Genomic DNA, 53,810 nt, shown 5'->3' with positions numbered 1-53,810 from the left:
AAGCACCCCGACTTTCATAACAAGCCAAAAATCAAGCTAATCCCATTTCAAAACAATTCCGAAGCAAGCCAATCCCTTGGAATCCCAACACTCTGTGCGACTAAATATCCCATTGCAAGTCATCAGAGACTGTGGTGGGCCCCCTGTACACTCCTGACTCTCTCCCCTCTTTGCCCCTGCGTGCCCCCAATTGCTGGGAGCCAACCAAAAAAAAAAAAAGCAGTCAGAAACTACAGCAAACAACAACCTGCAAGCCAAAAACTAGCCAACAAGCAACTTGCAAGCCAGTTGGGCCAGAAACATGACCAATTTCTGCAATTTTTTCTGCAGGTTTGGCATTTCTGACCGGAGTCTGCTATGCAGAGTGAGTATTTAAGGTGTCATTGCAAGGGGCGTTTTCTACTGTTAGTCCTAAAGATGTAATGGAAAGATGGTTGAGGGCGGAGGCCTACCGTGTCGGGGAGGTGAAAAGAAGAGCCTATAAGACATTGCCTCCTGAGAGGGTAGGGTATTTCTCTTTCCCCTTGTGGTGGGTTTAGTTGCAAAGGAAAAGAAGTCACGTGTCAGAGTCCACTGTCCTCGTGCGATGGAAGGGGAGCAAGAGCGCTGAGACCGCAAGGATTGTAGATGGAAGGCTTTTGCGCGGCATCAGGGAGTGGAACAGTCGTCAGTGTCAGTGAGTTAAGTGTCTGGTTTGGTGGTTCCTCTGCTCACGGCCCACCTCGCTCCTGGTAGGGGCGCCCTGTTAGTTAGGGCTGAGTTTGTAAGAAAAGGTTCCTGACCAGTGGTTATGAGGGAGACAAGGTCCCCATTTTCAGAAGCTGCTCAGTTCTCTGGCCAGGGGAGGTGTGTCCTCCGCAGCAGAAAGTTGGATCCAGGAGGGTGACTCCAAATTGCGAGTTACTTGCCTTCCTCCCACATTTTTCTGTCTCTCTCCTCTAATGTGTTGGCCAACACACACTCTGTCTGTCTGTCTGTCTCTCTCTCTGTCCTTGCCTCACCTTGTGCTGTCTCCCTTCGTAGCACACAGGCAGGTGTGGTAGGTGTGCATCCCCACAGGCTAGGTCTTGGGAGCTATGAACAAATAAGGGAGCGAAATGATGCAGGGCAGTGGGCGCTAGAGTACAGTGGTGACTGTGGGTGTTGACTGAGTCTCTGCTCTAATGGGGCTGATGTGGATGGGATAGGAGAGGGAGGCAGGGATGAGGGAAAGGTTTTACACACCAATTGAATTTTGTGTAGTGATGGCTCTTGTTTGGCTTATTTGCTGCGCTTGCAGCCGAATCATCCAGGAGCAGCAGCTGTGGAACAAATTGGCAGATGTGGACAAGAGCAGCCTGAACATACTTCTAAGCAGACATAAACTGTCCTCAGCTTTCTGCCTCCTGCTTAACTGTCTGTGAGTAAGCCGTCAGTGCTTTGAATTCCTCATCTGTACTTGCCATAGTTCTCTTCACAGGCTGTGTGCTTCCTTGTTGGGTACAGGGCTATGTGAGATCAGGGCTGAAACTCCAGCCATCCCCACAAACTGCTCCACTCCGCCAGCAGCTCTGTTCCACAGTATAGCTTTGGGATCCCCACTAGTTAGCACCATACTCAGTGCTCTCAGTGATTCCAGCTCATAGTAGGGGAGCCCCAGTGATAGCACATCATTAGCCCAAAGTGATTTCAGCTCAGTAACCTGTATTTAAATTTTTGAGGGAATAAAAAAAAAATTCAACTCTGACATTCCACAGTGGAGAGAGCAGGGGGTACCACTGGTGCTTCCAGCTCCACAAGGAGACTGCATCACCAAGCACAAATACTTGTCCCCAGCCTCTCTCAATTCTCTGGGTTTTGGAACCCATGTCCCATGTCTAGCAAGTACCACCCAACTGAGGGTGAGCAATTTGTCACCAAGCAGTCCCACAGCTTGGGAGTCTGGGATAGGGTAGGCGTGCCTATGCAAATACACTCTCTGAAATTCTTTCCACCAGATGTCAGTGTAGAGCTTATCCTGACTCTGCTTACACTGGTGTCAGGCTTCCACTGCTGGAGATCAAGGGGAGTGATTGAGGGTGGCATATCTTATTTCAGTATTAAGAAGTGGCAGTTTGGGGACAATTTGGGGTAAGTTTTGGGGTTGGGACCCATATTTTTAGTGTAGCTTATTAAGAGGCTGCCACTGACTGAGGGTGTGGTCACCCTGAACTGGAAGCCTGTAGTTTGACGTGGTGAAGGCGCGCTGGGCACTTTGAATAAACTAAAGAAGAGACATTACATAAAATTACAGAAAATCGGTGTTGTGCCAAAACAATGTTTCCTGGTGGTTCTGGGGCTAAACCTCTGGTTTGTTACCTGGCTGTGTTGGGGGGTGTTAGTGCCCACGGCTTAGGCACGCTACGTGAGGGTGGCTCTGGGTGACTGACCGCAGAACGGAGGAGCGTGAGGGAGCGCTTGAGGTGCGCGGCAGAACCTGGATTAGAAGGCAGCGTGGGGCCGGTTAGTGCCCGCTGGGGAGTGTGAGACATGCTGCTCTGTTACGGGGGTGGAGGGGTGCTGACAGTCTGGCCACTTGAGAAGACCAGAGCTGCGGTGCTGGCTTGCCCGGCGTTTTCTGAAAGCTGATCTCCCATTGGGTCCTCACTAAGTGATGTTTTCTCACAGCTAATCTCCCATTGGGCTGTGCCTGGGTGACGCTTTCTGAAAGCAAAGCTGGGCGCAGCCGTTAGGCCCTTGTGCAGTCGGCGCTCAGCGCAGGCCTGCGAGAAGCAGATTGAGGCCGAGTGGTGTCGATTCCGGCTGCCCGGGCGGAGGAACGGAGACCCCCAGCAGCGGGCGCTGCCGTCCTCACTTGCGAAGCCGCAGAGCTCAGGGAGTTCACTGGTTGCACCTGCTTGTGTGCTAGTGTTTTCTGGCAGCCAATGGGCTGTCGCTAGGAGATGTTTTATGACTGAGCTGGCAGCCAATGAGCTGTCAGTGTCGCTAGGTGATGGTTTCTGACCGAGCTGGCAGCCAATGGGCTGTCACTGCCTGAGGGTGGAAATTGCTGCTGCAGGCACCTGTGGCTCAGAAACTTCTCCAAGCCCCGGGACCGTTTGCAGTCGCTGAAGGGAGGCGGGAAATCTCCAGGCTGGAGTGAAGGATCCAGTGGGCAGCGAACCCGCCACAGGCCCATGGGCACAGCCACTGCCGCGGGGAGTTGGACCAAACTCCCTGCTTTGCGCTGGGCACTGCCAGTGAACACGTGCAATGATTGTAGCTACAGAATCCGCTCCCGTGCGTGTGAGCGAAGTCCCTGTAGCTGGGAGGCCAGTGGAAGCAGGATTCCTGGGGTTTTCCAGTGTGGGAGTTGGGAACTGGGCTCCGGGTTGGAGCGGTGTCGGGCTTAGGTTCGGAACTCGCAGTTAGGGTTGGGAGGAGGATTGGGCACAGTTTGGGTTAAGGGGTTTAAGGTTGGGGACCAGGTTATAGGGTGAGCAATTTTTCGTTCAATATGGGTTCCGGAAGAGGAGTGTGTTAAAACTTTGTGTTGGGGGTTAGATTTTGGCGGGAGGATTTGGCCAACAGCAGCAGCATAGAAGTGTCCCAAAGACGTGGAGCGGAAGGACCCCCAGCCACCGAATGCTCAGAGGAGAAGCGCTGCCACCTAGGGCAGCAAAAACCATGGCGCCACTCCTGACTATGGTGTAACAGTGCCATGGTGCTAGAGAGAAGACGGTGAGACATTTCCCGCTCCTGAGACACCAGGGTCCCCACCTGTTTGCGTCGCTGGCTGCCTGGCTCAGCTGGGCCCTGGGCTGCAGCTCCAGCTGGATGTGGGTGGGGACAGGTGGGGTTTCTTAGCCTCCATCTCTGTGCTTAGTAAGCTGCTTTGTGTACAGGATTTGAGGAGGTTCGAGGGACCCCGCCCCCCGGCCAGAGCATTGCATCTCAAGAAAAATGAGACCTGTGGCAGGCTGTGGAGCAGGTGGTTAAGCAGCCGGGAGACCGCATGCTTGTACATCCCTGAGCAGCAGGGTGCGCATTGCATGTAGCACGAGTGTAGCACTGCGAGGGCAGTTTCTGCTGGCTGGCTGGTGCAGGAAACAGGGGTCCAGAGGTGACAGGGACAGCTGCCATGATATGAAGCCACCAACTTAGCAGTCTGTGACATTACCATCCATCCCTTCAGCCCTGTGCAACCCTTCAGCCATCCATGCATCCCCCTGTATGCCATATACATTGCTCCATCCATCCACATGCCTTACACACTCATCTCCATGTGCATCCCTCTGTCTCTCTGATTGGCCATGCAGTCCTCAGCACAATAAGACCTGGACCTTGAATAAGGCTTTTGGGTGCTGCAGTAATGGAGCTGGAGGTGATAGTATGGGTGTGGGCAGCTCTAGTACCAGCCCCACTTCTTCTAAACCCAAAATCTCTAGAAAGATGGTGTGTGTGTGGAAAGACCAGCCCCCTCCCGAGCCTGACAGGCAGGTCACAGCCTTCTCAGTACAGCACTGTCACTGTTGCTCCATGAAGGAAATGCTCTGTGCATTACCCCACGTGGCCACTCAGTGTCACTGTTGCTCCATGAAGGAAATGCTCTGTGCATTACCGCGCATGGCCACCCAGTGTCACTGTTGCTCCATGAAAGAAATTCTCTGTGCTTTATGCCGCGTGGTCACCCACTGTCACTGTTGCTGCATGCAGGAAATACTTTGTGCATTGCCTCTCTTGGCCACACAGTGTCACTGTTGCTCTATGAAGGAAAAGCTCTCTGCAGTACCTCTCGTGACCACAGAGTGTCACTGTTGCTCCATGAGGGAAATGCTCTGTTCATTATCTGGCGTGGCCACCCAGTATCATTCTTGCGCCATGAGGGATATGCTCTGTGCATTACCCCGTGTGGCCACACAGTGTCACTGTTGCTCCATGCAGGAAATGCTCTGTGCATTACCTGGCGTGGCCACCCAGTGTCACTGTTGCTCCATGAAGGAAATGCTCTGTGCTTTACCCTAAGTGACCAGACAGTGTCACTATTACTCCGAGAGAAATGCTCTCTGCATTACCGGGCATGGCCACCGAGTGTCACTGTTGCTCCATAAGGGAAATGCTCTATGCATTACCTCACGTGGCCACACAGTGTCACTCTTCATCCATGAAGGAAAAGCTCTGTATATTACCCTAAGTGGCCACACAGTGCCACTATTACTCCATGTGGGAAATGGTCTGTACATTACCCTGCGTTGCCATCCAGTGTCACTCTTGCTTCATGAGAGAACTACTCTGTGGATTATCCCAAGTGGCCACACAGTGTCACTATTACTCCATGAGGGAAATACTCTGTTCATTAGTCCTAATGGCCAAATAGTATCACTGTTGCTCCATGAAGGAAATGCTCTGTGCATTACCCAAAGTGGCCACACAGTGTCACTATTACTCCACGAAGGAAATGCTCTGTGCATTAACCCACATGGCCACATAGTGTCACTGTTGCTCCAGGAAGGAAATACTCTGTTCATTACCCCATGCTTCCACCCAGTTTCACTGTTACGCCGTGAAGGACATGCTCTTTTTATTATCTCACTTGGCCACTTCGTGTCACTGATGCTCCATGAGGGAAATGCTCTCTGCATTACCTTGCATGGCCACACAGTGTCACTATTGTTTAGTGAAGTAAATGCTCTGTGCACTACCCCACGTGGCCACCCAGTGTCACTGTTGCTCCATGAGGGAAATGCTCTCTGCATTACCCCGTGTTGCCACACAGTGTCACTATTACTCCATGCAGGAAATGCTCTGTGTATTACCCTGCGTGGCCACACAGTGTCACTGTTGCTCCATGAAGGAAATGCTTTGTGCATTACACCGTGTGACCACTATGTTTCACTGTTGTGTCACGAGGGAAATGCTCTCTGCATTACCACACATGGCCACTCAGTGTCACTGTTGCTCCATGAAGGAAATTCTTTGTGCATTACCCTACATGGCCACCTAGTGTCACTGTTGCTCCATGAAGGAAATCTGTGCACTACCCCATGTGACCACCCAGTGTCACTATTACTCCCTGAGGGAAATGCTCTGTGCATTACCCCACATGGCCACCCAGTTTCACTGCTGCTCCATGAAGGAAATCCTCTGTGCATTACCCCGGATTGCATCCAGTGTCACTGTTGCTTCATGAGAGAAATTCTCTGTGCAATACCCCAAGTGGTCACACTGTGTCACTGTTGCTACTTAAAGAAATAGTGTCTGCATTATACTGTATAACCTGACAGTATCACTGTTTCTCCATGAAGGAAGTGCTCTGTGCATTATGCTGCGTAGCCACCTAGTACCACTGTTGATCCATGGAGGAAATCCTGTGTGCCTTACCCCACGTGGCCACCCAGTGTCACTGTTGCTTCATTAGGGAAATGCTCTGTGAATTACCCTATGTGGCCACACAGTGTCACTATTATTCCATGAAGGAAATGCTCTCTGCATTACCGCGCATGGCCGCTGAGTGTCACTGTTGCTCCATGAGGGACATTATTTGTGCGTTACACGGCATGGCCACCCAATGTGACTCTTGATCTATGAGGGAAATGCTCTGTACATTACCCCAAGTCGCCACACAGTGCCACTATTACTCCATGTGGGAAATGTTCTGTTCATTACCCTGCGTTGCCATCCAGTGTCACTCTTGCTTCATGAGAGAACTGCTCTATGCATTGCCCAAGTGGCCACACAGTGTCACTGTTGCTCCTTAAAGAAATACTCTCTGCATTATGCAGCATGGCAACACAGTGTCGCTGTTGCTCCATGAAGGAAATGCTCTTTGTATTACCCTGCGTGGCCACACAGTGTCACTGCTGATCCTTGAAGGAAATCCTCTGTGCATTATCCTGCATTACCACCCAGTATCAGTGTTGCTCCATGAGAGAAATGCTCTGTGCATTACCTCAAGTGGCCACACAGTGTCACTGTTGTTTACTGAAGTAAATGCTCTGTGCATTTCCCCATGTGGCCACACAGAGTCACTGTTGCTCCATGAGGAAAACGCTCTCTGCATTACCTTGCATGGCCACACAGTGTCACTGTTGTTTAGTGAAGTAAATGCTCTGTGCATTACCCTACGTGGCCACCCAGTGTCACTGTTGCTCCATGAGGGAAATGCTCTCTGCATTACCCCATGTGGCCACACAGTGTCACTATTACTCCATGCAGGAAATGCTCTGTGTATTACCCTGCGTGGCCACACAGTGTCACTGTTGCTCCATGAAGGAAATCCTCTGTGCATTACCCCGTCTGACCACTATGTTTCACTGTTGTATCATGAGGGAAATGCTCTGTGCATTACCCGATGTGGCCACCCAGCGTCACTGTTGCTCAATGAAGGAAATGCTCTGTGCCTTTCTCCACGTGGCCATCCAGTGTCTCTGTTGATCCATGAGGGAAATGCTGTCTGCATTACCACACATGGCCACCCAGTGTCACTGTTGCTCTGTGCATTAACCCTTGCGGCAACACAGTGTCACTGTTGCTTCATGAAGGAAATCTGTGCATTACCCCATGTGGCCACCCAGTGTCACTATTACTCCCTGAGGGAAATGCTCTGTGCATTACCCCGCATGGCCACCCAGTTTCACTGCTGCTCCATAAAGGAAATCCTCTGTGCATTATCTTGCATTGCACCCAGTGTCACTGTTGCTTCATGAGAGAAATTCTCTGTGCATTACCCCAAGTGGTCGCACCGTGTCACTGTTGCTCCTTAAAGAAATACTGTCTGCATTATACTGCATAGCCACACAGTATCTCTGTTTCTCCATGAAGGAAGTGCTCTGTGCATAATGCTGCGTAGCCACCCAGTGTCACTGTTCATCCATGGAGGAAATCCTGTGTGCATTACCCTATGTGGCCACCCAGTGTCACTGTTCCTCCATGAAAAAATTCCTCTGTGCATCACCCTGCATTGCACCCAGTGTCAGTGTTGCTTCATGGGAGAAATTCTCTGTGCATTACCTCAGGCGGTGGCACCGTGTCACTATTACTCCATGAAAGAAATGCTGTGTGCATTACCCGGCGTGGCCACACAGTGTCATTGTTGCTCCATGAAGGAATGCTCTGTTTATTACCCCATGTTTCTACCCAGTGTCACTGTTGCGCCGTAAAGGGCATGCTCTGTTTATTATGTCGCGTGGCCACTCCGTGTTACTGTTGCGCCGTGAAGGACATGCTCTCTGCATTACCCTATGTGGCCACACAGAGTCACTGTTGCTCCATGAGGAAAACGCTGTCTGCCTTACCTTGCATGGCCACACAGTGTCACTGTTGTTTAGTGAAGGAAATGCTCTGTGCATTACCCTACGTGGCCACCCAGTGTCACTTTTGCTCCATGAGGAAAATACCCTGTGTATTTCCCCAGCTGGCTGCATAGCGTTACTCTTCTTCATGAGGGAAATGCTCACTGCATTACCGCACATGGCCACCAAATGTCACTGTTGCTCCATGAAGGAAATGCTCTCTGCATTACTGCACATGGCCACCGAGTGTCACTATTGCTCCATGAATGAAATCCTCTGTACATTACCCCAAATGGCCACACAGTGTCACTATTACTACATGAGGAAAATGCTCAGTTCATTAGGCCTAATGGCCATACAGTGTCACTGTTGCTCCTTAAAGAAATACTCTCTGCATTATGCAGCATGGCCACACGGTGTCACTGTTGCTCCATGAAGGAAATGCTCTTTTCTTTACCCTGTGTGGCCACACAGTGTCATTGTTGCTTCATGAGAAAATGCTCTGTGCATTACCTCAAGTGGCCACACGGTGTCACTATTACTCCATAAAGGAAATGCTCTGTGTATTGCCCCGCGTGGGCACCCAGTGTCACTGTTGCTCCGAGAAGGAAATGCTCGGTGCATTACCATGTGTGGCCACTCTGTGTCACTGTTGCTCCATGAGGGAAATGCTCTGTGCATTACCCCATGTGGTCACAGAGAGTCACTGTTGCTCCATGAGGAAAATGCTGTGTGCATTACCTGGTGTGGCCACACAATGTCACTTTTGTTCAATGAAGGAAATGATCTGTGCAATTCCCTGCGTGGCCACCCAGTGTCACTGTTGCTCCATGAGGGAAATGCTCTCTGTATTACCGTGCATGGCCACCCAGTGTCACTGTTGGTCAATGAAGGAAATTCTTTGTGCTTTACCCCGCGTGGCCAAACAGTGTCACTGTTGCTTCATGAAGGAAATGCTCTGTGCATTTCTGGCATGGCCACACAATGTCACTGTTTCTCCATGAAGGAAATGCTCTCTGCATTACCGCGCATGCAACCGAGTGTCACTGTTGCTCCATAAGAAAAATGCTCTGTGCATTACCCCTCATGGCCATACAGTGTCACTGTTGCTCCAGGAGGAAAATGCTCTGTGCATTACCTGGCGTAGTCACACGGTGTCACCGTTTTTCCATGAAGGAAATGCTCTGTTCATATCCGCACGTGGCCACCTAGTGTCACAATTACTCCATGAGGGAAATGCTCTGTGCATTACCTGCATGGCCACACAGTGTTACTGTTGCTCGATGAAGGAAATCCTCTGTGCATTATCCGAAGAGGCCACACAGTGCCACTATTACTCCATGTGGGAAATGCTCTGTGCCTTAGCCCTAATGGCCACACAGTGTCACTGTTGCTCCTTAAGGAAATACTCTCTACATTATGCTGCATGACTACCCAGTGTCACTGTTGCTTCATGAAGGAAATCCTCTGTGCATTACCCCAAGTGGCCACACAGTGTCACTATTACTCCATGAAGGAAATGTTCTGTGCATTACCCCGTGTGGCCACCCATTGTCACTGTTGCTACATGAGGGAAATGCTCTGTGCATTAACCCAAGTGGCCACACTGTGTCACTGTCCCTTGATGAGGGAAATGATTTGTTCATTACCTGGTGTGACAAAGTCGGACAGTCCTTAATGTTTCCTCTGACGTCTTTGTTTGTGCCTCAGTTTCCCTTATGCATTTCTTAGGTATCTAGGGGGTGAGAGTGTTGCAGAACAAAGGACCAGTGCCCTTAAATGGCGGGCATTCTATCTCCTTGCAACTAATGGCCGAGGCCATTCCCCCCTGCAAGGAGATAGCTAATGGTGTTGGAGAACAAAGGAATCAGGTGACCTCCTGGCCCAGGAAAGGAACAAAGCCCAGAGAAGGAGGGGCTGGAGGTGAATCAGTTTGGAGCTGGCAGGGGACTTTGAGTGAAGTGCAGACGTGGGTGTCTGGCTCGCCATCCCCAGGATGGACATGGCTGAGGGGTCCTGTTCTCTGTACCTACAAGCTCTGCTTTAGACCACATTCCTGTCATCTAATAAACCTCTGTTTTACTGGCTGGCTAAGAGCCACGTCTGACTGTGAAGTGGGGGGCGCAGGACCCTCTGGCTTCCTCAGAACCCCACCAGGGTGGACTCGCTGTGGGAAACACACGGAGGGGCAGAGGATGCTGAATGGTCCAAGGTCAGATCCAAGAAGGTGGAAGCCATTTGAGCTTCTTGCCCTGCTCACAAGGAGGAAACATCACTAGAGTCCTGACAGGCTTTGTAGGGAGCAGTTCCAGAGCATCACCCAGGAACTCCATGACACCTGGATTGGCCATCTGGTTTCACTCTTGATCCAGGAGGGAAATACTTAATGAAACCAGGTGGCCACTCCAGGTAATGTACACAGCATCTCCTTCAATGCATTCCCGCCTGCCCCTCACTGGGACCCAATCAACCTCCTCCAACTTGCTCCTGCGTCTCCAGGCTTGCCAGCACTCCGCTCACCCCACCCAAGCTGCCCCCTGTACGTGGACTTTCCCTTGGCCCTCCCAATCCACCCCATCTGTTCCCCAACTCAGGGTACCCGAACATCCTCCTGGACACCCCGTCCCTACACCCCAACCCCAATTGGCTCCATCCTATTTCTCCATTGCTGGGCCCCACTTTCCCAGCATTGCACTCCCCCACACCATCCACAGCCTGCCAGGTTTCCCTCTTCAATTCCTGTTCCCCTTCTCAGCCACACCGGGGCCTTTCAACCCACCTCCACCCTGCCTTTACTCTCTTCTGAATTCCACATTCCCTCACTACACCTGGGGAACCCTACACCCCTCTACCTCACTGTGCAGCCCCCACCCCCATATATCCCAGGCAGTCATTAAGACGACTAAGCCACTGATGCCTACTGAACTTATCCATAGATCAGCCCCATAGATTCTCTCTCTCCTCTCCTCATGCCGTCTCCCTTCGTAGGACAAGGGCAGGTGTGGTAGGTGTGCATCCCCACAGGCTAGGTCTCGGGAGCCATGGAGAAGTAGGAGGGGATGAAAATCATGCAGGGCAGTGGGTGTGAGAGTGGAGCACTGACTGTCGGTATTAACTCGGTCTCTGTTCATTGAGGGAGGCCGATGTAGATAGGATGGAAGAGGAAGGCAGGGATGAGGGCAAGAGCTCTGTGTAGTGATGGCTCATGCTTGGCTTTTGCAGCTGCTCTGACAGAGGAATTGTTGTTCTGGAGCCCTAGCCAGAGGAGAAGCTGGTAGAAGTGGATCTGAGCAGCCTGGACATCCTCCCAAGCAGATATGAACAGTCCTCAGCTTTCTGCCTCCCTCATAACTACACTTCACGATTTTTAGCGGTGTGGTTTAAATATAAGATAAATGCATAGTAGAGGCTGAGTACAGACAGCTGCTTCCCTTTAGGTGATGCTTGGTTTCTCATAAAAGTTTTCCTCCTTGTTCTGGGTATGGGAGGAGAATTTCCCTATTTTGGGAGCAGCTGTGGGATTACGACCTGGGAAAGAGACAATAATCTCCTCTGTACAGTGACTGTTTTGGGTGCAGGTGCAGGTGCAACAGGCTCCTTAACATCAGAATGTAAGAATGGCAATACTGGGTCAGACCAAAGGTCCATCTAGCCCAGTATCCTGTCTTCCGACTGGGTAATACCAGGTTGAAGGACATAAATCCACACTGTGTAGAGGTCAAGCATAAGAGTTTATCAAACACAGTGCTAGCGGAATGCTACCTTGCTTATTAGTCTTAGAGACACTGTCAATTAATTGATTACAATAGAATATATAGATTTTCCATGGGCGGGGGAAAGTGACGGGGGAGGCAGCTCCACCCCCCCGGGATAGGTTTTGCAGCAAGTCAAGATAAAGGTCTAGAGAACATGACCTATGGAGGAAGGCTGAAAGAATTGGGTTTGTTTAGTTTGGAAAAGAGAAGACAGAGGGGACATGATAGCAGTTTTCAGGTATCTCAAAGGGTGTCATAAGGAGGAGGGAGAAAACTTGTTCATCTTAGCCCCTAAGGATAGAGCAAGAAGCAATGGGCTTAAACTGCAGCAAGGGAGGTTTAGGTTGGACATTAGGAAAAAGTTCCTAACTGTCAGGGTGGTTAAACATTGGAATAAACTGCCTAGGGAGGTTGTGGAATCTCCATCTCTGGAATTATTTAAGAGTAGGTTAGATAAATGTCTATCAGAGAGGGTCTAGACCAGGGGCAGGCAACCTACGGCACAGGTGCCAAAGGTGGCATGTGAACTGATTTTCAGTGGCACTAACACTGCCTAGGTCCTGGCCAACAATCCAGGGGGCTCTGCATTTTAATTTAATTTTAAATGAAGCTTTTTAAACATTTTAAAAACCTTATTTACTTTATATACAACAATAGTTTAGTTATATATTACAGACTTATAGAATGAGACCTTCTAAAAATGTTATCATGTATTACTGGGATGCAAAACCTAAAATTAGAGCAAATAAATGAAGACTCGGCACACCACTTCTGAAAGGTTGCTGACCACTGGTCTAGACAGTATTTGGTTCTGTCATGAGGATAGGGGACTGGACTCGATGACCTCTCAAGGTTCCTTCTAGTGATGGGACACCTGCACCCCAATCCTCTTCAGGCAAAAATCATCTACTCTCCCCTATCCCTTGCATCCCTCCTGCTCCTGCCCATTCCCATGTCCCCTGAGCGGGTCCTCAGACAAGCTGTCCCCACTTCAACTCAGATGGGCTTAGCCACAACCTGACACCTCAAAACTGCCAGAAGCCTGGAATTCCTCTGCTTATCCCCCACCTTCCCTCCCGCCAATTCCTCTCAGCCTCAATCTTCCTGGAGACCCACCCCTGTATGACCCCCCCGACCCTCGGCTCCCAGCCCCCATAATTGCCATGTGCCCAGCTACGCCCTGCTGGGGGGCCGGGGGGGGGCGGAGAGAAGGAAGGAAGCAGAAGTTTCTGGGAGTTGTTGTGTGCCCCGGCCTACAACTCCCATCAGCCACCGCGGATCCAGCGGCACCCTGGGAGAGGCGGGGTCTGGTGCTGGCTTCTCGCAGCGGCCAGGGCGGGGCCCGGCGCCTTTGGTTTGGGTGGGCGGTGCTTTTGGCAGTACAGCGTCTGTTTGCGGAGCGGGGCCGGAAACGGAAGGTGGGAGAGGAAGTGATATAACCAGTTTGGACGCCAACCGCGGTAACCGGGGAATTAGTTTTGTTCTGTGCCAGTTGCATCCTGGGAGTTGTAGTTTTCAAAGTGTTGCCGCCTCGACCGTGTTTGGTACCGACACGCCCAGCGTGCCATGGGCCGCCCCCGTATCTCCCAGCCCGCACGCACCCACGTTCCCCTGCGCCCTCAGCGCGACGCGACCTTCCCCAACCCCCCCACACCTCGGCCCCCAACCCACCACGCGCCCCCTGTCCCCCCTGCACCTCCCGTCTGCTGTGACCTTCCCCGGGCCGCCCCACAGCCTTCCGCAGCCCACCCCGCGCACCCCTAGGGCGCCGCGACGTTCCCCAACTGCCCCCCCCATACACCGAGCCCACCACAACCTTCCTTATCCCCCCCCACACACCCAACCTTCCCCAACCCGCATCCCCAGTCCCCAACCTACAACCTTCTCCAACCCGCACCCCCATTCTTTTAGCCCAAACCAACCCGCCCCCGTCTATTTCTCCATCCTTTGGGCACCTCAATCCTCCTTTCTTGTCCCTCCAACACCTCCCAGGCCACCCCAACTTGCACCCCATCCCTGCCTTTCCTCCATCTATGCCTCTTCCCATAGCAACCCCTCAGCCCCCATCTCTTACCAACACCCTCCAGCCTGCAACAACCTTCCCCAACCCACAAGCCCTGTATCCCTCAGTTCATTCCTCCACTCATGGGACTCCATAGCCACAGTCTATCTCCAACATCCTCCCAGCTCACAACAACCTGTGCCTCTATCCATGCCTCCCTCCCAACACTCCCAGCCCAACACAACCTGCACCCCACTCTGTCCCTAGATCTGTGGGCCCCCAGTGCCCTTTTGTCCTTTCTCCAACATGCATCCCTATCCCTACCTTACTCCCCCCCTCCCTCCATCCATCCATGGGGCCCCTCAGCCCTTCTCTCTCCTTCCTCCACAACACAAACCCTTCATAGGACATGGGCAGGGATGCTAGGTGTACATCCCCACAGGCCAGGTCTCGGGAGCCATGGAGAAGTAGGAGCGGACGAAAAACATGCGGAGTAGTGGATGGTAAAGTGGAGTGGTGACTGGGATCAGTCTCTGTTCATCGAGTGGGACTGGAGAGGGAGGCAGGAATGAGGGCAAGATTAAAGGCACCAATACAGCTCTGTATAATGATAGTTCTTGTTTGGCTTTATTAGTTTGCAGAGGAATCGTCCAGGAGCTCTAGCCAGATAAGAATATGGCAGAAATGGACTTGAGCAGCCTGGACATCCTTCTAAGGATACATAAACAGTCCTCATGTTTCTGCCTTCTGCATCCCTGGCTGTGAGTCAGTGCTTTCGATTCCTCATCTACGCTCACTGTGGTACTCTTCAAAGGCCATGTGCTTCCTCGGGTGCGGGGCTCTGTTAGATTACGGCTGGGGTGGGGCCAGAGTCTGCTGTACAGAGTGATTATTTTGGGTGCAGTTGCAAGGAGTGCTTTTTAGTTGTAGTGCTCAAGGGCAAATGGGGGGGGGGGAAGGTTCGGGGCGGAACCCTGCTGTGTGGGAGGGGTGAAAAGAATAGCCTAAGCGAAGTTGTCCACTGAGATAACTTTCTTTGTTTTTCCTCCTTGTGCCGGGTTTAGTACCAAGGGAAAAGAAATCAAACATCAGAGTTTACTCTCCTCATCGGATGGAAAGCGAGCGAGAGCAGTGAGCCCGCGAGCATTGTTGATGCAAGTGAAGAGCCATCCGGTTGGCAGTTGCTACTGTCAGTGAGATACATGTCTGGTTTCGAGAGGGCTCTGCTCATGACCCGCCTGGCTCCAGATAGGGCTGCCCCATTGGCTGGGGTTGGGTTTGTGAGAAATGCTTCCTGACCAGCTGTGCTTACGAGAGAGACAAGATCCCCATTTTCAGGGGCTGCTCAGTTCTCTGGCCAGGAGCAGTGTGTCCTCCACAGCAGAAGGTTGCATCTAGGAGATTGACTTCAGGTAGTGAATTGCTTTCCTTCCTCCCACCTCTCTCTCTTTCTCTCCCCGCCCCTCCACAGTGTGTTGGCCAACTTTCTCACTCTCTTCCCTCTCCTCTTCTCATGCTGTTTCCCTTCGTAAGACATGGGCAGGTGTGCTAGGTGTGCATTCCTACAGGCTAGGTCTCGGGATCCATGGAGAAGTAGAAGCTGACAAAATAATCATGCATAGCAGTGGCGGTTGGTGTTAACTCGGTCTCTGTTGATGGAGTGGGGCCGAGGTAGATGGGATTGGAGAGGGAGGCTGGGATGAGGGCACCAAGATTCGAAGCACCAATAGAGCTTTGTGTAGTGATGGCTCATGCTTGGGTTTCCAGCTGTGTTTCCAGAGGAATCTTCCAGGAGCCCTAGACCAAGGAGAAAGTGGCAGAAGTGGACATGAACAGACTAGACATCCTTCTAAGGACACATGAACAGTTCTCAGCTTTCTGACTCCCACATAACTGGCTGTGAGTAAGCGGTCAGTGGTCTGAATTCCTCATCTGCGCTCACTGTAGTGCTCTTCACAGGCCTTGTGCTTCCTCGTTGGGTGCAGGACTCTGTGAGATTACGTCTGGGGAGGGGCCAGAGTCTGCTGTGCAGAGTGATTATTTTGGGTGCTGTTGCAAGGGGTGCTTTTTGATTGTAATGCTAAAGGTGTGATGGGGAGGGCGGAGCTCGGTCGTGTGGGTGAGACAAAAAGAGGAGCCTATGAGACGTTGCCTACTGAGATGGTAACATGCTTGTTTTTTCCCCGCTTGTGCCGGGTTTAGTACCAAGGAGAAAGAAGTCAAGTGTCACAGTCTACTGCCCTCGTGCAATGTAAAGTGAGCGAGAGCAGCGAGCCTGTGAGCACTGTTGATGCCAGGCAAGATCTGAGCAGATGCCACACTCAATGAGATAAGTGTCTGTCATAACTCTCCTACTCAGATCTGAACCTTAGAGTTCAGAACATGAGAAGCTAGCATGAAACCTCCAAACTTAATTACCAGCTTGGACCTGATATCGCTGCCACCAGCCAGAATTCCAGTGTCTGGCTCACTCTGGTCTCCCCAAAACCTTCCCTGGGGAACCCCCAAGACTCAGATGCCCTGAGTCTCACCACAAAGGGAAATAACCCACTTCCCTTCCCCCTCTTTACCTCCTCCCAGATTTCCCCGCCCTGGGTACTCTAGGAATTCCCTGCTTCAAGTCCTTGAAACACAAGTACCGAGAGATCAATCTCTCTCTCCCCTCACCGAGAGGGTATGCAAAGTCAGGCTTAGTAAATCTAACACAAAGAGATTCTCTCTTCCCCCCTGTCTTCTTCCTCCCACCAATTCCCTGGTGAGCTGCAGACACAATCCCCTTGACCCCCACTAAAAAAAAAAATCCACAGGTCTTAAAAAGAAAGCTTTATATAAAAAGGAAGAAAAAGACATAAAATGGTCTCTGTATCAAGGTAACAATATACAGGGTCAATTGCTTAAAAGAAAAAAATGAATGAATAGCCTTATCCAAACAGAATACAATTTAACACATTCCAGCAACTACACACATGTAAATGCAAAAAAACAATATAAACCTATTGTCTTACTATCTTTGTACTTACAACTTGGAAACAGAAGATTAGAAAGCCTGGAGATAGAAAGATCACTCTCAGAGCCCAGAAAGAGAAGAGACCAAGAACAAAGGACTCACACCCAAAACTTCCCTCTACCTAGATTTGAAAAAGTCTTGTTTCCTAATTGGTCCTCTGGTCAGGTGTTTGGTTCCCTTTGTTAACCCTTCGCAGGTAAAAGAACATTAACCCGTAGCTATCTGTTTATGACAGTGTCTTGTTTGGTGATCGCTGTGCTTGTGGCCCACCTCGGTCCTGCTAGGGCCGCCCCATTGGCTGGGGTTGGGTTTGTAAGAAATGCTTCCTGACCAGCTGTGCTTACGAGAGAGACAAGGTCCCCGTTTTCAGGGGCTGCTCATTTCTCTGGCCCAGAGCAGTGTGTCCTCCACAGCAGAAGGTTGCATCTAGGAGGATGACTCCAGGTGGTGAGTTGCTTGCCTTCCTCCCTCCTTTTTCTCTCTCTCTCTTCTCTTCTCTAGTATGTTGGCCAACACACACCCTCTATCTCTCTGTGTCTGTCCTTGCCTTTCCTTGTGTTGTCTCCCTTTGTAAGACACGGGCAGGCATGCTAGGTTTGCATCCCCAGAGGCCAGATCTCGGGAGCCATGGGAGAGGTAGGAGCGGATGAAAAGCATGCGGGGCAGCGGACGCTAAAGTGGAGCTGTGACTGTCTGTGTTTATTCGGTCTCCATTCGTCGAGTGGGGCTGATGTAGATGGGACTGGAGCGGGAGGCTGGGATGAGGGAAAGATTCAACGCACCGGTAGATCTCTGTGTAGTGATCGTTCTTGCTTGGCTTTATTAGTTTGCAGAGGAATCGTCCAGGAGCCCAACCGGACAAGAATATGGCAGAAGTGGACCTGAGCAGCCTGGACATCCTTCTAAGGAGACACGAATAGTCCTCATGTTTCCGCTTTCTGCATCACGGGCTATGAGTAAGAGGTCAGTGCTTTGAATTCCTGATCTGTAGTCGCTGTAGTTTTCTTCACAGGCCATGTCCTTCCTCGTTGGGTACGAGGCTCTGGGATTAAGGCTGGAGAAGGCACAAGAGTCTCTGAGGAAAGTGAGTATTTTGGGTGCCGTTACAATGGGTGCCTTCTTGTTGCAGTTGTAACGTAGTAATGGGAGATGGGTTGAGGGCTGAGCGGTGGGATATGGGAGATGTGAAATGAAGAGGCTGGGTAACATTGCAGACAGAGATGCTAATTTGTTATTGTTTTTCCCCCGTCTGCTGCATTTAGTACCAAGGAAAATGAAGTCGCGCATCAAAGTCTACTGCTCTGATGCGATGGAAAGCGAGCAAGAGCGTCGAGACTCTGACCATTGTTGATGCCACGCAAAAGCTGTCCATCTGGAAGCCGAGGAGATGCTGCTGTCAGCGAGATAAGTGTCTGGTTTGGGGAGGGCTCTGCTCACGCCCAACCCGAGTCCAGGTAGGGAAGCCCAGTACGGTAAGGCTGGGTTTGTATGAAAAGGTTCCTGACTAGCTGTGGTCACGAGGGAGAAAAGGTCCCTGTTTTCAGAGGTTGCTCATTTTTCTGGTCAGGAACAGTGTCTCCTGCACCAGGGGGAGGTTGGATCCAGGAGGATGACTCAGGTGGTGAGTTGCTTGCTTTCCTCCCATTTGTCTCTCCCTTCTCTAGTGTGTTGGCCAACTTTCTCACTCTCTTCCCTCTCCTCTCCTTGTGTCGTCTCACTTCCTAAGACACGGGCAGACATGTTAGGTGTGCATCCCTACAGGCTAGGTCTCGGGATCCATGGAGTAGCGGGAGCTGACGAAAATCATGCGTAGCAGTGGCTGTTGGTGTTAACTCTGTCTCTGTTGATGGAGTGGGGCTGAGGTAGATTGGGTTGGAGAGGGATGCCAGGTTGAGGACAAGATTCGAAGCACCAGTAGAGCTTTGTGTAGTGATGGCTCATGCTTGGCTTTTGCAGCTGCTCTTCCAAAGCAATTTTCCAGGAGTCCTAGACTGAGGAGAAAGTGGCAGAAGTGGACATGAACAATCCTCAGCTTTCTGACTCCCGCACAACTGGCTGTGAGTAAGCAGTCAGTGGTCTGAATTCCTCATCTGTGCTCGCTGTAGTACTCTTCTCAGGCCTTGTGCTTCCTCGTTGAGTGCGGGGCTCTGTCAGATTACGCTGGGGAGGGGCCAGAGTCTGCTGTGCAGAGTGATTATTTTGGGTGCCGTTGGAAGGTGCGTTGACCTAAAAGAGGTCACTCTTTGTCAGGCTCATATACACCCCTTGAACCAAAGGGACTTGCTCTTCACTGACTGACTATGCCTGGCAGTGCAGGAAATGGTCAACTGAAGGTAATGTATCTTTGGAAGAACTCAGGGTAAGTTTTTAAAGTGAAGAGGTCTGGTTATGCTCGTGCTGGTTAATCTTAAGTCTGTATTAATACTATAGTTTAGTTATACTAGTAAATTGTTGAAGTTGTTTAAAGATTGTAATAGTCAATAGTTGATCAATATATAATGACTGTATATGTTTTTGTGCCTTGCTGGGAATGGGTACAGTGCTGGTGAACCTAGTAGCTTTGCATGTCGCTGTGCCTGTCTTTTATATAAGTTACCATCATAAAAGTCAATAAATGCTTATAAGTTATACAAAGTTATAGGTAGGTTAAGGTTAGTAAAATATAGTTAGTCCATGTATTAATATTGCATATAGAATTGTATTTGTTGGGGTGGGTGCAGTACATGTAAGGTTACTAGGCAATCAGTAATAGTAGCATTGCATGCGCTTGTAACTATTTTCAATATTATTTACCTTTTATATGTGCACTTATAGGAATAGGCAGTTATTGCATAATATTACTTGTACTTGTGCTTGTCTCCAGTATAATTTGCCATTTGTATTAATCCTCACTCAGTGCTGGTCTTTAATTCTGTTTTTCTTATTCTATCTGTGTTGCCTTTATAGTCATAAGTCATTAAAAACCTTTCTGGAGGAATAATTAATTGCCTAGTTTCTGTTTTGCAGACACTATTCAGCCTCTTTAAATCTGTGTTGGGTGGTGGGAAGTAGCGATCACCCAGAGCCCCACTAGGACCCTGACGTGAGCCCCCCTAGGGCTCTGACATCTGCCTCCTCCTTCCATTAATCTCCACAATAACTTTGTTTTTCCTTCTTGTGCTGGGTTTAGTACCCAGGGAAAAGAAATCAAACGTCAGTCTACTGCCCTCGTGCAATGTAAAGCGAGTGAGAGCAGTGAGCCCACGAGCATGCTTGATGCACGTGAGGAGCCATCCAGTTGGCAGTGGAGCAGTTGCTGTGTCTGTGAGATGAGTATCTGGTTTGGTGAGTGCTCTGCTCAGGGCCCCCCGGCTCCAGGTAGGCTTGCCCCATTAGCTGGGCCTGGGTTTGTAAGAAATGGTTCTTGACCAGCCATGCTTACAAGACAGACAAGTCCCCATTTTCAGGGGATGCTCATTTCTCTGGCCAGGAGCGGTGTGTCTTCCGCAGCAGAAGTTTGCATCTAGGAGGATGACTCCAGGTGATGATTTGCTTGCCTTCCTCCCACTTCTTTCTCTCTGTCCCTCGTTCTCTTTTCTAGTGCATTGGCCAGCTTTCTCACTCTCCTCTCCTCTCCTCTCCTCGTGCCAGCTCCCTTTGTAAGACACAGGTAGGCTTGCTAGGTGTGCATCCCCAGAGTCCAGGTCTTGGGAACCATAGAGAAGTAGGAGCAGACGAAAAGCATGCGAGGCAGTGGGTGCTAAAGTGGAACTGTGACTATCTGCATTTACTTGGTCTCTGTTCATCGAGTGGGGCTGATGTAGACTGGACTGGAGAGGGCAGCAGGGATGAGGGCAAGATTTGCTTCCTCGTTGGGTACGGGGCTCTATGACATTATGGCTGGGGAGGGGCCAGAGTATGCTGTGCAGAGTGATAATTTTGGGTGCTGTTGTAAGGAGTGCTTTTTGGTTGTAATGCTAATGGTGTAATGGAGAGGGTTGAGGGCAGAGAACTGCCGTGTCACCATTTGCTACACCCACAATTTCCCATCCCTGGATCTATGGGAGAGGGAGTTGTGACAGATGGCTTGGACTTTGTCAGAGTTTCAACCAGTGTTCCCTCTAATTTTTCCCACTCATGTGGAAGGAATTTTGTTATGTGCACCAATATGGAGGTGATGTCACACATCACCTCCATATTGGTGCACATAACAAAATTTATGTGGCAGGGTGGGGCCAAGGGGTTCAGAGTGTGGGACGGGGCTCAGGGCTGGGGCAGAGTATTGGGGTGTGGGGGAGTGAGGGATACAGCTTGGGGATGCAGGCTCTGGGGTGGGGCTGGGGATGAGGGACTCATGGCTGGGGTGCAGGGGGTGAGGGCTCCATCTTGGGGTGTGGTCTCTGGGCTAGGGATGAGGGGTTTGTGGCCAGGCTGCCCTGGGACTACAGGAAGGGGGGGAGAGGACTCCCCGCAGCTCTCTCTCTCCGCAGCAGCACCTGGGCTGGGGGGAGAGGCACCTCTCCCTAACGCGGCAGCTCCAGGGCTGGGCCACAGGATAGGTGCTTCTTCCCTGGCTGCAGCAGATCCGGGGCTGGGAGAGAGGCATATCTCCCTGCTGCAGCCCTGAGTGCCAGCACAGTGCTTAATATGCTGCTGCGCAGCTTAGAGGGAACTTAGGTTCGACTTGTGGGAAATCACTATCTTAAATGGTGACATTCATAAAATTTAGATTTTTCTAATTTAATGCACTTTTCATCTAAATTAGCAAAATCTTGTTTTACTTGTGTGTAAATTTTAAAAAGAGGTTCCACAAGAGCAATGGCCTTCTGCCCCTCCTCTGGTCTAGAGGTAGAGATTCTGGCCCACCAGCAATTCTAGCACCAATGAAGTCATGTGATCATAAAAATAGACTTGATAATGTTTTGTTTTTAATAATGTATTAAATATGGTAAATGAGAGTCACAGTAAAACCCTAGGAAGTGTTATAAGAACATATGAAGGGTTTCAAAGTAGTAGCTACGTTAGTTTGTTTCCGCAAAAAGAACAGGAGTACTTGTGGCACCTTAGAGACTAAGACATTTATTGTAGTATAAGCTTTCATGGGCTACAGCCCGCTTAATCGGATATGAAGGTTTCTTGAGAATTAAAGAATTAAAAGGTATGAAACTCCCTTTCCTGGAGGTGGCCAGTTCAGGCAAGTGGAACAGCTGAGCAAACCAATTAGTGAACACCTCTGTGCAGATGTGTCACTTGTATGTACACACCTGAATGGAGACTGTGAGTATTTAAAGAGCAGGGTGTATTGTGGGGGAGCGGGAAGGTGTCAGAAACTCATTATATCATTTCAGAGAGGGAAGAGCAGCCTTGTCTAGACCTTCCCCACCCCCCAGCCTTCCTTTTGCCCCTGTTACTGTACGTGATCAGCTTGCTCCAGCACCCTCAACAGGAAAGTAACAGGTTCTACTGGGGAACGTTTTATAACACTACAGCAGCTGGGGGGCTCTTGCTGTGGCCCAGGTATGATGTTCCAGGCTGCAATCCTGTCTAGTGTGGGGCTGTGTCACCTGACCTGCAATGGGGGGTGTGCCTCACAAGACCGGCACTAGGGGTTTGAGCGCCCTAGGCGCATGGTAATTTCGCCGCCCCACGCGCTGGTCTCACGGCTCTGGTGGAGCTGCCGCAGTCATGGCTGCAGACGGTTGGCTGCTCCGCAGCTCTGGTGGAGCTGCCGCAGTCGTGCCTGCGGGAGGTCCACTGGAGCCACGCAAGCAGCCGACCGTCCGCAGGCACGACTGCGGCAGCTCCACCGGAGCCGCCTGCCGCCCCCTCTGGCAAAACGCCGCCCACCAATAATCCTGGCGCCCTAGGCAATTGCCTAGGCCGCCTAAATTAAAGCGCCAGCCCTGGTGCCTCACCATGCTGCTCTGTTATAGCGCTGACTTGGGAGCTCACAAATAGCCTGTTGGCGTGCTGCTCCCACCTCTCCTCCCAAGTGTCTGTGCATGGCTACAACTCTGATCCCAGAGCTTGTCAGCACTCACTAGTCACACTTTGCTTCCATCAGACCTGGGCTACCACATGCAGAGTGACCCCAACACACTCCCTGTCCTGAATTTTACGTCAAAAACGTGTTGTGCACTGTCCAGCCCTCTCTGGGACAGGCCAGATAGATTAGGTCTGTTGTACCTCTAGGAGGTCAATGTACAAAAATCTGCCACCTTGTGGATTATTCCATTTACAGTTCACAACACTGGATTAGTTTTGGTTCAAGAATAAACAAGTTTATTTAACTACGTAGAGAGGTTTTAAGTGAACACAAGTAATAAGGCATTAAAGAAGAAATGGTTACAAGAAAAAATAAAGATAAAATGTTTTCTAAACTTAACAAACTAGGCTTGTGAAGTCCCTTCTTACAGGTTCCAGTAATTATTGCTGCCCAAACTCTCAGGCCAGGATCTGCTTCCAGGATCCAGCAGCTGTTTCTCTGGTCATAGGTGAAAGGAAGATGAGGAGGGAGAGAGAACTTGGATGTTTTGCCCTTCACTTTTATAGCTCAGTCACCCTTTGAAAAACATTTTCCTGAGTGTTCACGTTAGGTGAAGTTCTTTCTTGCTGAGAGCAAGGAGACATGGATTTTGGTGGAAGAAGGAGGCTTTGTGCTGTTTCTGTTCATCTGTGTATGCTGCTTCTTTCTTCCCCCGCTTGTCCTCTGTGGAATATGTTTACAGCTGAAATGCAAATTGAGGCAAACACACATCCCTTTCTTTAGGACAGGTGTGCTTGACCAGTTCCACCTAATCAGGCTACGTGAATTGGAACTTGTGCTTTTAATACCCTCTAGGTGGAATTTCATAACTTTACATAGACAGTAGCTACAGCCATTTTACCAAGATAGTACTGATCACTGAGTTTCAAATGCTTCCTCAGAGGCATATTTTGTCCAAAGATTGTTACAATAGTGTGTAGGGTGTGAATACAGGGGTGCATTTGGTCACAGCGGGCTGGGAATTATCCATTTGTGGAGGGCTCTCTAACCATACCCTTCCCTGGAAATTGCCAGACAATGAAGGGAAGGAGAGAATTCTTGCTCCAATTCCGAATTGCTGGAAATCCCAGGCTCGCTGGAATTTATCTGCTTCACCACAGCCCCTCGCTAGGTTCTCTAGGTGGCGTCTCATTGCTTCACATTAAAGCTGCTGCCCTTTGAGTCTTTATGTTCTGGGGTGTTTGCTGTCATGAGTGATTGCACTGGCTTGGGCAGGTGCTGGGCAAGGTGAGGGTTATAAAGTTCTGATGAAGTAAATAAAATTACTCTGTGACAAACAGTGGCATTTGTCCCTTAAAGTGTGAAATAGCAACCAGGGGTCACTGCCCAAATGCGGGGGAGGGGGATGGATGGACACACATGGCACTGTCCCACCTGCGACACCCCAGCATCTTGAGTCCCCAAATCCTTGTACCTGCCATCACTCATTAACAGTGCCTCCTTCCACTCCTTACAGCAGTCCAGGCTGCAGAAAGTTGATGTGCGGGAGATCACAATATAGCGCATGGAGAGCCTGCAACAGAGCAACACCCTGGATAATGACTTCCTGGCCCCTCGTAGTCTCCCATGAGCTGGGGAGGATCCATCTTGGAGGAGGGTCTGTCTGCCCAAATGCAACCCAGAGGGAGGGTCTACACCTCCTATCAGGCTCAGTGAGATGCACTCTCTTGCCCCCCCGTGGTCTTCTATGAGTCATACAGGATCTGTCTGCCCCAGGCATGGTCCATGCCATGCTGAGGAGAGTTCATGCTGCCTGCCAGGCTCAAGGTGTCATTCCTCCCACATCTTCATGGGGAGTTTGGGAAGATTCTTGTTGCTGTAACGGGATCACAGAGCACGAGTGGCTGGTTGAGTATCTTCAGGGCTATGGGATCTGGACCCGAGAGGTGTGAACTTAGAGTCATGGCTTTGGATTCAAGAGAAAAGGGGCTGAGACTAGAGATGCCCAGAGACGCACTGTCACCCTACAGCTCCAGTACTGCAGCACCAAAAAGTCTCACTCAGGTCTGGGCCTCATTGTGTTGGGCGCTGCATGGAAAATCGGAGAGAAACAGATGTCTGGAGATGGATAGATGAGCATCTCTGGCATACAGAGGAGAGATGGAGAGGGGTGTGGGGGGGGCATATGGAGGACAGATGGTGATGCTGCAGGCTGACAGGTTTGTGGGTTTGACTGGTGGCTGATTGCCACAGCAGCTCCTGCTGCCATGTGCTGTGCTGTTTCTGATGCTGCTCTATCTCTTGCAGCCGGCACCAAGCAGAACCTGGCCACAGAGCAGCATTACAGCCATGGCTACAGCAGGTGTCCTATATGCCTGAGCTGCTCAGGGATGAAAAAGCATGTGGGCTCCTGGCTGCTGAACAACCTGCCCCACATCTCACCCTCTCCTGTTCCCAGAGTAATCTGCTCACAACAGAAACCAAGACCAGCCCTCAACTGGCCTGGTGCCCACTGCCCCTAATGTGGAAAGCCTGATGTCTGGTGGGGGAAACATCCCAGCATCTCAGCTGTAGTGTCAGGACTTACTATTACAAACGTCTCTCTGTCCCAGTTTCCAACCTGTTGCGGTTACTGACACCTATATGGCAAGTTTTTGCTGTCCTGCTGCAATTTGCTACCCCCACAATTCAGCTGGCCTGGGTCTAGGAGTAGCAATTTGTGACAGATGGGGTAGGTCTTGTTGCAATGTACTACTTCTGGGAAATCTCTATTTGAAATTGGGACACTCATGAAATTAGTTTTCTAACTGAATACATTTTTCTAAATTAGAAAACATTTGTGTTATTGATATCCAAATTTAATATAGAGATTTAATGGAGTAGGAAACTGACAGGGCAGACGCCATCCGTCACCCATTGCTACTCCTGGACCAGGGCTGAGGCAACCAAGGAACTCAGGCACCATTGAAGTTATATGATCACAAATAATAGCCTGACATTAAAAAAAAAAGTATTAAAATCTGTAATTTACTATGTCACAATAAAAACATAGGGGATGTTGTTATAATAATGAAACTAATGCTTTTGAAAAGTCAGTAAAAGGAATTAAACTACATTTACAGGAAATTATGATACACAATGGTCAACTCAAGCAATTAGAACAGCAAAAAAGACAAACCGTGAGCTGTCATCTGCTAACCCTAATTCCAAACCCTAACTCCTGTTCCCCTAACCTTTGACCCTAGCCCACACCACAACCAACCCTGACCCCTCCCTTCACGCTAGGCAACCCAACCCTGCACCCTAACCCTTCAACTAACCCTGATCCCCGATCATCACCCTATTATATCATAACACCCACCCTGCCCATAACCCTAACCCCTTAACTCTAACCCACCTTTGAACCCAAACTCTTACACAACCTAATCCCTAAAGCTAATCCTAACCCTTGCATTAAGCACAACCCTCTAACCTGCCTCCAAGAATCCAAACCCCTCGCCTCCCCATAATCCAAATCTCCCTCTCAACCCCTAACCCTTTCCAAACCTAATCCACACACTAAACTTAACTCCCCCTTACCCTCACCCTAATCCAACCCCTAGACCCTGACACTGTAATCCCAACCCTCAACCCCCAATTTCCCCCCTCCATGGATGGCACCGTACTCTTCCCAGTGGGGGGGCCGACTTAGGCTAGAGAGAAAATTGGGGGCCTGCACTCCCCCTTGCCACAAGGCCCCGCCCATCTCTATGACTCTGCTTCCTGCTGCTCTTAAGTGCCAGCGCTGCCCCGCCCTCTGCATTGCCCTCCTCATGGCCAGGTGGTGGCTAGAGCCGGCCATTGGGGAGTGACTGATGTGCTGGCTGGTGCCAGGAGATGGGCAGCTGGACTGCTCCTGTCATCTTCTCCTGCTGCTGCTCTTGGCCCCTGGGGCTGCGGCTGATCCTCAGCTTCCCGCCGCCTTTTGACTGCTTGCAGCCCCTAAGAGCTGCCCGAGTAGGGGAACTTGGCTCTGGCAGAGCCCTCAGGGAGCATCAACCACAGGCTGCAGGCCCAGGAGCCTGGGGCAGAGTGGGTCTGTTTGGGTTGCTGTGGGGCACCCTGAACCCACCGCATGCTCTGGGCTGCACATAGTTAAGTGGGGACTTCTGCACTGCTGCTGGTGGCAGCCCTGTGATCAGAGCTGGGTGGCCAGAGGGCGAACCAGGTTGGCTACTGAAAAGTGTCTCCCCCATGGAGGAGCAGTGACAAAGGTATTTCCCTTGGCACAGCAGTGACAGCCGCTGGCCAGTCGAGATAATGCACAGAATATCTCCCATGAAGCAGCAGCGACACCCGGGGGCTAGTCTGGGTAATGCAGAGAGTATGTTCCCCTTGGCATAGCATTGACACCTGGTGGTCAGTTGGGGTAATGCACAGGTGGTGTTTCTATTGGAGCAGCAGTGACAGCCCGTGGCCAGTCCCGGTAATGCCTAGAGTATGTCTCCCTTGGAGCAGCAGTGACACCCGGTGGTCAGTCAGGGTAATGCACTGAGCACATTTAGTTGGCGCAGCAGTGACATGCAGTGGGCACTTGGGGTAATGCACAAGGGTTCCCTTGTACTAGTAGTGACACCTAGTGACCAGTAGGGATGATGCTCAGACAGGGGTTCTCTTACAGGAGCAGTGACACCCGGTGGCCAATGAGGGTAATGCACAGAGCATATGAGGAAATATTAAAGACGCTAGGCCTCTTCAGCTTGGAAAAGAGGAGACTAAGGGGGGATATGATAGAGGTATATAAAATCATGAGTGATGTGGAGAAAGTGGATAAGGAAAAGTTATTTACTTATTCCCATAATATACAAGAACTAGGGGTCACCAAATGAAATTAATAGGTAGCAGGATTAAAACAAATAAAAGGAAGTTCTTCTTCAAACAGCGCACAGTCAACTTGTGGGACTCCTTACCTGAGGAGGTTGTGAAGGCTGGGATTATAACAATGTTTAAAAGGGAACTGGATAAATTCATGGTGGCTACATCCACAAATGGCTATTAGCCAGGAAGGGTAAAGAATGGTGTCCCTAGTCTCCGTTCATCATAGAATGGAGATGGATGGCAGGAGAGAGATCACTTGATCATTGCCTGTTAGCATCACTCCCTCTGGGGCACCTGGCATTGACCACTGTCGGTAGACAGATACCGGGCTAGATGGACCTTTGGTTTGACCCGGTATGGCCGTTCTTATGTAGGGTAATGTAGAGCGTATGTTCCCCTTGGCACCACAGTGACAGCTGGTGGCCAGTCAAGGTAATGCATGGGGGGAGGTCTCCCATGGGGCAGCAGTGACACCCAGTAACCAGTTGGGGTAATGCAGGGGGCCAGCAGATGTAGTATCAGCCTCTTGCCATTTGCTGGGGTGGGGGGGCAGGTGAGGTGGGCTGGAGAAAAAAATTGAGAGACTGCAACCCCCTCATCACCTGGCTTCACCTGCATGGGAGGTATGCCTCTGCTCCTCAGTTAATGGCCAGGCTCATCTCCTCTCCCCCTGGCCAGGATTTGCAGCAATATCATTTTTATTAAGATAAAATAGTAAATGGGATTTAATCCAAGTCCATACAAATAATCTAAATCTGTCCAAGTTTTAGTATTAAATCCCAAATCATCTTAAATAGCCCATCAGAAACCAAAATTTGGAACTGTAAACAATGCTTAATTTAAAACATAAACATTAAGAAAAACTATTTTGTTTTTAAAAATAAAATTTAACAAATGTTATAAATTATCAAAAAAGAGTGCTACTACAGGATGATAAAATAAATAATCCCTACTATTAAAACCACCTATAAATCAATTGAATAGCTGAATACTGGCCAAATCTTTATAAAAATATGCAGAACTAGGTCAAAACCAGTATTGCATGTCAGATATTCCAATCCAGCAAACATCAATTAAAAGCTCCATCTCAATTTACAAAAAAAAGCCAGTAAACCAAAACCGTCAGCCTTAAACAAACCCGCACATAAGTGAATTTAAAGCTGTACCAACATTAGAACAAACTATGTAATTTTCTAATTCTAACGTCTTCCTTCACCCAGGAGGGAAAGTGTTTTGTAGCCCCAGTAACCGTGCTGTCACGCCAGCATTTCTTTCACTCAATAAGGTTTTTACCAAATATAAGTTGCCCTTAAAGTTGTCTAACAGAAATTCTAATTGTATCTTTGCAATAATATCCCAAGTATGCAAGTACGTCCCCTCAGAGCAGCACCACATTCCTCAACTGCTAATGCAAGTGAATAAGTGATACTCTTCTGCTAGAATTCTAGAGATGCATTTGCAAACCCTGGGGCCTGAAGCTAATGGGAGAAAGGTCAGTGAGCGAGCTTGGAGCTCTCCGACGCCACCTGCTGGAGAGCAGAGGGAATTGACCGAGTGATGTACTAGCTAATTTAAATATCAAGGTTGTTTTCTGGTGTCAGGCTTCCACTGCTGGAGATCAAGGGGAGTGATTGAGGGTGGCATATCTTATTTCAGTATTAAGAAGTGGCAGTTTGGGGACAATTTGGGGTAAGTTTTGGGGTTGGGACCCATATTTTTAGTGTAGCTTATTAAGAGGCTGCCACTGACTGAGGGTGTGGTCACCCTGAACTGGAAGCCTGTAGTTTGACGTGGTGAAGGCGCGCTGGGCGCTGTGAATAAACTAAAGAAGAGACATTACATAAAATTACAGAAAACCGGTGTTGTGCCAAAACAATGTTTCCTGGTGGTTCTGGGGCTAAACCTCTGGTTTGTTACCTGGCTGTGTTGGGGGGTGTTAGTGCCCACGGCTTAGGCACGCTACGTGAGGGTGGCTCTGGGTGACTGACCGCAGAACGGAGGAGCGTCAGGGAGCGCTTGCGGTGCGCGGCAGAACCTGGACTGGAAGGCAGCGTGGGGCCGGTTAGTGCCCGCTGGGGAGTGTGAGACATGCTGCTCTGTTACGGGGGTGGAGGGGTGCTGACAGTCTGGCCACTTGAGAAGACCAGAGCTGCGGTGCTGGCTTGCCCGGCGTTTTCTGAAAGCTGATCTCCCACTGGGTCCTCACTAAGTGATGTTTTCTCACAGCTAATCTCCCATTGGGCTGTGCCTGGGTGACGCTTTCTGAAAGCACAGCTGGGCGCAGCCGTCAGGCCCTTGTGCAGTCGGCGCTCAGCGCAGGCCTGCGAGAAGCAGATTGAGGCCGAGTGGTGTCGATTCCGGCTGCCCGGGCGGAGGAACGGAGACCCCCAGCAGCGGGCGCTGCCGTCCTCACTGGTGAAGCCGCAGAGCTCAGGGAGTTCACTGGTTGCACCTGCTTGTGTGCTAGTGTTTTCTGGCAGCCAATGGGCTGTCGCTAGGAGATGTTTTATGACTGAGCTGGCAGCCAATGAGCTGTCAGTGTCACTAGGTGATGGTTTCTGACCGAGCTGGCAGCCAATGGGCTGTCACTGCCTGGGGGTGTAAAAGCAGCAAAGAATCCTGTGGCACCTTATAGACTAACAGACGTTTTGGAGCATGAGCTTTCGTGGGTGAATACCCACTTCCTCAGATGCATGTATGGGTATTCACCCACGAAAGCTCATGCTCCAAAACGTCTGTTAGTCTATAAGGTGCCACAGGATTCTTTGCTGCTTTTACAGATCCAGACTAACACGGCTACCCTCTGATACTTGCCTGGGGGTGGAAATTGCTGCTGCAGGCACCTGTGGCTCAGAAATTTCTCCAAGCCCCGGGACCGTTTGCAGTCACTGAAGGGAGGCGGGAAATCTCCAGGCTGGAGTGAAGGATCCAGTGGGCAGCGAACCCGCCACAGGCCCATGGGCACAGCCACTGCCGCGGGGAGTTGGACCAAACTCCCTGCTTTGCGCTGGGCACTGCCAGTGAACACGTGCAATTATTGTAGCTGCAGAATCCGCTCCCGTGCGTGTGAGCGAAGTCCCTGTAGCTGAGAGGCCAGTGGAAGCAGGATTCCTGGGGTTTTCCAGTGTGGGAGTTGGGAACTGGGCTCCGGGTTGGAGCGGTGTCGGGCTTAGGTTCGGAACTCGCAGTTAGGGTTGGGAGGAGGATTGGGCACAGTTTGGGTTAAGGGGTTTAGGGTTGGGGACCAGGTTATAGGATGAGCAATTTTTCGTTCAATATGGGTTCCGGAAGAGGAGTGTGTTAAAACTTTGTGTTGGGGGTTAGATTTTGGCGGGAGGATTTGGCCAACAGCAGCAGCATAGAAGTGTCCCAAAGACGTGGAGCGGAAGGACCCCCAGCCACCGAATGCTCAGAGGAGGAGCGCTGCCACCTAGGGCAGCAAAAACCATGGCGCCACTCCTGACTATGGTGTAACAGTGCCATGGTGCTAGAGAGAATATGGATGTGGGTGGGGACAGGTGGGGTTTCTTAGCCTCAGTCTCTGTGCTTAGTAAGCTGCTTTGTGTACAGGATTTGAGGAGGTTCGAGGGACCCCGCCCCCTGGCCAGAGCATTGCGTCTCAAGAAAGATGAGACCTGTGGAGGCTGTGGAGCAGGTGGTTAAGCAGCCAGGAGACTGCATGCTTGTACATCCCTGAGCAGCAGGGTGTGCATTGCATGTAGCACGAGTGTAGTACTGCGAGGGCAGTTTCTGCTGGCTGGATGGTGCAGGAAACGGGTCCAGAGGTGACACGGCCAGCAACCATGAGCTGAAGCTACCAACTTAGCAGTTTGACATTACCATCCATCCCTTAAGCCCTGTCCAACCCTTCAGCCATCCATGCATCCCTCTGTATGCCATATACATTGCTCCATCCATCCACATGCCTTACACACTCATCTCCATGTGCATCCCTCTGTCTCTCTGATTGGCCATGCAGTCCTCAGCACAATAAGACCCGGACCTTGAATAAGGCTTTTGGGTGCTGCAGTAATGGAGCTGGAGGTGATAGTATGGGTGTGGGCAGCTCTAGTACCAGCCCCACTTCTTCTAAGCTCAAAATCTCTAGAAAGATGGGGTGTGTGTGGAAAGACCAGCCCCCGCCCTAAGCCTGACAGGCAGGTCACAGCCTTCTCAGTACAGCACTGTCACTGTTGCTCCATGAAGGAAATGCTCTGTGCATTACCCCACGTCGCCACTCACTGTCACTGTTGTTCCATGAAGGAAATGCTCTGTGCATTACCCCACGTGGCCACTCACAGTCACTGTTGTTCCATGAAGGAAATGCACTGTGCATTATCCGATGAGGCCACACAGTGCCACTATTACTCCATGTGGGAAATGCTCTGTGCCTTAGCCCTAATGGCCACACAGTGTCACTGTTGCTCCTTAAAGAAATACTATCTACATTATGCTGCATGACTACCCATTGTCACTGTTGTTTCATGAAGGAAATCCTCTGTGCCTTACCCTGTGTTGCCACCCAGTGTCACTGTTGCTTCATGAGAGAAATACTATGTGCATTATCCCAAGTGACCACCGAGTGTCACTGTTGCTCCATGAAGGAAATTCTCTGTGCGTTACCCTGCATGGTCACCCACTGTCACTCTTCCTGCATGCAGGAAATACTTTGTGCATTGCCTCTCTTGGCCAAACAGTGTCACTGTTGCTCCATGAAGGAAAAGCTCTCTGCAGTACCTCTCGTGACCACAGAGTGTCACTGTTGCTCCATGAAGGAAATGCTCTGTTCATTATCTGGCATGGCCACCCAGTGTCGTTCTTGCACTATGAGGGATATGCTCTGTGCACTACTGCGCATAGCCACCCAGTGTCACTGTTGCTACATGAAGGAAATGCTCTGTACATTACCTGGCGTGGCCGCCCAGTGTCACTGTTGCTGCATGAAGGAAATGCTCTGTGCATTACCCTAAGTGACCAGACAGTGTCACTATTACTCCATGAGGGAAATGCTCTCTGCATTACCGCACATGGCCACCGAGTGTCACTGTTTCTCCATGAGGGAAATGCTCTCTGCGTTACCCCGTGTGGCCACACAGTGTCACTCTTCATCCATGAAGGAAATGTTCTGTACATTACTCCAAATGGCCACACAGTGCCACCATTACTCTATGTGGGATATGGTCTGTGCATTACCCTGCGTTAACATCCAGTGTCACTCTTGCTTCATGAGAGAACTGCTCTGTGCATTATCCCAAGTGGCCACACAGTGTCACTATTACTCCATGAGGGAAATGCTCTGTTAATTAGGTCTAATGGCCACATAGTGTCACTGTTGCTCCTTAAAGAAATCCTCTGTGCATCACACTGCATGGCCATACAGTGTCACTGTTGTTTCATGAGGGAAATGCTCTGTGCATTACCCCTTGTGGCGACACAGTGTCACTGTTGCACCATGAAGAAAATGCCCTGTGCATTACCCAGTGTGGCCACAGAGTGTCAGTGTTGCTTCATGAAGGAAATCCTCTACGCATTACCCGTATGGATACCTAGTGTCACTATTACTCCAGGAGGGAAATGCTCTGTGCATTTCCCCACATGGCCACCTAGTCTCAATGTTGCTTCATGAGGGAAATGCTCTCTGCATTACTGTGCATGGCCACCAAGTGTCACTATTGCTCCATGAATAAAATTCTTTGTACGATACCCCACGTGGCCACCCAGTGTCACTGTTGCTACATGAAGGAAATCCTCTGTGCATTACCTGGCGTGGCCACACAGTGTCACTGTTGATCCAGGAAGGATAAGCTCTGTGCATTTCCACACATGGCCACAGAGTGTCATTGTTGCTTCATGAAGGAAATCTTCTGTGCATTACCCCATGTTGCCACCCAGTGTCACTAGTACTCCATTAGGGAAATGCTCTGTGTATTACCCCCTGTGGCCACACCGTGTCACTGTTGCTCCTTAAAGAAATACTCTCTGCATTATACTGCATAGCCACAAAGTATCACTGTTTCTCCATGAAGAGAATGCTCTGTGCATTATGCTGCATGGGCACCCAGTGTCACTGTTGATCCATGTAGGAAATTTTCTATGCATTACCCCACGTGGCCACCCAGTATCACTGTTGCTTCATTAGGGAAATGCTCTGCGCATTACCCTATGTGGCCACACAGTGCCACTATTGCTCCATGAAGGAAAGGCTCTCTGCATTACTGCGCATGGCCACCGAGTGTCACTGTTGCTCCATGAAGGTAATTATTTGTGCGTTACCCTGCGTGGCCACCTAGTGTCACTCTTGATCCATTAAGGAAATGCTCTGTACATTACCCCAAGTGGCCACACAGTGCCGCTATTACTCCATGTGGGAAATGCTCTGTGCATTAGACCTAATGGCCACACAGTGTCAGTGTTGATCCATGAAGTATAAGCTCTGTGCATGACACTGCATGGCCACAGAGTTTCACTGTTGCTTCATGAAGGAAATCTTCTGTGCATTGCCCCATGTTGCCACCCAGTGTCACTATTACTCCATGAGGGAAATGCTCTGTGCATTACCCTGCATGGCCACACAGTGTCACTGCTGATCCATGAAGGAAATCCTCTGTGCACCCTACATTACCACCCAGTGTCACTGTTGCTCCATAAGGGAAATGCTCTATGCATTACCCCAAGTGGCCACACAGTGTCACTATTACTTCATGAAGGAAATGTTCTGTGCATTACCCCATGTGGCCACACAGTGTCACTGTTGCTCCATGCAGGGTATTCTCAGTTCATTACCTCAGGTTTCCACCAGGTGTCACTGTTGCGCCATGAAGGACATGCTCTGTGCATTACCCCATGTGGCCACACAGAGTCACTGTTGCTCCATGAGGAAATACCCTGTGTATTTCCCCGCATGGCCACACAGTTAGTGTCCCCAACACATTCCAAGAGCTCACTGGACACTTTGTGTCTGTTTGAATTCCTTTTCTAACAGGTGTCTGGGTAGTTGAAGTCCCATGTCTTCCCCCCCGTCCCATTACTAATTGTGTTTTGAATATTTCTCTTATTTGCATGACAGAGTCGAGAACATCCATCTGCGAGGAAAGAGCCGGGGGGGAATTGTGATGTGACGTGACTGTCCTGTTCTGACACGTCCCCTTCATGCCCTGACAGGCTGCAGTGTCACGTCCCATCCTCCCAGGCAAGAGAGATGGCTGCCGTGGGGCCAGCTCAGGTAGGGATTATCGAGCAGTTGCTGGTGGGCTCCTGTTGGTGGCAGAAAGGCAGTAAAGCCATAGGAGGTGGGTACTTCTGGGGGTGGTTAGGAGGTGAGAGGGGGCAGGAAATACCCAGGGTGGAGAAAGGGATGGGGAGAGGGCGTGACAAATGGGCTGGGATTAGTTTATGGTGAGGCCTAGATTCTAGCAACAGACCCATGGGATTTGTGGGTGGCAATTCCCTAATTTGTCAGTTGTCACGGTGTCTCCGGGCGATGCTCTGGAACTGCACCATACGAGGGCAGTCGGGACTCTGGGGGAGCCTCCTCTCTCTGAGCAGACTGTCACCAGGGCTTCAACCTTCCTGGGTCTGACCTCGAGCATTCACAGCAGCCCCTTCCGCACAGTGGCTTCCCACAGCGAGTCTGCCCAGGTGGGGTCCTGGGGAAGCCAGAGGGCCCTGCTCCCCAACTCCGCAGTGAGACGTGACTCTCAGCCAGCCAGTAAAACAGAAGGTTTATTAGACGACAAGAACACGGTCCAGACCAGAGCTTCTAGGTACAGGAAACAGGAGCCCTAAGTCAGGTCCATCATGGGAGGGTTAGGGAGCCCAGAACCCAGTTCTGGGCCTCCCTCCATTTCCCCAGCCAGCTTGAAACTGAAACTCCCTCCAGCCCCTGCTCTGGCCTTTGTCTACTTCCTGGGCCAGGAGGCCACCTGATCTCTTTGTTCTCCAACACCTTCAGTTGGCACCTTGCAGGGGAGGAGGGGCCCAGGCCATCAGTTACCAGGAGACAGGATGTTGGCCATTCTCTGTGCAGACACCATCACACTGGCCCTCTAGGGCTCTACAACAATCACACACCCTGGTCCCCCCACCAAGATACTTAAGAAAGGCATAGGGGAAACTGAGGCATCCCCAAAATATTCAGAGACAACATTAAGAACATTCTCACTTTGGCACAGTGGGCCTGTTGGCAGCGGAAGGGCAGTAAAGATATAGGAGGTGGGTGCTTCTGGGGGTAGTCAGGAGGTGGGTGGGGGCAGGAAATACCCAGGGTGGAGAAAGGGAGAAGAAGAGGGTGTGACAAACCAGCTGGGATTTGTTTATGGTGGTGCCTAGATTCTAGCAACAGACCCATGGGGTTTGTGGGTGGAAATTCCCTAATTTGTCAGCCCCCCCTGGACTGGGCTGGGGAAATGTACTAGCCTCCAATGCTGGAGTCTGAACCTACTAGCCAGAGGGCAACCGCCAGTGAGGCCCGGGGAAGACACCCCATCCCATCCCATCCAAGTGCTGGCACTGGGGAGGCTGTTGGGATATCTGCCAGAGGCTCTATCACCTGTATCAGCCTCTGGCAGGTAGGTGAGTGTTGAATGTTCAGACCCCTCCCATCTCTCTCTGCTAGAAGGGGCGAGGGGCACGCACTCCCTCTCTCTCTCTTCCCCCCTCCCCCTGATGCCTCCTGTCTGTTCTGATGGGGAGGGAGTGTGATCCTGCCTGCCTGCCTCCTAGAGCTTCCATGTGATTGGCCCTCTCCCTTGTGACCAGTGGGGTTGTCACTGGGCAGCAGGTGCAGAGTGGGGGGCTCTTTCTCTTTCAGGGGCCGGTGACTTTCGAGGAGGTGGCTGTGTATTTCACCAGGGAAGAGTGGGCTCTGCTGGACCCCGCTCAGAGAGCCCTTTACAGACATGTCATGCAGGAGAACTACAAGAACGTAACCTCGCTGGGTAAGGATTCCCATCCCCTCAGTTCTTAGAAGGGGAAATGAAGAGTTAAGGTTCACAATACACCCTCGGCGTTGCCCTGTTTCAGCGACACCCCGAGAGGCCAGTGAGACGCAGACCAGTGCTCCGCCCTCCCCGCTACAGAACACTTTGGGAGCAGAGCACAGGCGCAGGACAGTGCAAATGCTGACACCATCTCTTTGCTAAGGCAAAACTTGGGGTTAGGTCCGATGTAGGGAATAGAAGCTGCCTCCCCCCGGCCTGCGCTCAGATCCTGAGCCTACTGCACACAATCCATCTTGGTCTTTCATAATGTCACCACCCCTTTACCCTTCCAATGAGGATTCCTTCTGAGTCCTTGCCTTCACTTACCCCTCACTGAGCCCCAGGGACCCCAGGCATGTATGGCACCAGCCTGCTGACAAACCTTGTGGCAAGAACACACCCTTGTGCGCCTTTATTGATGCTGCCTGCACCACTCCGCACTGAAATGAGGAATACTTGTTCCTTCCAGTTTCACGTGCACCTCTCTCGGTGTCACAGTTCTGCCAAGCTAGTCCCTCCACTGTTCATGTAAAGCTACAGCTGGCACAGTGCACGCTGCTGGAGTGCCTGCAAATAAATGCTGGTGTTCACATCTGAGGGACACAACGCACAATGGCATGTGCTAAGTCCTTCCTTCTGTCAATCAAGACATTTTAAGGCCAAGGGAGACTATTTGGTCATCTAGTCTGACCTCCTGTGTAATACGGGCCAAGAGAGGTTGTGGGATCCTGGTCACTGGAGGTTTTGAAGAAGAGGTTAAACCAATGGTCTGTGTATACTTGGTCCTGCCTCACGGCTGGAGGATGGACTAACTGACACCTTGAGGTCCTTTTACCCCATGTGTTTCTGTTATTTTATGATTCATGCTCCTAGCCCTTCACTTTGACCTTGTCTCCCTCTGGAGAATGGGGGCTTTATTTAGTAGGTTTTTTAATGAAAAATAAGCATGGGTCAGCTTCCCTCTCAATGTGCTTTGTTACTGACTGGGTGTGAAGGAGTGAATTCCTCTCCTGGGATGGAGGTGTAATTCCTGTTGAAGTAGCATAGACCTGTCTCCATTTACATGGAAACACGATCGAGAACTGTCCGCGTATGAATGCAGCACACTGGACAATGCAAAGCCTCTCTCATGTGGCTGTAAATACCTACTGGCTGCAGCACCCCAGAAGAGACGGTGTTTATAAGGAGTCTGAAATCATTGAGACTCGCTGAGGTGCCATCATGACACACAAGGGTGCTGCCTCCGAAATGCCCTGTCTCAGAGTGGTGGAGCTGTGGGGAACACCCTTCCAAACAGCAAAGCCTCGTAAGTAGCACGTACTGGGATGTTTGCGCTGCCTTTGGGAGAGACCCTCCCAGTCTGGGTCCCCAGACTGGCCTTGGTGGCCTGTATGTAACTGCAAATATGTTGTAGTTTGAGCTGGAGCTCAGTCTCTTAAGCCTGAGCTGCAGTGTTTACACCAGCGGTATGTGTACCCCTGGGGTACTCAGAGGTCTTCCAGAGTTGCTACAGCAAAATCACTAGCCAAGTCAGTACAGAGTAAAATTTCATACAATGACTTGTTTATACTGATCTATATAATATACATTGTAATATACAATGTAAGTACAATATTTATATTCCAATTATTTAGTTTATAATGATATGGTAAAAATGAGCAAGTCAGCAATTCATGGTGTGCAGTGACACTTTTGTATTTTATGTCTGATTTTGTAAGCAAGTAGTTTTTAAATGAGGTGTAACTCGGAGGTACGCAAGACAAATCAGACCCCTGAAAGAGGCACAGTAGTGTGGAAAGCCACCGGTCTACACAACTATTTTTAACGTGCTAGCACCTACAGTGGAGCACCCATAGGGAGACACATCTCAAGAACCATTGTTACTGCACAAGTTGAGTAACTTCTTCTTTTGCATGTTATCTGATCTCACTGGTTTTCTTTGCCCTGAGCAGTGTTCCCACTTTTCAAACCCGATGTCATCTCCCAGCTGGAACAAGAGGAAGAGCCGTGGGCCCCAGATTTCCAGGGCTCAGAGGAAAGAGAGATCCTGAGAGGCAGCTGCATGAGTGAGGGATCATTAAACCTACTCAGCTGTTGAAGGAAACAGCTGGGATTCCCAGCAAAGACCTTGTGAGGTCTCTGGGTTCAGGGTGGTCCTCAGCAGGTGTCCTATCCTCAAGGCAGATACTGTTCCTGGCTTCCTACCCATCCTAACTCCTGGCAGTAGTTCTCTCCCCAGACTCCCTTCTCTCTGAGTGTTTCAGTGGGAACTGGATGCAGAATTGATCCTCTCCCCTCTCACTGTTGGAGAAAAATCAGGGACTGAATTTCCCCATCTCCAGCTACTGTCTTGGCTTGTCCCCCCTTTTCCCTTTCGGTTTCTGAGGTTTTCCTTTCTCTGTCCCAGCAGGTGAGGGGATGGTGAGAGAGACTGTGGAGCAGACGCCTCAGCAGGAAGAGGAGCAACTGGAAGCACATGGGGCGTTGTTGCAAAGATGCAAAGGGAGTGTGTCCAGGTGTTGCGAGCAGGGAAAAGGCTCTCAGGGGCAGCACAGGCCAGAGAAGCGTCAGGGGAACCAGCCAGTGCAGAAAGTTGGAATATCTGTTCACTATCGGGAAACTCACAAAGGCCTCAAGGAAGCCACAGCCTGGCAGAGAATCCTTACGGGAGAGAGAAATAACATGGGCTTTGAGAGTGGGAAAAAGTTCAGGAGGTGCTCACACCATCAGAGAATCCACACTGGAGTGAGACCCTATGGATGCTGCGAGTGCGGGAAAACCTTCGCTCAGCGCTCATCTCTTATTCGCCATCAGAGGATCCACACAGGGGAGAAACCCCATGAATGCTGTGTGTGCGGGAAAACCTTCGCTCAGTGCTCACACCTTATTTGCCATCAGAAGATGCACACGGGGGAGAAACCCCGTGGATGCTGTGAGTGCCGGAAAACCTTCACTCGGAGTTCAGGCCTTATTCGCCATCAGAGGATCCACACAGGGGAGAAACCCTATGGATGCTGTGAGTGCGGGAAAACCTTTACTGAGAGCTCACACCTTATTTGCCATCAGAGAATCCATAGGGGGCAGCGCCCCTATGGATGCTGTGACTGTGGGAAAACCTTCACTCAGCATTCAAATCTCATTGCGCATCAGAGGAGTCACACAAGGGAGAAACCCTATAAATGGTATGAGTGTGGGAAAACCTTCTCTTGGCACTCAGCCCTTATAAAACATTGGAGGATCCACACAGGTGAGAAACCCTACAACTGCCGTGAGAAACCCTATGGATGCTGCGAGTGTGGGAAAACCTTCGCTCGGAAATCTGGCCTTATTACACATCAGAGGATCCACACAGGGGAGAAACCCTATGAATGCCATGAGTGCGGGAAAACCTTCCATCACAGCTTTTCTCTTATGTATCACCAGAGAAGGTGCAAGGGAGATAAACACCATGAAAATCTTGTCTAGGACTCAGGAAAGATTTTTTCCCCCCTTTTCCTAATTCCAAAGTAGTGAACTTTAAGGCAGCATTTGTGGCATCTCAGCTCCCTCGCCACTGAACACAACCTCCATCACTTTTCCTAGTGTAACCAATTTTGGAGCATCACGTTTATACTTTTCCTCCCACTGCAGTGATTGTTAGTCACCAGGTTCCCCCATTAGGGACAGATTGCCTCGTTCCCAGATTGCACTGGGTTCTGCTGAATAGCAGTTGTGTCTTGTACTCTTTTTCCTCAATGTAAATATAACAGAGAAGGCGCGGGGATAGAAGGTGTGATAAAGTGGGGATTTTCCCTTGTTATGTTGTATGTGAACCTATGTGAGTTTTACATGAATACTGTGTGTGCCTCAGTTTCCCTGTGGGCTGCACCAATACCTCGGTGGTGGGAATAAGGGTGTGTGACTGTGACGAAGTGGGAATGTTCTCAATGTTTTCTTTGAATACTGGGTGGGTGCCTGTGGCACAGCAGGGAGTGGGGAGTATTGGCCTGGGAAGGTAGCAGGGGAGGTTTATTGGGACTGGCTGCATTGGGTGTGGGAGACTTTCCTTGAGGGAAGCTATCTGAGCATGTAACATGAGAACCCAGGAGGGAGGTTGGAGCCAGGTGACACCTGTGCCCGAGAAACTGGACAGAGGCTGGGTGAGAGGCTGGAGGGAGGTTCAGTTTGGAGATAGCTGGGGAAATGGAGCGAAACCAGACGAGACTCTGGTCTTCCTGCCTCCCCAGAATGGACCCGGCCGAGGGGTCCCATTCTCTGTACCTACAAGTTCTGTTTTAGACCATGCTCCTGTAATCTAATAAACCTCTGTTTTACTGTCTGGCTGAGAGTCACGTCTGACTGCGAAATTGGTGTGCAGGACCCTGTGGCTTCCCCAGGACCCCACCTGTGCAGGGCTTGCTGTGGGAAGTGTATGGTGGGGCAGCGGATGCTGAATGCTCTGGAGTCAGACCCAGGAAGGTGGAAGCTGCATAAGCTTCTTGCCCTGGAGACAGTCTGCTCAGAGAGAGGAGGCTTCCCCAGAGTCCTGACCGGTTTCGTAGGGAGCAGTTCCAGAGCATCACCTGGTGGCTGCATGACACCCGCTAGAATTTATCTTCTCTACTTTCTACAGTTCCACCATTCAATGTGTCCTATCATTCAGGGTTCTCAGCCCTCTGTTTGTGGTTCACAATTTGTTTTCTTTGCTCCTAAACAGTAATTTAGGGCCTGAGATGAAAGTGTAACAGACCTGGATGGACCTCAAATACAGTGAGATCATTTGGAGTTGAAATCCCAGTTTGCCAATGGTTGGCAAAGCCTGTTGTAGGACTTTACCTACTGATATGGGATTGTTTGCAGATGGAGAGGCTGGCTGGTTGGTTTTGTTTTGTTTTTTCCATTACCACGATGCTAGAACTTGTGTAAATAATATGACTTGATACTAATGAGAGCAGGAGGTTTGAACGCCTCAGAGGAGAATGCAATGGGAGAATCTCTTGTCCTGATTCTGAGTCGTCATATTTAACCTGCTCTGGAATTTCTAGTTCTATGAAACTGGCTGTATCTTGTGTGATGTGGGTTTTTTCCTTCTTAAAGGACATTGGGTCACATAAGCAGATATTAATTTTATTTGCCAAAGTGTGGCTCAGGTTTATTGGGGACTTTGAGAAAATGCCCATTTACTGAAATAGTCATTTCTTATTTTGTTTGCTTTTTCTCTGCTCCTTCCATGACAACATGGAGAAACTTCAAATTCAGTTCAGTCACCAGGAGAGACCACTCCAAGGTCTTGGAGATACTAACTGTTGTTAAATCTCCAGTCGGAAATGGGGTGGGGGCTAGTTCATCAAGTTGTGCAACTAATTGAAGTGACTGCACTCAATCACGCTGTTGCTCAGTTGTTTTAGGTCCGTATTGTCTCTGATGATCCAGGAAGAGAATTGCACAGTATGTAACTAAGAACTGGGCAAAAGGGTCATGGATTTGTTTCCTGAGGGGGTTGTGAAAGAGGCTTTTGTGCCAGGGAGGAGGATGTAACCCTTAACCTTCTACAGAGGGGGAAACAAGCACAGTTGAGGCGGAACAGTCACAGCAGGTGAAGGACCTAAATCCACACCGTGTAGAGGTCAAGCATAGGAGTTTATTACACACAGCGCTGACGGAGTGTGACCTGGCTTATTAGGCTCAGAGATACTATCAGTTAATTGATTACAATAGAATATATGGATTTTCCATGGGTGGGGGAAAGTGACGGGATAGGCAGTTCCACACCCCGGCATAGGTTTTGCAGCAAGACGATAGCACATTAGCCAATGGCTAACAGGTTACATAATGTCTCCACCCATGGTCTCAAGTTAGCAAGTTAACATTTAATTAATACTTTGATGAAATGTTAGTATAAAATATATATGTTGAATTCTGATTTGGGGTCCATAGGAACGGAGCAACTCCTTTGATTGTCCAACAAGTACATTCCTAGGGGTTAAAGCAAAGAAACAGTGAAAGTATATGACAATACAGACTGTCCCCTTTGTGTTTTAAGGCAGGGCATTGGTCCCTGGGAAGGGAGGTGGAAGGGTACCATATCTTACACTGACATGTACCAACTTTTCATAAACTCAAGGTTGGATCTGTGGGAAGAACGTTCCCTACAGAAGAGACTGACACGATAGAAACAGGGATCCTTTGTTCAATTTGCAACTTTGATTAAGGTACAGTTCTTTAGTTCTTAGCTCCAGCACCTGGCAATTTGCTGAGCAGGCCTATTTTAGCAAAACATGATGATCTGTTTACCCCAGCTTTCTCTTAGCTAATCATTATTTGGAATTTAGGCCTCTGGTTTCCAGACCAAACTCTGGACTTTGGGTCTGGAAAAGTGCTGGCACAATCCATATACCAGGTTGTTATATAAAATGCACATGGTTTTTAACCCTTCACCAGGGAACAATACAGAAAATTGTAACTACATATAAAGCTGAGTTCTTCAGTATCTCAGTCATGCGTATCACGCGGGCAGCCTACTCTAAGGAGTAAGGATGTATTGGGATAGGCTGGTATGGTTTTTTTTTAATGAAAATGTGCGGTGGTGAACTGTGCATTCTAGCAGCTCTAACTCCAAAGAACGTTTGTCTAACAGTGCCCCTTCATCTCTGTAATAACGTATAGAAAGATGCGTTTCTCCATTTGTACTGTCTCAACAGGTTTTTTTTACATCACAAACTACTAAATGTGTGGGAAGAGGGGGCAGGCTACTGCGCATGTACTATGCTGGAGGGGAGCGATCCCAGGATTTTTGCAGGTACTCTCTTGCCCCAGGTCTGCATTGCGATGTCACAGCAGGGGCCAGGCGCTGAGCCGGTGGTGGGATTGAGGAGAAGGTGAGGGACGGAGGGTCTCTTTCCTCCATGGCTGATTGGCCTTTGTGGGTGGCAGGGAAGATGGAGGGTCTTGTGCTTTCTCTCCCTGTGGAGGGAGGAGGCAGAACCTCGGAGCTGCCAGTGCGGGGTGAGAAACAAGCTGGGACCTGCCCTCAGTATGTGCAACAGCGAGTGTCAGAGGGAGCGTCGCTGACCGATGCTGCCAGGGGAGCAGCCAAATGTGCAGTGAGGGGGACGGGTGACCCCTGCCGGGACTGGGGACAGTAGGTTACGGGGGTTTCCTCAGCCATTCCCCCCCTAAGCTTTGCTTCCCCTCCCTGGTTTCTGTGCCTCAATTTCCTCCCCTGAAACCACTTCAGCCCCTGCTCCCCTCCCCCAGGCCCTCACACCTCTCCCCTAAATCAAGCCCCCTAACCCCGCCCCCAGGGGCATGTGCCCCCCATCCCAAATCCCCTCATTTCCCTGTATCCCCTTGACCCCTGCTGCCCCAGCTCCTCCCCCAACCCCTCACCTACCCCTTCCTCCTCCTCCTCCCAAATCCCTTCATCTCCCCGTATCCGCTTCACCCCTCCTGCCCCAGCTCTTCCCCCAGCCCTCACCTGCCCCCTTCACTCCTCCCAAATCCCCTCATCTCCCTGTATCCCCTTCACTCGTCCCCCACCCCTCACCTACCCCTTCCTCCTCCCAAATCCCCTCATCTCCCTGTATCCCCTTCACTCCTCCTGCCCCAGCTCCTCCCCATCCCTCACCTGCCCCCTTCCTCCTCCTCCCAAATTCCCTCATCTCTCTGTATCCCTTTCACTCCTCTTGCCCCAGCTCCTCCCCATCCCTCACCTGCCCTCCACCCTCTTCCTCCCAAATCTCCTCATCTCCCTGTATCCCCTTCATGGATGTGATTGTGGTGTGATTCAGGTGTAATGGGGTGTGAAAGGGATGTGATTAGGGTGTAATTCGGGTGTGAGGAAGAGTCATTGGGGTGATGGGATGTGATTGGGGTTTGATCCCCATGTCCCCAATTCACCCTCTCTCCCCCCCCTCCCCCATTACCACGGGCCCAGCTAAGGCCTGCCCGGGGCAAAGGGGGAGGGGGAGGGGGAGCAAGAGTGAGGAGTCGCGCTGCAGGGGCTTGTGGGAGACGTGCTGCCACCCCGGCGTGACAGGAGGGGGCGGGGCCGGGGCCGGAAACTGGAGTGGTGGGAAGAGGAAGTGACGTCACCAACCAGTATAACAACCGTGAAGCACTCAGGGCTCCCAATTTCCTCTACCCCCCCTTCTCCTTTCTCCATCCCCCCGGGGCTCCCCTTCTCCCTCCAACCCCCCTTAAACCTCCTACCTTCAGCCAGGGGCCCATCAGCCCCCCTTCTCCTCCCTCAACCCACCCCCCAGGCTCCTCACCCCCCTAGGCCTCCACCCCCCCTTCTCCTTCCTCCAACCCACCACCAGGCTCCTCACCCCCCCTCCCCGGTTTTGAGTCTCCACTCCCCACTTCTCCTTCCTCCACCCCCCCCTCAGGTCTCACCTTCTCCCTCCAACCCCCCTTAGACCTCCTATCTTCAGCCAGGGGCCCCTCAGCCCCCCTTCTCCCTCAACCCACCCCTGGGCTCCTCACCCCGCCCCCCCCGGTCTTAGGCCTCTACCCCCCCCCTTCTCCTCCCTCAACCCACCCCCAGGCTCCTCATCCTCCCCCCCCCCCGGTTCTGGGCCTCCAGGCCCCCCATTTCCTCCCTCCAACCCACCCCCGGGCTCCTCACCCCCCCTTCTCCTCCTTCCAACCACCCCCTCGGGTCTCCCCTTCTCCTTCCAACCCTCCTTAAACCTCCTACTTTCAGCCAGGGGCCCCTCAACCCCCCTTCTCCTCCCTCAACCCACCCCCAGGCTCCTCACCCCCCAGATCCTAGGCCTCCAACCCACCCCCAGGCTCTCAACCCCCTGCTCCTAGGCTTCTACCCCCCAGTCGCCTCCCTCCAACCCACACCCAGGCTCCCTCACCACACCCCCCCCCAGGTCCTAGGCCTCCTTCCTCTAACCGCTCCCTCGGGTCTCCCCTTCTCCCTCCAACCCCCCCCTTAAACCTACCTTCAGCCAGGGGCCCCTCAGCCCCCCCTTCTCCCTTCCTCCAACCCACCCCCAGGCGCCTCACACCCCCCCCCCCCGGTCCTAGCCTCCACCCCCCCCTTCTCCTTCCTCCAACCCCACCCCAGCTTCCTCATCCCCCCGGTTCTGGGCCTCCAGCCCCCCCTTCTCCTTCTAACCCCCCGGGCTCCTTAGCCCCCCTTAAACCTCCTCCCTCAGCTACGGGCTCCTCCCCTTTCTCCTCCCTCAGCCCCCCTTAGTCCACCCTCCAACCCCCACACTGATGTGTCCCTCAGCCCCCCTTTCTCCTTCCACCCCCCCGGGCCCCTCAGCCCCCCCTGGTCCCGGGCCTCCAGCCCCCCCTTCTCCCTCCAACCCCCTCCCCCCGGGCCCCTCGGTCCCTTTCTTCTCCTCCCTCCAACCCCTGCCCCGGTCGTGGGCCCTTCATGCCCCCTCCTTCTCCTTCCAGCCCCCTCAATCGTGGGCCACTGACTCCACCCTCCTCCCTCCAACCCCTTCAGTCGTGGGCCACTGACCCCACCCTCCTCCCTCCAACCTCCTCAGTCATGGGCTCCTCAGCCCCCCTTTCTCCTTCCTCTAACCCCCCCTGTTCTTGGGCCCCTCAGCCACCCCTTCTCTTTCAACCCCTCCCAGTCGAGCCACTGACCCCACCCTCCTCCCTCCAACCCCCTCAGTCGTGGGCCCCTCAGCCTCCCTCTTTCTCCATCCAACCCCCCCAGCCCATCTCTCCAATCATTGGGCTCCTCAGCCCCCGTTTTGCTTTCCTCCACTCCCCGAACCGACCCCAATTTGCCCTGTCATCCCTATTCTTCTCCCATCTAGTCCTCTTTCTGTGGGGGCCCCTCAGCCCCCATTTCTCTCCAACACCCACCCAGCTCACCACAACCTGCACCCCATCCCATTCCTCCTCCTGTAGGGACTGCTCAGCACCCCCAGTTCATCCCCCTTTTCTCCTCCCTTGAACACTCCTCAATCTCCACCCCCAGTTCCTAACTCCCCCCTCCCCGTCCCTCTCTCCATCTATGGGGCCCCTGAGCGCCTCTCTCTCCTTTCTTACCCAACCCCTCCCCCAGTCCACTTCAACCATTTCTCCTCAACCTTGGGACCTTCTCTCTCCTTCAGTGGCATTCCAGCCTGCCCCACAGTGAGACCCATTCAAACCTCCTCCAACCCTGCTCCCAAGGCTTGCCATCTCTCCCGCCTCACCTCACTAACCTGCCACCTGCACATGCACTCGTGGTCCAGCCGTCGTTCAGTGTGCACATTCCCTCGGACTGACTGATAGATTTATCATTCATTATTGTTTAGGCCAGGGTCGGCAACCTTTCAGAAGTGCTGTGCCGAGTCATCATTTATTCACTCAAGGTTTTGTGTGCCGTAATCATTTTAACGGTTTTAGAAGGTCTCTTTCTATCAGTCTATTATATAACTAAAACTATTGTATGTAAAGTAAACAAGGTTTTCAAAATGTTTAAGCTTCATTTAAAATGAAATTAAAATGTTGATCTTACGCACCAGCCTGCTCAGCCAACTGCCGCCTGGGGTTATGCTCACCTAGTGGTGGGCAGCAGGCTGAGCAGGGCCTGCGGCCAGGACCCCAGACCTGGGGGGCGTTCAGGGGTCAGGGCTGGGGTGTAAGGCAGAATGCTGAGTATGTGGGAGGGTCAGGGCAGAGATATGGGGGGTGTAGGACAGAAGGCTGTGTGTGTGTGTGTGGGGGGGTCATGGCAGAGGGCTGGGGTGCTCGGCTCGTGGGGGTGCTCCCAGCCCCCTGCCCTGAGCAGCTCATGGCAGGGGGCTGGAAGGGATGTGCTCTCTTCCACCTCCTTCCCCAAGGCTCCATCCCTATCTCTCTCTGTCTCCTCTAAGGAGCTGTGCACATGCTGCTGCTCTTCCCCCTGCCCCTCACAAGGGCCATCAGATGATTGGCGCAGGGAGGGAGAGGGGGCAGGGCAGGAAAGCACCATGCTGGGGGAAGAAGAGGGGGAGAGGGAAACTTGACTGCTGCAGGACCAAGCTTCTGCCTCCTGCCCCCACAGGGGAGAACGGTGGGCGGGGGGGAGGGGGCTGAGTTAGGCTAGGGGCTGGGACTGTGGCAGGCAGCTGCTTGCTGCTCAAAATCGGCTTGCGTGCCGTAGGTTGTCAACCCCTGGTTTAGTCCCTTATGGTGGGCCTGGGAATGTTGGGCCTGGGACTGTGACTGAGGAATGTAGCGTTATGACTGAGCATTAGGGGCCCTCCCAAATAATATCTATGAATAATGTGGATATGGCACATATATGTTTGTAGTGTATACAGGCATATGTGTGTAATGTGTGTGTATACATAGAAAAGCAATTTATATCCAAGCATAACAATTCTTTCCCAATTTGTTGTAGTTTGGCCCTGATATTGCAGATAGCAACCCACTTTTATTAGGGCAATGACACTTGCCATTTGGTTCGGTATTAATAGTAGGCTGAGTGTTTTGAAATACTGGGGGAGGGATTGTGATAATGTAGGTGAGAAGTAAAACACAATTTGGAGTAGTGACACTACCACTGAGGCCCGTTATATATAACTATCTTGTGATTGGTTACTACACAGCACTGCCCATCCAGGTTATAAATGACCCCTCCTGCTTGTTGTCACCCTCCAGAAAGCTTCACTGGGCAGGAAATGGGAGCAGAGCTCTCTGCTCCATTGCTCAAACTGCTCTGTGCCACACCCAGGAGTTGATGTAGATCCAGTTGCTTCGTACGGCTGCTGTCTCCCAGATAAATTGGTTACTGTCCATTCAGTAGGTTTATCAAATATTGTCAGGATTTAATATTGGTAGCCAGACACTGAACAAGATTGTTTTGAATAATGTGTGCCTCAGTTTAGGATGTCGTGTCACTGACCCAAATTATGACTCGTACTAACAGGCAATTTGTTCACCCAATTTGCAATTACTATGTAACTTTTGTTTGTTTACTAGTTTGTTTCTTCCTTGCCTTCATGATGTTTGCTGCTGTTTGTTTAAGTCTTAGCTGTGTGTTGGCTAAACAGTTTAGCAAGGTAAACTGCTTGTAATGTTGTAAAGCAATAATACACAGTACAATGATATACCAGTATACAGCAACAATACAGTTTTACACAGTAACCAAGTTGAAATTAAATGACGGGTTTATCCTGGTCCAGCTAATGGTTTTTAGCTGATTGTTAACTTAATGGTCCATATATGGCAGGTAGAGGTGTATTTGACCAGTCTCTTATTTATAAAGCACTTCATTTTTCTTTTCTTGATGCTTTGGGGGTTTCTTCACGGTATTACTGATATCCGTTGGTTTCTTCAGAGTGTGATATTTCTGTGGCTTTGGTTCTGTGGATGCAACTTAAACTTTTTAACTATGTTCACTAACAAGTTCTGTTTTTCCTTTTTTTGTTTCAGTAACCCAAACTTACTACATTGTAAACAAACTGAGTTAAACTGTTGTATTAAGAACAATGTAATAGGGACCGAGTCTTTTATAACGCAAGGTGTACTTTTGGCAATTGGTTTTGTCTAGACATTCATTTTCCTTTGAGGTGCATTACTAATATTTCATAGTAAACGTAATGCTTAATGGCTAAATAAATGCTCACAACCTTCCACGAGAAGGTTTGTCGCTTTCACTTGCTGAACACTTTGTTTTCAGGAAAAGAGTTAGTAACATCATTTTAACAAGTTTTTTAGAGTTAATTTGCTTGTGATACCAACTTCACTTTTGTTAATGTTTAGAAGCACAAACTTTAACCACTACTACTTCCCATTAACATACCATAACAAAGAAAAGCGTATCAAATTAAACCAAAATAAATTTTAAATACAGGTTCATGCAAATACTTTGAAGGTATTAATCTTTGATGCTTTGTGTTTGGGAGTCAAAAGCGGAAGCTTGTTTGAAAACGTGGAGACCTCGTTGACATTGTTTGGTTAGCTTTATTCATAAATTTTTGCTATCACATTCTTATAGCTATATTTAAAAGTACAAACAAGTTTATAAAAAGCCCCAAACAAGAAATTAAGGTAAAGATAATATTAACAAATGTCCATGTTGAGGTTTCCCCTTATCCTTTTTTCTTTGAATAACAATAAAACATACTTAAAGAACCAAAAGTGTTTTTCAAAAGGAGAATCCTTTTTGTTTGCGATTGCATTATTTCTTGAGGCATAAATATATGTACATATATTTGTAACTGAAGGCCTTTTTGAACCTTTGCATAAAAAATTGGTGTTAATAATATATGATATACTACAACCATGATTTTAAAATAGTGTGGTACCACATATACATATATTTTTAAAAAAGGGATTAAATTGAATTTTGTTGCAACAAAATAAAAATAATAAACAATAGTCACATGACATACAACATAAGACAACACACGTGACTATAGGACAAACTTATAATTAAAAACAAATGGCACCAGAATTCTATTCATAACTATACAAAATTATGGGTAAACAAAAATAAAAATGGTTAAGCATTGAGTAAACAAATTATTACCTTATTTAAAACTTGTAATATAAATTGATAAAAAGATATTAATATATGGCAAATGTATGTATTAATTTGGTAGCAGGAATTTTGCATTACTTTATATTTAACATTATTTTAAAACTCTGCTATATTAGTGCATGGGGTTAGGATTAGAAGCAGAGTCTGCATTTCTGTTGCTTGCCAACTATATCTTCAAGAAAGGTAGGAATAATTCCAGCGGTTGCATTCCTGAAGGGTTAAAATAATAAATTCACTGGGTTTATTTAAAGTAAAGGTTTACCTTGTTTCTTTTTGTTTTGTTCTTTTTTAGTTGCTTCATCCTTTGGAGGCTTCTGTAAAAAGTACAACTTTTAAAACCAAGAGCTGAAGTGAGAAGAGGTGGGAGAAGGGGGGGGTTGGAGAGCAACCTAGGAAGGTAGTGAGACCTGAGCCAAGAGAGATTAACGCCATCAAGGTACTTGAAAGTACAGGCAGCAGTGCATTTAGCAAAGTGAGGAGGCACATAAAGGAAAAAATGTAACTTGTATGTACACACATTTGAGAAGTTCTATTATTAAATATGAGCGCAGAGTGTGGTTCTGTGGGTCAAAGCATTTGGGAACCGACACTGTAGGGAACTGCACCCCGATTTTTATTCTGGCTTTGAGAGGAGAGTTGGAGTAGTTAACTGCTCTTGTAAAACCGAATTTGTTACCCCAGTGTCTGTTGCTTTTGTGTGCGTGCCAGATGGATGGTGGGAGTGCCCTTTTTTTGCTGCAGTTAACTGTTTTGGGCAACTCCATGTGTTGATGCATCAATTCTAGGTGTTAATCCACTTAATTTTGGGTATTTTACTGTGAAATTCTTTTTTATTCACTCCTCTGTGGTCGAGTTGCAGCTCCTAGCTCCTAATGTGCTCTGTGAACTGTTCCATATTTTCCTTCATCTGATTTATCAGTTCAGTGACAGTATTGTGTGCTACTCTTTCCTGCTATGCACTTGCTCGTCCCATTCTGACAGGCACCAGCTTCGGTCTCAGTTTAACCGGAACCTGGCTGTTTTCATAAGGTGGTGATTGCAATGCAGTGGACCCCATTTCATCTTTTCATTTTGCTAGGGCTCCCTTTTTCCCTTTCTGTCCCCATTCTTCAGGCACAGGGGAGCTACCTGAAGCCTCCTCTTCACCACTAGTATTTATAACGGGACGGCACATGTATTTTTTGTAGGTTGCTTGCAGCTGTTTGCAATGTTTTATTTTCCTGCTATATTTGCTCGAGCCTATCGTGACTCTGGGCCACCTGTTACCCTGCTAGAAGAGCTTGGGCTTTCCAGTGCTTGACTGCCCAGGTTGCCTCTTCTACGTTCCCTGTTTTTTCCATTACTGGTCGGGCCAGTATGGTGGCGTGCTGTTTGAGCCATCTATCCGCCATAGATGTTAGTTGCAAAATTCTTGATTTTTTTACTTGTATTATTTTTTTAGAGCCTCGGTTTCTACTGTTGCTCTTGTCAAGGTTCCTTCCCCACTCTGAACTTTAGGTTACAGATGTGGGGACCTGCATGAGAACCCCTAAGCTTAATTACCAGCGTAGATTTGGTTGCTGACAGTTTGGTTACACAGAGCCACCTGAAGGCTCAGTGTGGGGCATGGTCTTTCTCTCTTTTATTATAGTTCTTATCTGCTATTTTGTTCCCAAAACCAGATTTAAATAAAACGCAAAGTCGTGGCTGCAGCAGGGCAGTGAAAGCCAGGACAATGGGAAAAGATTTTAAAACAGTTTAAATTTTGTAAAGCATTGTGTTACCTTAAGGGTTAAATGCTCAATACCAAAGTTAAACAACACTAGTTACCTGTGTCTGGCAAACATGTTGTTTGGTTTTGCAACTTTGAATGGAAGATTTCAAATGGATTGTAGTGTTAGTATTTAACACCACATCAATTCATTTACCCCGAGTGGCCACCAAGAGTCACTGTTGCTCCAGGAGAGAAATGTTCTGTGCATTTCTCCAAATGGCTGCCCAGTGTCACTGCTGCTGCTTAAGGAATTGCTGTGTGAGTACCGCAGGTGGCAACACATTATCACTGTTCATCCATGAGGGAAATGCTTTGTGCATTAACCCGAGTGGCCAAGGGTTGTCACTGTTTCTCCTTGAGGGAAACGCTCTGTTCATTACCTGGATTGGCCACTCAGTGTCACTTTTGCTCCATGGGGATAATACTTTGTGCGTTACTCCGAGTGGCCACCCAGTATCACTCCTGCTCCATTACGGAAATATTCTGTGTAATTGCACTCAGTGGCCACCTAGTGTCCCTGTTGCTCCCTAAGGGAAATGCTTTGGTATTACCCGGATGGGGCATCTGGTGTCACTGTTGCTCCACGAGAAATTATCACTCAGTCTCTGTTCAAGGGGTGGGGTGATGTGGATGGGATGGGAGAGGGAGGCAGGGATGGGGGCGAGATTTCACGCACCAACAGAGCTTTGTGTACTGATGGCTCATGCTTGGCTTTTGCAGCTGTTCTTACAGAGGAAACATCCAGGAGCCCCAGCCAGAGGAGAAACTGGCAGACGTGGACCTGAGCAGCTTGGACGTCCTCCTAAGCAGACATGAACTGTCCTCAGGTTGAAGAAGTAGGAGAGGATGAAAATCATGCAGGGTAGTGGATAGTGGAGCAGTTTCTGTCGGTGTTAACCTCATCTCTGTTAATCGAGTGGGGCTCTTGTAGATGGAATGGGAGTGGGAGGCAGGGATGAGTGCATTAATAGAGCTCTGCATAGTGATAGTTTTTGCTTGGCTTTATTAGTTTGCAGAGGAATTGTCCAGGAGCCCTCGCCCGAGGAGATACTGGCAGAGGTGGACCTGAGCTGCCTGGGCATCCTTCCAAGCAGATATGAACACTCCTCCGCTTTGTGTCTCCCGCATAACTACACTTCACAACTTCTAGCTGCACGACTAAAGCCAAAGATAAATTCAGGGCAGAGGCTGAGTACAGATGGCTGCTTCCTTTTAGGTGGGTTTGGTTTCTCATAAAAGTTTACTTCTTTATTCTGGGTTCGGGAGGAGAATTTTCTGATCTTCCAGGACAGAGAGGAGCGGGTTCTTCTGAGCAGTGGCCTGGAACCAGGAAGGTGGGTACAGATGCTGAGTTGGTCTTTCGTATGTCTGTCTGTGTCTCTCTCCTTGTACTTTCTCCTTGCATAGAACATGGGCAATGGTGCATGCTCACAAGCTTGGTCTGGAGAGCCTGCAACTCACTAGTGCATTGGGAGGGGGAAGAGAAGCATGATGGGTACTAGATTCTTCATTGGTAGTGGTGGGGGTGACTGGGAGTTGACTCTGACTCTGTTCAACAAGTGGGGCTGATGTGCGGTGGGTGAGAGAGGGAGGGCAACATCTCAGACACCAATAGAACTTTGTGCGGTGATGGCTCCTGCTTGGGTTACATGCTGTGTTTGCAGAGGAATCATCCAGGATTCGCAGCCAGAGGATAAACTGGAAGAACTGAACCTGAGCAGCCTGGACATCCTTGTAAGCAGAGATGAACAGTCCTCAGCTTTCTGCCTT

General features: G+C 50.0%; 1 protein-coding gene and 1 long non-coding RNA gene across 3 annotated transcripts; both read left to right on the top strand.

Moving 5' to 3' along the window:
• Positions 1-13,883: 13,883 nt before the first annotated feature.
• On the top strand, positions 13,884-19,984 carry LOC115637732. Of its 2 annotated transcripts, XR_003997339.1 has the most exons (4): positions 13,884-14,767; positions 15,071-15,418; positions 17,840-17,976; positions 18,276-19,984. It is a non-coding gene; the product is annotated as an uncharacterized LOC115637732 (long non-coding RNA). The 2 variants fall into 2 exon arrangements; XR_003997340.1 differs by lacking the exons at positions 13,884-14,767; positions 15,071-15,418 and adding an exon at positions 17,203-17,457.
• Positions 19,985-36,746: 16,762 nt separating this feature from the next.
• On the top strand, positions 36,747-40,293 carry LOC115637767 (zinc finger protein 3-like). The gene is made up of 4 exons (XM_030539359.1): positions 36,747-38,119; positions 38,766-38,879; positions 39,221-39,817; positions 40,091-40,293. Exons 1-4 carry the CDS (start codon positions 38,035-38,037, stop codon positions 40,276-40,278), a joined length of 984 nt encoding a protein of 327 aa, XP_030395219.1. The 5' UTR covers positions 36,747-38,034; the 3' UTR covers positions 40,279-40,293.
• The last annotated feature ends 13,517 nt before the right edge of the window (positions 40,294-53,810 follow it).

Source organism: Gopherus evgoodei, chromosome 20 (genome assembly GCF_007399415.2).
Source record: "Gopherus evgoodei ecotype Sinaloan lineage chromosome 20, rGopEvg1_v1.p, whole genome shotgun sequence".
Classification (NCBI taxonomy): Eukaryota; Metazoa; Chordata; order Testudines; family Testudinidae; genus Gopherus; species Gopherus evgoodei.
This window is presented reverse-complemented; position numbering and strand designations above follow the sequence as displayed.

What these genes read in the sequence shown, in the direction of transcription:
- LOC115637767 (XM_030539359.1), top strand. Translation starts at nt 38,035, where the DNA reads ATGACACACAAGGGTGCTGCCTCCGAAATGCCCTGTCTCAGAGTGGTG. An exon ending in CTTCCAAACAGCAAAGCCTC is followed by an intron (nt 38,120 to 38,765) that starts GTAAGTAGCACG and finishes TGCCCTGAGCAG; the next exon opens with TGTTCCCACTTTTCAAACCC. An exon ending in GATCCACACAGGGGAGAAAC is followed by an intron (nt 39,818 to 40,090) that starts CCTATGGATGCT and finishes GCCGTGAGAAAC; the next exon opens with CCTATGGATGCTGCGAGTGT.